The sequence below is a fragment of the Protopterus annectens genome, chromosome 6.part1 (assembly GCF_019279795.1).
Source record: "Protopterus annectens isolate FY-2018-M chromosome 6.part1, PAN1.0, whole genome shotgun sequence".
In the NCBI taxonomy this organism is placed as follows: domain Eukaryota; kingdom Metazoa; phylum Chordata; order Ceratodontiformes; family Protopteridae; genus Protopterus; species Protopterus annectens.
Genome location: NC_056738.1, coordinates 17638984 through 17711072, shown reverse-complemented (window position 1 = coordinate 17711072; position 72089 = coordinate 17638984).

Here is a 72089-nt window from a genome sequence, read left to right as displayed (position 1 = left end):
TACATTTGCCATGGCTCTAGGCATGAAAGTAGGTAGTATAAGGTGAAAAATAAGTTTTGTAAAATATGTAGTGCTGCTGGCCAGTGTGTGAGAATGTATGTTACAGGGACAAAGTTGGAGTACCACAATATTAATACTATACAGGCAGACATGTTAATGCATGTTGTGGAGCGGAGTTTACAAAGCACACCTGTAAATATTGACTAAGGAAACCTGCAGACTTGAGCTGTGATAAAAGCTTGAAAGTATAACTGAAGATTTAGTCTGAAATGCTGTACATAAATGGCAAATCATTTGTGTTTACTCTTGATGTTGGAGAAGAGAGTCATATACGTAGTCTATCTTTGGTAGTTTGCCTTTAAGTTGCAAGCTGAATCTGTATGTATTTTTGTCATACTGTGGCCATAAATTGAAGGACTTTGATCATGTCTACCTGAACTGTTCAAAAATAGAATTATCAGTATTTTTTTTTAGTGGTAGTAGCCCTGCAGTGTTATTTAAAGCAACAAAACATGCTTATCAAAGATCTGTGTCTTTGGGCCTGATTAAAAAAATCAAGCTGGACAGTGATCATAAAATGTAGCTAATGTCATTATGAACAGAAAGCAATGAGAAGTCCAAGCCTGAGCCAAATAAGCAAGTTCTTTGAGTGTACAAATGATTTAATTGCATATTTGCAAACACATCTAGAACACTCCTGCTGATAGCCAGTGTGTGTGTGTCTGTATGTGTGTGTGTGTGTGTGTGTGTCTACGCACGCACAAAGAGCTTGGTAATAATCATAACTAGAAGTAATTTCAGAATGGAATAAAGGGCATTTTGAATCATTTTCGGATAAGAGGTCAACAGTAAAGAGAGAGACTGTAGAAAAGTCTAGTTTGGCAGCAGCATCACAGCAGATGCAGAAACAGGTTGCATTGCATTGAAACTGATGGAATGAGTGTTAAATTTTAGGTGATCATCAATGGTGACACCAAGAAGTTTGGAGGAGGGTACGACAGTGGAGTTGTTGAGGCTGGTAATTTGAAGTGAGTTTTTATCAAGAGGGGAGGATTTTGAGGGAGAGAATAGAAGGATCTTAGTTTTGTTGGCATTTAGTGAGAGGTGATTTTGGAGCATCCAGTTTTCAGTGGTTGAGAAGGCAGTTTGTGTCAGAAATTGGAGCTCTGTTAGCTTAATGACACAGCAGATCAAAGTGGAATCGTCAGCGTATTGCGCAATTTTGGTATTAGGTATGGCTTTGTGGAAGTCATTAATAAAGATATTGAATAGCAATGGACCAAGTATGGAACCTGGGGTACTCCAGTGGGGGTAGGAAGGAAATTGGAGCTGTCCTGGCCCCATTTCACAGCTTGGGACCTGTCAGAAAGATAGCTGGAGAACCATGAGAGTTTTTTGGGAGAGGTTAAGATTAGAGAGATGGTTTAGTAGGTGGGTATGGGAGATGGTGTCAAAAGCTTTAGATAAGTCCAGCAGAATATAGGATACCATATTACCAGAGTCACGGGCTAAATTGACAGAATGTAAGAAGGAGAGAAGGGCGGAGTTGGTACTGTGTCCTGGGCGGAAGCCGTGTTGGGTAGCAGAGAGTAGCTGGTGTTTGGTAAGGAATGGCAAGAGCTGCAGGTGGATGCATTTTTCAAGAAGTTTGGAGATTGGGGAGAGGATGGCTATGGGGTGGAAATTGGAGATGTTACAGTTTTTGCCACCCTTGTGGAGTGGAAGAATAAATGCAGTATGCCATAGTTTGGGTACATAGGATTCAAGTAGTGATCTATTGATGCGGATGCTGATAGGCAGAACAATAACATCTGAGGCTATTTTTAGGAAGGAGGAAGGAGGAAGGAATGCTGTCAGAGGCATTGGAGCAAGGCTTTAGTTTAGAGAGAAGTTTCTTTATTAGGTTGGTGAAGACGGGTTTGAATTTGAAAGAAGGGGGGTGAGAGGAGGGAGGGGTGGAGAGCTATTGTTGTTAAAGGTCTTGATTAGCTCAGCGATAGAAGAGGTGAAGAAGGTATTGAATAGTAAGGCAATTTCAAGGTCAGATTTGCTGGTGTCAGGATGGAGTTGTTTTTTGTACCTGGCCTAAGGAGGGAATTAATACAGTTCCAGAATTGTTTAGGGTTTTTTGCATGATTTACTTGTAGTTTGATGTAGTAAGACTTTTTATCTCTAATGACTTGTTTTTTTTTTTGGATAGGTTTCTCAGCTGTTTATATTTAAGCATGATTTCTGGCTGTTTGTATTGGAAGTAGGCTTTCCAGGTTTTATCCCTTTGTAGCATAATCTTTTTGGTATCTTTGGTGAGCCATGAGGCGGTCTTAGTTTTAACTCTTTTTGTTCTTATTAGAGCTAGGGAGTTGAGGACAGTTACGAATGTTGAATTGAAATAGTCAACGATTGTGTCTAATGGTAGAGTTTGTAGGGGGTTCCAGTTAATTAGTTTAAGGTAGTCAGAGAAAGTAGTAGGGTTAAAGTTAGATAGGTTACGAGTATGAATGTACTGGTGAGAGTGTGGGGAAGTGGGTGTAGCTCGAAGGGTGAAGGCAGGGAGGTGGTCTAATGGGTCAGGAATAACACCATATTTTTATGATTTTGTTAGGATGAGATACTAGGATCCAGTCAAGTATGGAGCCTGGGGGGTTGGTTTTGTTAGGTCTAGTAATGAAGTTAGTAAGTTGAGTGAAGTTAAATAGGTTGATTGTTATGGTGGGATTAGGGTTAATGATTTTTTCCCGGTCAATATTTACATCTCCCATAATGTAGGTTTCTAGCTTAATATTAGAGGAGGTCCAGGAGAGGATGTCTTCCAGGGTATTGGTGTTGTTACCAGGAGGAATATAGAGGGAAATGATGCAGATGCTTTTATGGTTGTTTATTTTTAGTAGGCCAGTTACAAGTTCAGCATTATTGAAAGAAGGGATGGGATTAGGGTAAGGAGTGATGGACAAGTGGTTGGAGTAGATTAAAGCTACACCACCACCTCTTCTACTTAGGCGGTCAGATCGGAGAGAATGAAATCCAGAGGGAAGGAATTCGGAGTCACTTATGTGAAGTTTTAGCCAGGTTTCAGAGATGGCTACAATGTCAGGTAAGTTGTGATTGAGCCAGGCATGAAAGAGGGTTAATTTATTTTTTAAGCTTTGGGCGTTGGTGAGGAATTTCAGGTATTTACTGGTGGTTTTGTTATTGGTGCTAGGGTAGTTTGTTGGAGAGAAGTTTGGTCCTGGATTGGGGTGAATGTCGCCTGCTAAGCAAAGGTAAGTGAGATGGGGAATAAGTTTATTAGGATTGTACTTGGATAGAAGTGGCTGGTAGTGAATGGGTTTAGGTTTGTAGTATTTAGTAGTGCTTGGGAAAAGTTTTACTTTTAAGAGAAGGATAGTGTGGGAGGGAACTAAAGAGGCAGAGATGTTGTGGAAGTGGGCTGTAAGGAGGGGGTGGGGAGAAAGAGGTGGAGGGTGTAAATGGAAATCAGTATAGGAGCTGGCATGGTAAAGAGGTAGTAGAAGAAGGATGAGGATGGATGTAGAGATAAGGATTTTAGGAGCAAGGGAGAGCATGGTAGTTGGAGTTAGAAGTGATAGGGAGGAGGGTAATGGGATATTAGATGGGAGGGGGTGTGGTAGTGAGAGTCAGGTAGGTTGGAGGAAGGGGTGGGGGAAAGGTATGTGAGGATTGGTTGGAGGAGAGGGAGGGATATAATATATATAATACATATGTCTAAATAAAAAATGTTACTGGTATAAATCCAACAGCTTCTTGTATAGTGTACAATGACAATAATAAATTATCAAAGACTGTTCATCAATTTCTGCAAAAATTATAAAAGGAATATTTCACAGCACGTCCTAATCACATACATGTGTACATGAATGTTTTTAATACAAAATCTGATATTTAAGTATGAAAATAACACAACCAAAAAGGATCCTTCTTCTTATAAGCCAAACCACTTTTCCGAATTGTCCAAAAAGACACTAACAGGCCAAAAGCACTAAAGTGAATAAAGTGCTCACAAAGTTCAGAAAGAAAATGGCTTCTTCATCTGCCCGTAGCTCACAACAGGCTAATTTAGGTTCCCAAAAATTGAACAATGTCTTCAATAATTGTAAAGGGAAATGTTCCATGAAGCTGCTAAATCATATATGTACAAAATAGATTTTATAAAAAAAAATCAACCTTCGGAATTGTAAAAAGCACAAAGGAACCCTCTTCTTATAGGCCAACCGCCAAATAATAGAAAGAAACCGCTCCTTAGAAATGTCCAAAAACAGACCCAAACTGATTAACAACTCTCTAAATCAGATGTAACACAAATATGAAGAAACACGTAAGTTGAACACCAAATTAGAAATGGAAAGCCACTCCTTCATCCCGCCAGGGCTCACAGCAAAACACTGATGATGAGAAGCTATATAGATCCCAAAAATATGGTTACCCTTGTGTCTGTGGTTGAAGCACCCCACTACAGGCATTTACAAACACCAAATACACCACAAAAAAAATCTTTTCTGCTTCTTCAGATTCCGTGTATCGGAAACCAGGTGTAGTCACCAACTGTAGCAGCCCACTGCAGACATCCGCAGACACCAAATCTACCATAAAAAACGTTATCTGTTTTTTCAGTTACCGTATTTCTGGAACTAGTCTTATAAATGAGATAACAGTCCAAAAAATGAAATATCTTCCAGTGCAGACCCTAAACAAAAAAAAGGACTCTCTCGACTAGAGAGCAGAAAAAACGATCCCTTCTCCTTCAATCGCCACCGGCAGAATGAAAGTCCAAAACAGCAACACCCACAGTCTGAGCAGAAGCTGTTACTACTAGGGGTCAGTGGTGACAGGGACAAGCTGCTCCTCTCGAAGGCTTTGTTGTCTTCCTCAGAAACAGGTGACTCAGAGACAGGCGACGATCTCTTTTAGATAATAAAAAGTCTTGACATAGAACAAACTATTGTAGTCCAAGCAATGCTGGTTCCCATTAAACAGACGACAGCCTTCACTTCTCAGCCAAAAGTAAAAGTCAGTAGTTACCTGAGTTAACAAATAGGAAATAAATGTGTACACATCAGGGCCCTAAGTGTAACTAAGTCCAAAACTCCTTGTTGTAAAAATAAAGACGGCAGTATTCGCTTCCTCGTCCCTCAGTTTTGGAAACTAGCCCCAATAATTGAGTGTTATACACAGAATAGAAATAGTTATATGCACACAAAGCTCCTTGTCATAAAAAAAGGCCAAGAACCATTCCGTAACTCAAATAACCAGACGGCAGCATTCGCTTCGATGACAGCCTGCTAGACGGGGGAAATTCATTCTATCAGCAATGCAGGTTAGCAGTGATGGCTGGCATGTGACCATCCAGCAGAACCATATGTAAGTTTTCTGCAATCCATCAGAATAAAATACCTTGTCAGGCCAGTTAAGTAAATTCTGTCTAAATTCGCACAAGTGGAAATTGGATCTTATCAGGTTTTCCAAGTCTGACTTTTCCCTGGGAACTGCTGAGATCTATTTGGTTTCTGTTTGACCTTCTGACTCACAGGCTCAGAGATATTTTTTCCGTTTATCTATGCAATAAAGCCTGGGTAGTGAATGCCATTTCCCTGCACTGGAACAGAGGAATAACTGCCCGTAAAAGCAAAGTAAGAGGAGAAAGATGTCAAATTCTGTGAGCACCACAGACTACCATTAATGGCTTGAAGTATAGCCATCCATCAAAACCTTTTCCAACAGGATTGCATTCCATCATACCAGTTAATCAGATCCAACTAAAAGGAATGTAAGCTGGACCCTTAAGTATTCCACAACCTGGCTGTTTTCTGGGAACCTCTACAGACCTGTTAATTTTCTGTGCTGATGGTCCAAAGGGAAAGCAATATTCCAGGTGCCTTATGCAAAGAAGCCTGGGAAGTAAAGGTTTTGACCTCTTAATAGTCATCTTTTAGCCAAGGCTGCCCTGGTTCAACACGCTGCTACATTAGAGCATGGTTGAGCCACAGACTAAACTTGGAGGCTAGGAACCTGATACTTCATTTGGGACTGCTTTCCACTGGTGGTGCTGCTTATGCTGCATGGAGGAAGGAAACCTTTTACAAAGCAAAATGAAAGAAGTTCTCCCAACTGTGATCTCTTTAATAAAATAAACTAAGCAGAGATATTCATTAGCATCATTATTGCAGTAAATATTTTTTATTTGTGAGAAGTATGTATAAGCAGACATTCTTCCTTGAGGCTTCACTTCCAGAAGTGTTGGGACATCCCTAGTCGTGTGTGTTAAATTAATGTAAACACAGATCATTAAACAGTGACTGGACGTCTCTCTTCATTAACTGCTTACAACCCATCTTGAACAGATAGTTGTTTTTAAATATCTTTCAAACAGTGTTGGTTATATAAATAATAATATACATGGATAACATTCACCAGTTGTAACATAAAACCTTACCAACTTTAAGAGCAGATAGACAAACAGTTTTGGCTAACTACATAAGTTATCTAGAGGTTGTGGGCATTAAAGCCAGTGAAAGAGGAGGTGATTTCAGCAGTTCTTTGAAGATAGACACTATTGGCTAGAGCTTTAACTGTTTCCAGCTTTCATTCCCCTGTTATGTTGCACAAGCAGTCAGTAATATTTGTCTTACTTTAAAATTCTTGGAAGCTGCAGCTCCAGTGCATAAGCTAAAATGTAACAAATCATTTAAACTCCACTTTGCATCCAGGGAAGTACATTTCTACTACTGGAGTTGTGATTTAAATGAGTTATATCACCCATCCACCCTGTCACTGTGCCCTGTACCAGTTGTGCTTTTAAACTTGGTGGTTTTTAAGCTGCCCTCCCCTACTGTATATTTGACCTTGGAAGCTCCTCTCACTCTCATCTCTTGGGATCATTTTACTGGGCAATGACAAAACAAACTGGAAGGTTCTTCTCTTAGACTGTTAAAGCTTGAATTGGCCTCTGTTTCATACCATCCCCACTCACTTATTGCTCACTACAGTATTCTGACTATTAATCCCTTTTCCCATCTTACTTTTAAAAACCTGTAACATCTGGGTTCATAGGAGATTACTAGGCTAATGGCACAAGAGCCTTTACAAGCCTAGCCCTTAATACTCAGGATATGACAATATTATATCTTAATTCCCCAGATATGGAATGGGGTAGTCTCAGGGTAGTGGATCTTTGGGTGATGGAGGCCTGAGTCATTTTACAGACTGCCTCTGTCCATAACGGACACGCAGCACCCCAGGAGTGAATTTATGGTTCCCCATCTATTTATCCAACTTCTTTATGAAGAGAGTGAGGGTCGGGCTTTGTTTTATGAATATGAGAAGTTTATTCCATGGACAAGGTAGCCTTTGGGATACAAATCTATCTCTCCAGCAAGTTCTGTCAGAATAACAAATAAGGTTCAGGACCATGGAACGCATGACCTTTGTATAATTTTTTTGGGGAATATGTAACATTTTCATCAGGGAATGCTTTGTAGGTCAGGCGTAAGTCCCCTCTCAATAAAAGATATGAGATAGAGTAGAGGGATAGGGCCTTTAGTAGGTCTACATAAGAAATGTATCTTACATTTTGTATTTTTTTAGTGAGAAACCTCTGGAGCTGCTCCAGTTGGTGTAAGTGCCTGGCTAGGTACATGCAGAACGGAGTATTGTACTCTATTATGGGCCTGATGAGGGCCAAGTACAGTGGCACTATGACTTCCTTTGATCTTGATGCAATGCCTTTACTTATAAGTTGAGCCACACATAAGGATTTCCTTACTACTGTAGTAACCTTGTGGTCACAGAAGGATTTTCTTACTACTGTAGTAACCTGGTGGTCAAAGTTTAGGTTACTATTTATCTGTGTTCCTAGGTCCCTCACCTCTGGGTCTACTTTTAGGGGTGTGGTATCAGTATTATCAATTGGAGGGATATCTAATTTACCAAAAGGTATGATTATGCATTTTTAGCATTTAGTCTCAGACCATGGTTTTGGCACCAGTCATTTTATTTATTTATTTATTTTACATTTGTTAACCGGGAAATTCCGACTGGACCAGGTCCATTTTGGGCGGAGGCCCGGGGAGATAAGCTCCAGCATCAAGTTATACAAATACAGTACATCCAGCATAATACACAAAACAGGTTACATCATGTATGCTGAGCATAGTAGTATAACAAGAAATTAATAAAAACACTCCAGGTAAAAGAAGATATAGAACATAGGTAAAAGACAATGTCAGTTACAGTACATCCAGCATAATACACAAACAGGTTTTATCATATATGCTGAGCATAGTAATATAACAAGAAATTAATAAAACACTCCAGGTAAAAGAAGATATAGAACATGGATAAAAAGACAATGTCAGTTATACATTGGTAAGAGAAGAAAATTTATCAAGTAAGATTCTATAGTTAAAAGTACCCTTTCAGATGACCAAGCCTACAGGGGATCAGAGATCCAGCATGTGATCAGAGAGGAATTTGGGGAGTTAATAGTAGTATGGGTAGGGTTATGTGATACAAGGGCATAACCAGGTACTAAGAAGGTGCGATTTGAGGGAGATTTTGAATATGGATGTGGAGGGGGCAGTGGACACGGATAGGGGAAGAGAGTTCCAATTTCTGGCAATGGTGTGGGAGTAGAGCGCACACCTGTTTGTAGGATGTCAGCATCAACATCATTTGGGGATTCAATGATTGCTCCCAGCTTATAGTCATCAGTGAACTTGGCGGGCCAGAGACCCCCAACATTGTTCTTCACTTCAGAGAAGTGTATACTAAACAGGAGGGATCCTGACAGTGAGCCCTGTAGGACACTGCTAGTAACAGGTAAACCGAATTTGTTGGCCAGCAGGTTAACTATAGTTTCAGGCTGGGTGTAAGTGTTGCCATTCATGATTAACTCAGCACATTGCTGAATGTTTCCCCTGAGGTTACAAACATAATTAAAAAAGCCTTATGGTTATCTTTCATCTGGGAGGCTGTCATTGCCTCATTGTTTGCTTTGGCAGATTTGACCAGCTTTCTGATTTGTTTGTTTAGACTGGTGAGTGTCTTTTTGCACTGTTTTGTCTGGTTTTGTCTGTTCCTTCTTGGCTTTGGAGAGAATGTTTTCCTTTTCTTGAATAGCATATTTATGCTAGGGGTCCACCAGGGTGGTTTATTTTTGCCCGTAATCATATTTGACCTGAATAGGTACTGCCTACTCTATGCAGTTAAGAATGTGGCTGTACAGTGCTTTTGTGTACAGCTCAGAGTAGGCCTCATTGTCATCCATGTTTGGGGGGCTTGGAAGTTTAATAAGCTGTCACTTAATTTGAGGTAATTGGCCTTAGCAAAGTTCTTAACAGGTTTGGAGTTTGAAGGGGGTACTAATTTAGTTTTACCACTACAGGTTATCATTTTTGGTCATATTTTAACAGGGAAGAGTTAATGCATGGGAGGGAGCAGCATCCCCCCCCCCCCGATGTTCGTGAGCACTAGGTCTAGGATATCTGTATTCTAGTTGAGGAGCTAACTAGTTGCTCCAAGGTGTTTGCATTGATGAAGTCCAAAAATCTCTGAGCAAGTGAATTATGGGTCATATAAGTGTCCCAGTTTATGGAAGGGTAGTTGAAGTCACCCATAAGTATGGTGTTAGGCTGAATATTAAGATATGGGGGACTAGACTATCAGTCACAGGAGTGCCTCGGAACCGCTTCTCGGGAATCAGCTTGAGATTATTGCTTCTGTTTTTCTCCTAGTAAGAGAATGAGCACAGGGACATTATTTCCCGACCTTCATAAAGAATATCAATCACTAGAAAGCCTGAAAATTGTTTTTTAAGACCTAGCTTTGGATTAGTGCTACTGCTTTATTCCTGGTAAGAGAAGGAGTGGAGGGGCACTAATTTCCTGCTGGCCTCTGTCCAGGCAGTTTGTATGGGACTTCACTGAGTGATCTATGTGCAGTTTTGGTGAGAACCTCTTCAGAGCATTTGTGCAGCTTTGGCTTTCTGTTGTGTCCAGCTGCTGTAGGACCTAGTCAGGGTATCTACCAAGAGACAACTACAGTAAATGTACTTAACTCATTAATACCTGGATTAATACTACTTCTCAAGAAGCAGCTTCTGATTAGTGCTACTGCTTCTGATGAGAGAACAAGCAAAGGATTGTTGATTCCTAGCTGTGTGCTGATCTGTTGACACCAGCAGTGCCTCCACTACTGGACAAATAGCACCTCTAATAATCAACTCCAGACCTCATAGGCACTACTTCCCCCCTCAGCCCACATTTGTAAACACCTGGAACTATAGACTTGCACTTTCCAGCTGTCTTTGTAGCCTGCTTGGTTGAAATGGGCATCTTGAGTCAATGAGTCAATTGTGTCATGTTTACTGACAACCACCTACTGCTTAAACAGACAGACACAGTGTGTGAGAGATGTAGTTATTTAATGCAGTTGGAGGCAAAGCACTCACATAAAGCCACTATAAATAGCAAACAGGATGTCTGTCGCACACAATACCAACCAAACACTGAAACCTGCATATGCTGAGGCTCTTAAAAGTAACCTACCTAAACCACAAAGGCTTCATAAATGTAACCTAAAAACAAGTAACCTCAGCAAACTCACAAACACTCAACTCAGGTAGCACCCACCATGAAACATGCAACGAAGGTTCTCACTGTCTCAAATCAAAACCCATATATGACAAAAAATGTACACAATCCAACTTTCTAGTTATAGGTGACTCTATCATGAGACACACTAATGCACCCCTCACTAGGCTGAGTAAGGAGAGGATCATAGTTAGTTGGATATCGGGTGCTAGGATTTGTGACATCATGTATGCACTTAAGTCCTTGCACTGCAAGTACACATATGACACAGTCATAGTACATGTGGGAGTAAATCACTTAAAACATACCTCCCTGGACTGTATAAAGAGAGGCATTATGGAGCTTTTGGAATGTGTGACCAAGGTAGATATTAACCTAGCCCTAAGCAGCATTTTACCATCACCGAGAATGATGCCATACTACAAATAAAAGATTATTGACTTCAACAATTGGCTTAGCTTCTGATGTCTTTAATGGTGGGTCCAATGCATATCAGTCTAGGGGGTGATGGCAGACAGTCTTAACTGCTTTGCCAGGGATGGTCTGCATCTGTCTCCATAAGGCTTTCATGTACTGGCTAAAAACTTGTCCACTACTTTCAGTCTTCAAAAGCTTCCAACATAACAAAACAAAATCTGAGTAACATAAAGGTAGTGCTGCTCAATGCTAGGAGCCTCAAGAACAACAAAAAATACTTCATTCCCTACAGGCTCTGTTTACACTGGAATGCATTGATATATGTATTGCCAGAGAGACCTTGTTCAAGACCATTGATAGCACCCCATTTGTACAGGGTTTCAAACCTACTGCATGTTTAGGCTCACTGTACTATATGAAGACACTAAAGTTGGCAGTGCCTGTATATTCATAAGCCAAAATATCATCACCAGCCTCATTAAAGAGGGTAATAACCTGGAACTCTTTGATTTCCAATTTACCATTAACAAAACTCCTTATCAGTGTTTGTTGGAAGAACCAAGAAGCAACTTGGTAACTTCTTATCACATCAAAACTAACTGTAGGATCCTCTCCATGCCTCCCTTGGCCTATACTGCCTACCTGATTTATATGGCGTCCCTATGTATTAGGCCAAACCTATTCTCCTGGGGGACTTCAACTATCCTTTTATCAACTGGGAGATTTATACATTCCCTAACATGTATGCTCAGCTATTTTTGGACTTCATGAATACAAACTTTCTGGACCAGTTATTCTGCAACCCAACTAGAGGAGACAAAATCTTGGAACTGATCCTCACCAATATGGGACAGCTCAATTCTCCACTGGGTGAAACTCCTTCACTTGTCAAATTGGAGCATAAATCAGTCACATTAAGCACAAGACTGTAGCTGAAATCATACTCGTATACCTTGGTATTCAAAGATCATGTAGAGGCTAATCTACAAAACTGAATGATAACCTAGCTAAATTCAACATCCACCTCCAGCCTTATGACCCCCATCTGTGTATGCAAAATACTTTACTGACAGATTCCATGCACACGTGAGTAGCTGCATAGATGCAGCTGTTCCACTCAGAAGCAAATACAATGCCAAGTTTAAAAATAAACTCCTTTGGAGAAACCCAAATATAAACACAATCTACAATAATATGAAAAACTAATTGCATGCAATAATAAATGTATAGCTATCAAGATGTCAAGAACTGTCTTGCTAAAAGTAACAAGGAATTCCAGTCTCTGATCAAATCAGCCAAAGCTAGATATGAGGTAAAAATAACCAACCAGGCAAAAGACAACTATGAAGCTTTTAACTATGTTATAAACCTCAAAAACAATGCACAGCACTCCAAGGAACTAATAATAAATTATATCACATACACAGACTCTGAGGTTATAGCCAAGCTACTGACAGATACATTTAGCTCCAACTTCACCCCCTCCCATCAAATCTCCCAAGAACACGGTCTCAAAGTAGTTTCTAATGCCAAGAAAGTACAGTTGTGTAAGATCTTACCATAGCAGTAGATGTCCTACTACTCACTGTTGCAGTATTCTTTTCAAATGGGATATCCTGCCATGGATAGCCAAATATTCTTCCAGCATAACAAAGCCTTTACTCTTTCAAGGTGTCATATATCAGATGTATGGCCTACTTCCAAGGAGTAAGGCACATAAATAACATACGAGCTCCTAATCCTCAGAAATGAATTGCCCCAATAGAACAAGTGCCTCCCAAGAGGAAAAGCAAAGCCATGTACGTCCATGAAGTGAAGACAAATAAAGAAAGACCCCTCAGCAAGAAGGCACAACAGATAACAGGGGGAAGTAGGGAGGGACAGAATACTGCCACAGTGAGAAGTAGGGCATGAACTGTTATGGTAAGATCGTACACAACTGTACAATGTCCTTCCTTATCACTGTTGTAGTATTTTTTTACAAATGGGAAAGTGCAAAAGCTACTACAGAAGGTGGAAAGAGGGGAACATGGAGGAGCTCTCCAAAAACACATAAAGGGTGCCCCTAAAAATCACATCCAACTTATAATATTTAATAAACACATCCATAAGACCAAGTAGCAGCTTACAAAATGGGTCTAGTATCCAGAACCTTGAAAAAATGCCAGAAGAGGCAACTGCTCTGTTAGATGAGCACAAACAGAAGAAGAAAGCTGCTTACCAAGAAAAGAATAGCAAAAAGAAATTGCCTTAGATATTCAGGAGAGATGGTTTGCCTAAAAGAGTCAAATCCACTTTCCTGGAATGAAGAGAAATAAAAAGTTGTTCAGATGTCTGATATCTTTTGTCTTGTCCAGGTAATACTTGAGCTCACTATGCAAATAAAAATGAAGAAGCTTTCACTAGCACTCTGTGTCAGAGGAAAAAGAAGGAAGATGAATTTTCTGATTCAAAGACAAATCATTAACAACCTTGGGCATAAATGAGAGATTTGTGTGAAGAGAGATCCTAACCCTGTGAAAATTAAAAAAAACAGGAACTGCCATGAGTGCTTGAAGTTCAGAGACATCTTAGCAGAAGTAAAAGCAACCAGTACTACAGTGTTGAAAGGAAGTGGAAACTGCAGGCTCAGAAGGAAACTGGGCTAGTTTTTTAAGAACAAAATTAAGTCCTAAGAGGGAAAATGGGCTTTTGGGGGCCTAGTATAAAGGATGACTTTCAAAAATTGTTTGACTTCAAAACTAGAAGCAAGGGTGAATTCAAAGAAAGACAAGCAGAAATGGTTGACAAATGAGCTTTAACAGGTGAATATGACAGACCAGAAGTGAGCAACTCACATAAATAAGAAAGGACCATAGGAATATCCACAGAAAAAGGGTCTGGATTATGCTTGAGAGACTAAACAAAAAATTGTATCCATTTAGCCACACAGGATTTTCTAGTAGTGAGTTTTCTGGTCTCCTGTAAAACCAAAAGCACATCTTCAGACAATTGGTGTCTAAAAGGAGTAAAAACCCTAACACCCTAGGAGTCACTTGGATGGGTAAGTGAGGGTGAATAACAGATCTTTTGTCTTGTGTGAGAAGATCCATCCTGTGAGTTAACTTGTGATACTTTTCCCTGGCCAGGTGGAATAGAAGTGGGAACCACAGCTGTCTGAGGCAAAAGGGAGCCACCAGCAAGATTTTGGGCCTGTCCCACATGATAATGTGCAGAGTTTTGGTAACAGAAGAAGAGAGGGATAGACATTCAGAAACACCCCCTCCCAGGAAAAAGACATGGCTTCCACTCTCCAAGCAAGAGGACTTGGCACTTGGAACAAAACATGTGAAGTTGTCTGTTCATAGGGGAGGCACAAAGATCTACTTAAGGTGTACACCACTGATGTACATTGTTCAGGAATACCACCCTGTGAAGCATCCATTTGTGAAGATCTGCCATGGACCTGCTCAAATTATTGGCCATGAGAGTGTCCTCTGAGGGAATGTAAATTTCCTGAAGAAGTGATTGGTGGATTGCAAAATCCCAAGTCTGAAGAGCCAGCCTGCAAAGAAGATAAGACTTTGTGACCCCTTGCCTGTTGATGTACTATGACAGTGGCATTGCATCTGAAAACCCATAGAAGACCAGGGACCCAAAGAGAGAGAGGAAGGCATGCAGAGCCAGAATAAGAACTCTCCTCTCCTTGATGTTGATATTGTCTGCCAGTTGGTGAGGAGACCAAAGTCCATGGACACTGAGATTGTTGGAGGAAGCCCTCAAACCCTGAACAGAAGCATCTGTGTGCAGCTCCTGAGTGGGAAGAGGAACCCAAAAAGGCAGGCCTGGATTCAGAGAAATCTGATGAATCCACCAGAAGAGCTCTGACTTGAACCAAGGTGAGAGAGGGACAGGAAAAATCCAGAGGATGGCAATGCTGAAGCCAAACAGTTTTTTGAGATACCATTGAAATTTTCTTATATGAAATCTGGCAAAAGGAACAATTAGAATGGTGGATGCCATGAACCCCAGAGCTCATAGAAATTCCCTTGCCAGGAGGACTAGAAGAGGATGAAGAAACTGAAAGTAGGCAGTCAGAAAGAGAACCTTAGGAAGAGGGAGCAAAGCCAACATATGTATGGTCTAAATCCTGTTTCCCAGAAATACCTTATCCTGAGAAGGTTCAACCCAAACATTTTGAAATTTAGGGTAACCCAACTCGGCAAAGAAGCAGCATAGTGAAGTGCAGATCTGGCATCAGGAGCTGATGAGAGGGAGTTTGAATCAAGAGGTTGTCCAAATAAGGAAAGATTTGAATTCCATGAAGTCTGCAGAAAGCTACCACTGGAGCTACATATTTAGTAAAAAGACTCTGCAGCTATAAAAAGACCAAACAGCAAAGCTGAGAACTGATAATATGAGGAGAAAACAGAAACATAAAAACATTCTGAAGAGAGGGTGACTAGGAATGTGGAGATAAGCATCTTTCAAATCCGGAGACACTAGAGAAGCTTACGGAAGCAATAGAGGAAAAAACATATGGAGAGATAATATCCTGAAGGAAGGGACCTTCAGGATGTTTTTAGAAAAGAGAGATCTGGAATGAGTCTCCAAGACCCTTCCTTCTTGGGAACCAGAAACATTCTGGAATAAAAGCCAGTGCCCTGCCGAGAAGGAGAGACTGGCTGGATTGTTTCCATTATCAAAAGACTCTGAAGAACAAAAGAAAAGTGATGGAGTTGGCAAGGAGAAGGAAGAAGAAGGTCCGAGAAGGGAGGAAGGGACTTCCAAAAATTAAAATAACCATTCTGGATAATGGAAGGCTCACAAGAATCTGTGGTTATCTGTTACCAGACAGGAAAGGCAGAGTCAGCCTGAAGGGAAAGTGAATCTGGCCAAGACACAGAAGTGGTTGGATGTCAAATGAAAGCAGATTTTTCAGGGATAGAAGGCTTTTGACCCTTAGAACCCATAGAAGGTTTGTCAGAAAAAAACTCTGTTGCAGGACCGCTTGCCCTGGGAAGCTGGCTTAGCTGCCTGCACACAAAAGATGATTTAGATGGGTAATTTCTTTGGTACCCAGGAAATGGAGAAAAAGAAGATATGTTTCAGGTCCTGCATGACTATTCCCTTGTCCTGTAGTGTCTTAAAAAGGCTCAGCAGAAGCAGAGTCAAAAAGATTCTAGTTGTCTAAAGGAGAGTCCAGTAATTTAGCCTTAATGTCTTCAGGTAGAGCCTGTAAGTGTAACCAAGAGTACCTCCTCATCACAGACCCTGATGCAGCTGCCCTAGAGGATGCATGTGCAGCATCGTAACTGCACTTAATAGAATACCTGAGAAGCAGAACTTAAATTGGAAATGGCAGAAGACTTTGCCTCTGAATCTGGCATATCAGTCAGAATGCCCCCAAACTTAGATGGGTCTATATTAGAAGAACAAACCGATGAAAGAGCGAACACTCTTCTGTCGACACATAAAACCCGAAGTCTGAAAACAGCAAAGTTACAGAACAGCGATTTTTCCCAGGTAAAAAAATCTCTGTTCCAAAAAAAAAATTATAAAGACAAAATAAAGTAGGGGGCTTCCCTGGGAAAAAATGCTGTTCCGTAACTTCTCTGTTTTCAGACTTCGGGTTTTACATGTTGAAGAAAGTGTGTTCACCCTTTTGTCGCTTCGTTCTTCTAATATAGACCCAACTTAGACAGAAGTGCCAGGACTTATCTAGTCATATGGGTATGGTAGTTAATGGATCTGAAAGCTAAGGTAGCAGAAGTAAACACTTTTCCCCATACCTGTCCTTATCAGAAGGTAAAAGCTTAGAGGAGGACAGCAATTTAGAAGGTTTATCACTAGCCAGGGAAATCACAGTAGGGTCAGAAGGACTTTTATATAAAAACTTTTAAGCCACAGGGATTTTATAGAACTTCTCAGCCTTCTTATGAGCAAGGGGTTGGGAATCAGGGCTTGGCAAGCAGAAGAAAGTGTCCAAAAGATTATCTAACACCAGAGGGACCACAGAAGGCATGACTGACTCAATTTGTAAGAGATCATAGTACATCTTCTAAATGTCAGAAACTTGGGAACAATCCCATTTAAAATGCTCCATCATACCACAGTATCTCCAAAGGATAATTCCTCCATGGGAGAATCAGGAGAAAAGGAATAATCTTCCTCAGACTCCAGGGCAAGAGGGGAAAGAATTTCAGAAGAGTAAGCCAATGACTCCTCACCCAAGTCTAAATACAACTCTTCTTCAGAGGAATTAGATTCCTTATGATGCTTAGAAGGAGAAGAAGACCAGGGAACAGAGGCAGAAACAGATAATCCTTGAGGGGCCTTTAAATCCATAAGGACATTGAAGAGGAGCTGGGTAAAATCCTGCCATTCTTTATGTGGATCCTGAACCACAGGAGCCACATGTCTGTTCTTCTGTTTTAAAGGAACATCAAACAAACTTAGGAGGGTGAAACCCCTACCTAGATGAGAGTACCAGGAACCTCCTCCTTATCTTTAATTTGGGGAATCCCCCTAGGTCCCTCTAATGTAATCAACCAGGTTTTCCTTCCCTGTCTGGAGCAAATGTAGGCACAAGACATGCAGGTTGGCAGCCTCATGTCAGCATCCAACTGGATTTCTATAAAGGGAGCTGACACTGGCACGGTACAGTCATTGGGTTTCTCATCTAACCCAACAAAGACATCCAGAGGAGGCTGGAAAGTCAAGGGATTCAATGTGCACCTCTTCAGCTTTTTTCTTATGTGGTGGCTGGTTTCACAGGTCATGATACCCTAAGGTAAAAGTTTTAAATGCTGCTTTCTTAGTAAAAATAAAGGGATGACATATGGCTACAGAGTCTTTCATACCAAAAGCCTGACAAATCTCACAGAGTATGGTCATGTGTGGCACCCAAACAAAAAGGCACTTGTGTCTATCCTTCTACCTCCCACACACACATTTTTCATTCTTGGATGATCTGTAAAAGGGCAATCTAAGAAGAATAAATAGGAAGGAAGATACCCCAATGGGGTACTTATCTGTAGAGAGTTTGTAGCTGAACCAGCTTAGCGAACATCTTGCAGAAGGGATTCAAACATAGTGTTCAAACTGATGGCAAAGGAATTCTGAGGATTAGGTGTTTATATGTCACTTATGTACCTTACACCTTGGACATGGGACATATGTCCGAAGTATGGCACCTGGAAGGAGTGAAGGCCTTGTTATGCTGGGCAGATGTTTGGCAGGCTACCCTATTTATAAAGAATAATGGAACAGTGATAAGGAAGGACACCACTGCTTCTATGAAGCTATGTAACATATCAGGCTGCCTACTGACCAGTCTGAAACAGGACCTGTCAAACCCTGTACAGAGGCTATTCAATATCAGTCTCCAAACAGGCTTTATGCAGGATGAATGAAAGACAACAGTCATCTCTGCACAAAGGTGGAGCATCAACAGACGCCTAAGTCTGCCCAGGCTCATCTGTAATTCTATGGAAAGGGTTATTAGAGAATTAATAAATAAAGACCGAGGTAACCTACAACCGCTTGACCAAGCCCATCTGGTTTTGACAAGTGTAGATCCTGCCTGCTTAAGTTGGTTAACTTTTTTGAGAAGGTTACTGAAGGAATAGATGAGGAAAAATCAGTACACAATGCATATCTAGACCTCACAAAGGTATTTGACACTATTCCACACAGGTTTTGTTGATAAATGTTCCCAGGTAAATGCTAATCTTAAGTAACTCATTGGATAGCAAACTGTCTCACAGATAGAACCCAGGAAATTAGGGTGGGTGGCTGTATTTTCTCCAAAAGACCTGTCACTAGTGGTGTACCCCAAGATTCAGTCCTTGGGACACTCCTCTTTGGCATTTACATCTTGGAGGTCAAAGCTAATGTATAGGGTTTGTGGCTGACCAGGTTTACAGATGACTGTAAACATAGTGCAATTATAAATTCTCCAGAGGAGACCAAGAGGGCCTTTTCCAAACAAATGCTGATTTCATAACCATTTACAAAAACAGAATGCCAAGAAATGTATAATAATTTATTTTGGCAAACATGACATCCCTGGTAACTATCACATTGATAATATGCCCCCCACCCCGAAAATTGATTTGGTACTTAGGGACATGGGAACCTATGTAGACAACAAACTGTTCTTCAATTACCATGTATCCACTACAGTAAGAAGGCCCTTTTTCACTGTGTAGCTTATTACTAAGGGTATGGCATCTAGGTCCAGGGATGTGATTATTGCACTGTACTCAGCAGTTATTAGGACAGTCATTGACTATAATGCCCCCTTCTATTATGTACCTGTCCAAACACTTCACAACATGAATAACCACAGTGCCTCTTCACCAAGACGATATGGCCTATATCATAAAAACTATACTAGCCATTTCAAAGCCTCATCTCTCTTCCCAGTATCATACGGTTTACCGAGGGGTGATTTCTGTTTCGCATACAGTCTCAACATCCCATCCTCTTTGAGTTACTGCACATCTGCAAGTCCAATGGTGGAATAAACACCTGCTCAAAATATCATAACCTATTCTGCAACATTATTTCACAGATAGATAACAAACTGACTCACACAGTTATGTCCTACAGTTCATTAAACTGTAAAATGTGAAACAAAGTAGACAATATCTAACATTGTCAGACATTTTCATAAGTAATATTTCTAAGCCCGTGGGCAAAGGAGAAAGAGGTTAATTCAAACAATAATGCCTGAGAGGGTAAGCATTATTATGGAAATAACTGACAACCCAGGGTGTTGTGACCTCTCCACCCCTTGAAGGCCCATTATTTCCCTATTAACACCCACCCTGGTGCACATTATTACACTTTGATAATGGCTATTTGTTAAAGTGTTTTGTATGTGTATTATTATTAATAGATATTCTGTTTTTGATGTAAAATAGTTCCTCCTTCTAATATTTAAAGTTGCGGAAAGATATGATATGTAGTTGTTGTTGGAGGAAGTATTTTTCATCCATCCAAAATATAAGTTTTGTAAGTATTGTACACACACACACATGAGATATGCACAGACTCACACATATATACACAGGCACAGACTTACACATTTAAACAAACACAAACAAATGCTCTGTCTCATACACACACAAGGCTCAAGACACATGGAATGCCCCCTCCCCCAGACACACACACAAAACTGTGCCCAGCAATTACAGTCACTTTCTTGGCTATGTACATCTCAGATGGCATATTGCGATCAGAGAAAGGAAGAATTACATAAATAATAACAATAAATGTTTATCATACTGATCACTGCAGCAGTAGCCTTAGCTATATGGGTTACATCCTGCCAAAGATATAACAGCTAGCCAGCTTCCAAAGTTTCAGTGGAACTTCCATGTGTGCAAACAGTCAGTCAGCTTGAGTTGAGCTGACTAAAAAGACAAGTTTGGGTGGCAAGCCCTCCAGAGCTTTCCTGCTGTTGAAGAGGATGCTCCTCTGCATGCTTTCAAGGATTGACGGTTGGCTTCTGTTATTCCTTTGCCGAGCAGGTAAGTTCCCTTTGGGGAAAAAACTTCCACATTAAAAATGTTGTTTTATTGTACTTTTCTGTTTAGAAAAGTTATTATAAAGCTAAGAGTTTGTGTTTTAATGGACTGTCATAAAATAGTTTTTTTAAATAACAGCGCACTTTTTTCCCTGTCAGTTTAAAAGTTGTTTAAAGTAATTGAAAACCATTTTTTCTGGGGAGAAATTGCATTTATTTTATGTTTTGCGGCTGACATAGAGTTTAATATACTGTGTTTTTATATGAAAAAGTGACTTTTAAAGGCTTTACATTTTTACCAGCTCTTGTTGCTTATTTTTCCCAGGAAAGAGGTGCTGTTTTTGGTTTGACCATGGAACAAATTACCAGTTCCACAGTCGGCCCTTCTTCCAGCAAAAAAAAAAAAAAAAATGAAAGGATAAGTAAACAGCCTTTGCTGCCACAGCAGGCTAAGAATTTGCCTCAGCCACGCCACAGGTGAGTGACTTCTGTGGCCACAGCTTGTTCCTCAGACCACTCCTCTTTTACCCTGGATCCTGCTGCTGTAGCACCTACAGCCACTGTGGACAGGATTTAGCCACATCCTCTGTGGCTGTTGGGGTCCCCACAATGGGAAAGGGAGAGCCACTCTTTTTGGTCCTGGGAGAGGGAACAGGGAAGTCTTCCTTGTTTGGTTAGAATGCTGTGCCCATCCCTGTGGAAGCTGCTGCTGCCATTAATAATATTGTTAGACCCATATAAATACATTTCTACTCCGCAAATTTCCTTGGACAAAAGTAGTTTACTGCATCTGGCTAACGGTTTAATTCTGGAGATTGATCCTTTCTAAAAGGTGGTTTCTGGTAAAAGAAAGTTTCTGAATTTGGACAGGAAGATGCAGGGACAGATACATTTTCCCCCTCATTTTTCTGATTCAGACTCAGAAGTGAGCTCAGTTTCTGATTCTCTCAGTAGGGGTGGGGGGTCTTTTTCTTTGAGACTATTTCCAGAATGTGCCTGTGTTTTCAGTGGGGGAACACTGAGGTTGCTTAGTCCCTTAGAAAATGCTATGTGCTGTTTTAGAAGAATTTTCTAGAACCTTCACCCATTCCATCAGCTATCAACTTTGGAAGATGTGTCTGCCATTGTTACTGCCTGCAACTTTCATGATAGTCAGCCTTCTGTTCCTTATATATAGGGGTAGATAGAATGTAAAAAGATCCTCAATCTCTGAAATTTTTATATACTCTTCCCAAATCTGACCCTGGCAGCTATAGCTTTAGCTAAACCTATTGTTGCTAAACATATAGTTAATTCCAATCCTAATCTTTCTGACAAGGATGGGAAGATTATTGATAGGTAAGGGGGAAAAGTGGATGCTTCTGTAACTTTGGTTTTCCGAATTTTGATTTGTCAGTCGTGTATGTTAAAGTTTAGTCTGACTGTGAAAGTGTGAAGAATGTTTTGTCTGCAATTTCTTCTTGTGATAAAAAATATACTTTGAATAATTTAGATTCTACCACTTTACAAGTCACAACTCATTGTTTAAAGTGTGTGTGTGTGTGTGTGTGTGTGTGTGTGTGTGTGTGTGTGTGTGTGTGTGTGTGTGTGTGTGTATGACTCAGGTGATAATTTTCCCAGGATTATGGCCAATGGTACTGTTTTTGGTTTCTTGCATAGGTTATCAAATAGTATGATGAATGGGGTAAGTTGTTACAGGGAATCTCTAAAATGTTTCAGTCCTCCTTTTCCAAATTTTCTAAGGGATTCTTTAATCCCTCATCAAATTTTGGCAACAAACAAAACAAAAAACAAAATAAAAAGTCTCAACATAATGCTGGTAAACAGATGGAAATGCCAGAGGGGGGGGTTCAGGAACTTCCCAAAACCAAGGACAGTCCAAGTCAGGGTGACTGTTTAAGGGACCATGCAACCCCCCCCCCAGACATTCCCTTTTCCCTTAAAGAAAGTCTAAACCTCTGCTTTCCTCTTTGGCAACAGAGTCTTAGACAAATATGCTCTGAAGATCATTCATTAAGGTTATAGATGACAGTGGGAGGAATTCACTCCTTTCCAGGAGGTAATTCCTCATCCACTAGACCGGACTTCTTTATTTCCCCTCTGTCCTTCAACACATGTGGTCCCAGGGAGTGATAGAACGAGTTCCTCTTTCCCAGGGTGGGAAAGGTTTTTATTCAAGGATGTTTTAGTGCCAGAAAAAGATGCTTTCTTTCCTAAAACTGTTTGTGATAGTGCTGAAGTTCAAAATGCTTTCACTTCACAACCTGTTACATTTTCTTCCTCACTTAATTTTCCTGATAACGCTTGATTTAAAAGATGTGCATCATCTCATCCCTATTCATTCATACTTCAAATGTTTCTTAAGGTTGTTTATGTCTGGATCATATTATCAGTTCTCCAATTTACCCTTTGGACTGTCCACTGCACCAAGTTTGTTCACAAAGTGTCTAGCTCCAGTTATAGCTCCTTGCAGGCTACAGGGTATTCATATTTTTCCACATATAGATAACTTGCTTATCTTTGCACAATCTTTTTCAAAATGTCAGGAATCTCTCACTTACATCAGAGATCTTTTGCAGTATTGTGTTACTGTGGTGTCAGCTGAGACACCTCAGTTTAAAGAGCTTTTCTTCCACAGGAAAAAAAAAAAAAACAGATCTATATCTAGATCTATACTTAAGGTTTTCTACTCAGACTTTGGTCACTGTGAGGGAATACCTCAGGCTTTTGAGTCTCATAGTATATGGTTCTCATGATACCCATGGCAAGACTCCACGTAAAATTATACAATGGTATCCGAAGTCTCTTTGGTCCTAGCATCAACATCCCTTTTCTTTTCAAATCCCAGTACTGGGGTTTGTCAGAAGCTAAATCATTAGTAGAGAAAGCAAATATCCCAAAATTTAGGTCTCCCCTTGTTGCTCCAAAGCAGTCTCCACAGACACCTTGTACTTTGCTTGAGGAGCAGTTTCAGAAGGGTTAAAGGTGCAAGATGTGAGGGACATCAAGGACATCTGCAAGGACATAAATATTAAACAGATGCTTGCCTTGATCAATGCATTCAACTGTCTGAATCATCTTTGGTTCCCAGGACCTCGTCAAGTTGTTACAAACAATACAACAGTCATGTAGTACATCAACAACCAAGGGGGAACCAAATTGTACCCCTTTGCAAGGTAGTTATGTTAACTTGGGATATAGCTACAGAACACAATCTCACTCTGGAGGCATCCTACAGTCTGTTAGGACAAAACTGTAAGGAAGACAAGCTGAGCAGGACAAGGGCAAACCCTTATAAATGGAAATTAGATGGGGGTGGGTCTTCCAAGATTTGATTGATCTGTGAGTATTTCCTCAAGTAGACCTATTTGTCCCCTCTCTGAACAATCAGCTGGCAAGATACTGCTCCAGGACTCTATGCAAGAAGGCCTGGAAAACAGAAGCCTTTTCCTTTCATTGGACAGGAATGTTCCTGTTTGCTTTTCCACCTTTTCTACTGGTATACAGGGTATTCCTGAAGATTCAGAAGGATTCTTCCAAGATCTCCTACAGGCTACTAAGGAGTGATTTGTGTCTGCCTTACAGGGCAGTCTCTGGCCCGGCCCTGATGAAAATGTTACACATTCATAAATCAAACCGCACAAGTATCACTCTCTCCAGGGATCTTAACCCACCATTGGATATCAGCAAATCATGCCTGAGAGACAGATGTGTCTCTCAGAAACTACCCTTTCTCTAGAACAAGCTTCCCATTCACGTGAAACAAAGCCCCTCCCTGACCCTCTTCAAGTGCAACCTGGATTAATGGATTGGTAATTGTAAATTCACTCCTGGGGTGATGCCCATGAACCTTACTGACAGAGGCAGTGAGTATTAGGCTCATACATCTATGAACTTTGCTCACCTAAGTATTGATAACTGGGGTAACTCAGGATAAGTATGGCTAGGCTTGTAAAGGCTCTTAGGCTGTTAGTCTAGTAACCGCCTATGAATCATTGTGGTGACTCCCTTCTGGCCTAGGCAATAGTGGTTCTCCCTTTTTGGAAATGGCCAGGGGCAGTTACCACAAGATTCCTCACAGAATGGATTTTCTCACACAAGATCAGGGGTCTTTGATACACCCTGATCCCAGTCAACTTCAACTGACTGCTTGGATGAAAGGGTCTTAATTCCCTTTAGGCACCTATTTACTGAGGGCATGCAGTAGGTATTAATGGAGGCAAGAAAGCCTGCTACTGGAAAATCATATATTATACCAAATGTAAAAGGTTTTCTAGTTGGTGCCAACAACATAACCAGCACCCATTCAGGGCTAGTTGTTCTCTGGTTTTACAATATTTATGTGAGTTTCTATCCTATGGCCTTTCTTACTCTTCCAGCAAGGTTCATTTATTGGCCATTTAAGCATGTCTGCCCATGGAGCCTCCTCTTTCAAAGCATTCTCATGTCAAAATGTTTTAGAAAGTAGTTTTACATAGAGGACTGCAAGAAAACTGGTGCCCCCTTCTTAGGATATTAATGTTGTGTTAGATAAGCTAACATATGCTCTATTTGAGGCAGTTAATCTAGCTGACTTGAGGTTTTACTGAGTGCTTTGACCTCTGCAAGAGGAGTATCTGAGTTGCAAGCTCTTACAGTGAGTCAACCCTATCTCGTTTTCCCCAGAGACAGGGTTTCTTTGATATGTAATCCTTCTTTTATGCTTAAAGTGGTATCCAAACTTACTTTAATCCTAACTATCCATCTCCCTGTTTTCTTTCGTGAACCTAAAAATGAAGTAGAAAAGATATCCATACCTTGGAAGCCCACAAACAACTCCAAAACTATACTGACAGAACTACATTTTTCAGATCTTTGTATCAGTTGTTAATTTTTTTTTTGAAGGTAAGAAGAAGGGACAACCTGTGTCAAAGCAGAATATTTCTAAATGGTTGTCTCAGGCAATTACCTTTTGTTATATATGACATGAGGTAGGTCAGCTATACCAGAGAGAGTAGGGCAGTGCAGGTGTAACATATGCCAACATAGCTAGCTGGTGTTTTGTAAAGAATTATATGTCACATGTATATCAAACTGATTTGCACAGGTGCTTGTATTGCAAATATATTTGTAAAATTGCTTGTTTAAAAAAAATTACCACCAGTGGGTCCTGCTGGGCAGAAAAGAAATACATCTGTATGTCAGACAGTATTGTAACTGTTGAAATTAATATACTGTAACAGAGAATACTGGAAGAGAAGATGTTAAGAGTACAGATTAATCTCAGTCCAGCTAACTTTGAAAAATAGTCTGAAATTAAATTATTTGGTTTAGGCCATAAATATTGTATCTTACAGTTTTGACAGCAGCTAGAGATGAAATGTCTGTGAAAACCAGGACTAGAAATCCTACTGTATTGTCCTTAGGGGTGAACTAATTGCTACTCTTGAAGGGTAGCAGTTTTTGAAATGTTTGTATAGCTTCCAGATGCTATAACACATCTTAGCAAAGCTTTATGTGTGTGTGTATGGTAACAGATATGTGCAAGATTCTGGCTCAGTTTCTAGTAAATGGGGTAGTATGGGAAACTGAAATCAAATGATCAGATGTATGTGATGTCATTCTGTAATCCAGCACTAAAATGATGTTTTAATAATAGATGAGACAGAAGTCTCAGAGCAGTCTGTTTTTAAAGTCCAACAAAGAAGGACCACTCACCTGCATCATCTTGCCTTGCTCTAGTAAGTGAACTAGGGGGCAGTAATTCTTTAGCTCAGTCAGGAAAGTATAGTGAGATTAGTTAAGTATTGTTGTTCCGTATCTGTATGATTCTTCCCATCAGTATTATTTTTAAAATTTCCTGTGACTGAAAGTCTGTTTATTGTAAATAGGTATTTAGTATTTTCATGTTTTTTATTATTTATTATTAAATATATTTAAACTTTTTATTGTGGCTGGTCTTTTAGAGAATATTTAAATTTTGAGAGAAATTATATTTATTTGATGACACTGTGAATGCTCCTGAAAGCCTTGCTGCATTGGTCAAACACTACCATTTGGATTAGTATTAATTTTACTCAGTATAATTGGATACCCTGGCTTTGGAGGGTTCTGTTGACAGTATCTACCTTATAAACTGTGCAAAGGGGGCATAGGTGGTAAATATGTGCCAGTCTTTCCCAGGTGTGTGTGTGTGTGTGTGTGTGTGTGTGTGTGTGTGTGTGTGTGTGTGTGTGTGTGTGTGTGTGTGTGTGTGTGTGTGTGTATGCACCAGGGACAGACAGCACTGGTTTCATAGAGAGGGTGGTGGAGGACTTGACCTGGAACACTTAGCTGAGGACTCAGCTCTACAGCTGTGTCAGTGGGAAGTCTTATTTGGGGCCCTGGAGAGAGGGGGGAACCCAACTGCTGAACTGAGTGTGTTCCCTGTATGCTCTTTATGGAAATTGTGCTTGGTGCAGAGAGCTGCATCTGGAAATACTGCATGTATCTATCTTTGTTCCAAGTGAACATCCCTCACCGGTGTCAGTGGTGAGGATTGAGGCTCCCTGATTACTGGCCCAGATGAGGGACATCACACTCACCACAAAACAAAACTGTTTGAGGCAGGGTCAAGGCCCACACTACCATGGCCTTGCCTTCATCTGTGGCTTTTTGGAAATGGTTGGAATCTAGTACTATGCTAGAAGCAGCAACCTGGTCCTCTGTACATACATTTACAAGGCATTACAAGCTTGATTCCTTCTCTAGATCAGGCTTTGCTAGGATAATTCTCCATGGGCTCCTGGACCCTTCCACCTCCCAAATGTAGTAAGCTAGGGCAATTTACCCATATATAGCTAAAGCTACTTCAGCAGTGATCTAGTTGCCTGCCCCTTATTTTAATTTGACCACCTATCTCTTTGTCTCTCCTCTTTCATTGGCTATTGTAAGCACAAAATTATAATTTTGTGAAATCATTCCACTTCAGCTATTTAAATTTATTGTCCATCCCACTGTATTCCATAGAGACAGAATACAAAGTGTCCACCTCCTTCCAATTTATACTGCTCTCTTAAAATTAGTGGCTCTCACTCGAATAGCTAAAGCTTAAGTCACCTCCTCTTTCACATCTAACTGCTTAGTACACACTACAACTCTTAGGATATTAAACTTTTTTTTTCATCTTACCTTTAAAATCTGCAACATCTGTTCCAAGACCACCAATTACTGGAGAGCCCACATTCTGCCTCTCAGTAGTAATCTTGGGATTAGTGCTTCTGTTTTGCTTCTGATGAGAGAAGGGGCATAGGGACACTATTTCCTGGAGACTGCTGATCATTGGAAAGCCTAATAACTGCTTCATAGGTGCCAGCTTGGAATTTGTGCTTATATTTTATGCCTGGTGAGAGAAGGAGCAGAGTACATTGATTGCTGACTGTTTCTGATTGGGCAGTGAAGGTCTGTGTTTGACCTTCCTGGTCGGTCTGGTTGCTGTTCAAGGCATTTACCAGGAAAAGGCTACAACAAGCCTACAGATCCTTGCATCATCTGGGAAAAGACTGTTGATCACCAAAGAGCCTGTGGCCTGCTTCTCATCTTGGGATTGATGATACTGTTTTGCTTTTGGTGAGAGAAGAAGCAAAGGAGTATTGTATTCCAGCTGCATGTAGCTCTGGTGAGACCAACACTAGCAGTAGCCAGGCAGTAGCTATTCAAGTGACTCTCCTCTTTTCATCATTCTTGACACGCTAATTATTTTCAGTAAATACTGCTTAATTTCCTGGTGTCTAACCTAACTTCAAAATATCTGCCTAAATACTTCATAGGTTTCATAGTTTCATAGGTAGGTAGTAGGCTATTGGCCCTAGAGCCTATGTAAGCCTAGCCAAAAAGGTACCCTGGCTTTCGCCACCCAAGAAAATTATTTTCCTGTGTCCCTGTCAAGCAGAGCCACAGAAGTGATCCCCGGGGTGAATTTCCTATCTTCCATCCAATCATCAAGATTTTTCTTGGAGAGTGCTAATGAGGAGCTTTGTTTGATATAGATAGGTAGTTTGTTCCAGAGTATGGGAAGCCTCTGGGACAGGAATCTTTCCCTCCAGCATGTTCTGTTTATTGTGGTAACAAGATTTAGGTCCCTAGAGCGTGTAGCTTGGAGGGATTGGGATTTCTTTAAGTGGAGCATGTCCAACAGCTATGGGTTTGACATAGTTTTGTATGTTAGGCAGAGATCACCTCTGAGTAGGTGATATGAGACAGAGTAAAGCTGGAGTTTTTTTAGACGGTCTGCGTAGGGCATCTGTTTGAGCCCAGTAATCCTCTTTGTGAGGTATTTCTATGGCCTTTCCAGTTGTTGTAGATGTCTTGTGAGGTACATACCAAAAGGGGTGCTGTATTCTATAATGGGTCTAATGAGTGACGAGTAGAGTGGAACAATGATCTCTTTTTTCCTGGATGAGAAACCTTTTGTAATGAGGTGTGCACATAGAAGGATTTCCTGACTACTGTGGCTATCAAAGCAGAGACTACTGTCCACCTGTGTCCCAAGGTCTCCTATCACACTTTCTGTGTTAAGTAGACTACCGCCTATATGGTAGTTCATGGGTACAGAGTATTAACCAAAAGGGATGACAATGCACTTTTTGGCATTGAGCTTTAGGCTATGGCTTTGACTTCAGGCATCTGTCTCAGTGAGGCCCTTTTGTAGGATGTCCACATCATTAGGAGTTTCGATTATGGCTCCTAGTTTGCAGTCATCTGTGAACTTCATTAGCCAAAGACCTTCTGTGTTAGCCTGTACTTCAGAGAAGTAGATACCAAACAAGAGAGGACCCAGGACTGAACCCTGTGGTACTCCACTTGTCACTGGTCTGAAATCGGATTTGGAGTCTGCTACTTTCACAGTGTGGGTTCTGTCAGTTGCCAGCCCATGTTATGACATAGGGATTTATACCTAGTTTAGTGAGTTTATCTATAATTCCAGAGTGGGGGATGGTGTCAAAAGCCTTGGCGAGATCTAAATAGGCTTTGTGAACCACCTTACCATCATCTACGGCTTTGTTGACCGCTTCAAAGATGTTTATCAGGTTTAGGAGACCTGATCTGCCTTTTACAAACCCGAACTTAGTGGGGTCCAGAGTTTGGAGATTACCAATGTCATTGTTTATAAGTTCCATGATGACACGTTCCACAGCCTTGCAGACCAGGCTCATCAGTCTAATGAGGCGGTAGTTCCCAGGGTCCATGGTGGCTCCCCCCTTTGTGGAGTGGTATGACCGTCGCTGTGCACCATTCAGTGGGCACAAAGCCTGAGGTAAGGCTATGATTGAATATGGTACTTAGGTGGAGTGCCAGTTCGTGTAAAACGCAGCCTGGAATGTTGTCAGGTCCCATGGATTCTGTGTTCTTAGCTTTGGAGAGTGTGGTTTTTACCTGTGCAGCCGTGATTACAGGAACTTTGCATTCTTCCAGTATAGAGATGGGCCCTTTAGGCAGTGAGAGGGGGGAAGAGTTAGCACTGAACATATCTGCCAGGATGTTGGCAATATCAGTTGGTTTTGTATATTTAGTGCTGTCGTGCTGTAACTCAGAGTAGATCTGAGTGTTGCCATTGAGATTCTTGACATAGCTATAGAATGCTTGGTGGTTGTCTTTAGAATCCGTGGTGATTTTGTTTTCGTAACTAGCTTTGGAGGATTCTATGAGGGATCTCAGCTTCTTACTGAGGCTGACCAGGGAGTTCCTCCAATCATGGTATTTTACTCTTTTTTTGCAACAGTTTCTTTCTTCTGTTGTAGAGTTTGTTTATGGCAGGGGACCACTAGATTGGCTTCCTGATTTTGGAGGATAGCATCTTGGTTCTGTTAGGGATTGCACAATCCATGCACTCGTGTAAGTGCTTACAAAGTGCATTTGTGTAGGATTCAGCAGTCGTACCTCTACTGTCAGTCTACATGGGTGTCGTGAAGTTTGCCACTTCTGTCTTAAGAAGTGTGAAGTTGGCTTTGGAGAAATGTTTTACGGTGGTTTCCCTAATGGGGGTTGGGGGCAGGATGTCTAAGGTGATTAGCTTGTGGTCGGATCTGACCAACAAGGAATTGACCTCTGGTGTTGAACACTGGTTGCCCATGTTGGTAAAGACCAGGTCTAGGATATTGCTGCCCCTGGTGGGGGTGTGGACAAGTTGATCCAAGGCATTGGAATTTATGAATTCCAGAAAACATTGAGCAAAAGAGTTGGTACATAAGTAGTTTTCCCAGTTAATGGTGGGGTAGTTGAAATCACCCATTATTAGGGTGTTAGGTTGTACCTTAATATTTTCCATAAATCATCAGGGTCTACTTATTAGTTTCCCCTTAAGTGTTTGGCAGTGTCCTGTACAGAAGCAGGCATCTTGAGTTGACATTTTTCATGTATAAGCACCATTGAAATGTCACCAATATCTAGCTGCACACAGCACAACTAGGTTGCTGTGACAAGCACTGCCCACAGAGTTGCAAACCAGATACTCCTGTCATTACTTTATATTCTTACTCCAGCTGTCTAATCAATAAAAAGGGGGTCTGTTGCCATGGTTATGAACTTTCCCACTATCTCTGTTACTAGCTTGGTGGATATGGGCATCCTGAAGCAATGTAGAAATTGCCTCATGTTCACTGATAACCAGTTAATTCTCAAACAAAATGATATGGTATGTGAGAGATATGTTTATACAGTGTCACTGGAGGCAAAGCTCTGACATAAAAGCACTCCTAATGTCAATAACATTATCAGTAGTGCACACACTGCACCCATCACACACAATTCAAAGCAGACACACAGGCCCACATATGTTAAGGCATTTAAATGTAACCTTCCTAAACCCCAAATGCCTCCTAGATGAAGTACACATACCAAATACTCCCTGAATGCACTCTTTTAAAGCAACACCCACATCAACACATGCTGCCACATCTCATGGAGCCACGACTTCTAAGCCGATAAGGCAAGATACCACATAATCCAACATTCTGGTCATTGGAGACTCCATTGTGAGACACGCTGATGTCCCTCTCACTGGGTTGAGTAAGGAGAAAGTCACGATCAGTTGTTTATCAGGGGCCAGGATCCACTACATCACACATGTACTCAAGCTCAATGGACGACAGCTACTAGTATGACACGTGGATATAAATGACCTGAGATGTACCTCCCTAGATTATATTAAGAGAGACATCATGGAGCTCTAGGAATATGTGTCCAAGGCAAGTATGAGCCTAGCATTGAGCAGCATTTTACCTTCTCCAAGGATGATGCCACAATATGAACAAAAGATGATTCACATTATGGCTTAGCTTTTGGTGTCATTCTAAGGGGTGCACTATTTGTCATTGTAGAGATGGTCAACAGACCACGCTGCTTTGCCATGGAAGGTCTGCACCTCTCCCCTCTAGGCTTTCGAATATTAGCTAAAACATTGTCCTCCCCCATAATGTCTTTTTTGGTAATGTTAGACATACCAAATCAAAACCAAGAAAATCTAAAGGTGTTACTGCTCAATGCTAGGAGTCTAAACAAAAAAACTCCACTCTCTAGAAACTCTCTTCACCCTAGAGAATCTGATGCCTGTGTGATTACTGAGACATGGTTTAAAACCACGGAGAGCACACTGACAGTGCAAGGTTGTAATGCCTTCCACACATTTAGATCAGCTACTACTCAGATGGGGATTAAAGGTGGAGGTGTCTCGATTTACATCAAAGATAAATATGCCTCAAGGCTGGTCAAATAGGACAATGTACTTGAGCTTCTCCACATTCAAATCACCATAGACAAAATCCCATACTACTTCCTTGCAAGCTATAGGTCCCCCTCTATGACACAGGAAACCCATAATATATATTTAAACTTATTGGAAATGCTCACCATTCAACCCAATGCCATATTCATGGGCAACTTTAATTACCCCACTATTAACTGAGAATCATGTATGACACCAAACATTCAGACACAGAGATTCCTGGATTTTGTAAACCAAACTCTGTAGAACAGATTGTCAGTACACCAACAATAGGGGTGCAATCACACTGAATCTGGTGCACACTAATATGGGAGAGTACTGCACACCTCCTAGTTTAATGTCTTCTCTGGTAAGGCCAGACCACAAAATGGTCTCATTTGAAGTAAAAATAAAACTTGGAACCCCAGCTAACCCTGGAATATTCAGGAACTACTTTAAGGTTAACTTCCTACTATTAAGTGATAGCCTAGCAAATTTTGAAGCCCCCATAAACCCTGAGAATACTGCTGCCTATGTGAAACTGTTCACAGTAACCCTATACAAGCATGATAACAGCTGCATAGAGGTAGCTGTTCCCACCAGGAAGAATCACAGAACTAACTCAATAAAAGCCACCCTGGTAGAATCACGACATCAACAGGTTGTATAACAGAAGGAAGAAAATCATGACAAAAATTGAGGTGCAGAACCCTGCAGTATAAAAGTACTTTCATCAAACTAAACAAACAACTCAGAGGACAAATAAAGTCTAGCAAAGCTAATTTTGAGGTAAATTTCAATTCCCAGGCCAAGGACAACCACAAGGTATTATTTAGCTATACCCACAACCTCAAAGGCAGTACACAATTGTGTGCAGAGCTCATTGTTAATGGAGCCACCTGTACTGAACCAGAAGATATAACCAACCTACTGGCTGACAAATTTAGCTCTAACTTTACCCCTCTCTCCCCCTCAACCTTCCCTCAGGAAATATCATCAAACATAGCTCCCCTTGATGTTCTTTGTGTTTCACTGTTGCAATCATCACCTGTCGTTTATCCCTGCTGTGGTAGCCCTCAGCTGGCCCGAATACCAGAGTCAGTGCTTTTCTGAGTCAGCTGCTGTCACCTGTAGACTGATGTCAGGTCATCAGTGCTATAAAGCAAGGCAGCTGATGCCATTACATCAGTCTTTCTTGCTGTGGAGCCCGTAGCAGAAGTAGTTCGCAAGTGTGCCGGTCGGTCGCTACCAGAGTTCGGATCACAGCTGAAAACGTCTAAAGCTAAGTACCCAGTTGGGGATCTCTTTTTCTTGCACTAACTGATGTCCGAAAAAGTTAACAATTGTCTTGCCTGTGGAAAGCAGATCCCACACCGAGACTTTCATTCATACTACGTCACTTGTTTAGGCCCAGATCACAATGTCGCCCATTGCCGGTTCTGTGCCCTCTTTCAAGCTCTTTTTGTAGACAGCTATTTTCATCCTCCATCTTCTCATATGGCATCGGTCAGCCAACAATCCATAGAGCCTCCTAAAAAGCATAGGGATAAAGACAGAGTCTGACCTCACAAGGCTAAGCCCTCCGACGACTCTTCCGCTAAGCAGGTCGTCAGTTCTCTGGAATTCAGTGAGGTGCTTTCAAAGTCTCTGATGCCCGATGCAATTGCTATGCAGGCCTCTACTGAGACCCTTTTGGAGTCCAGTATGCCACAGAAATCTTCTTTGTCTTCAGAGCTTTTGGCTGTCTTTGCCTCGGTTGGGTCCAGAGCCGTTAAGCAGGCACTGGCTTCCGAGGAGGTCTTTCGCACTACCGATTCCAGTCAGAAACCGACATCTTCACTCCCGTCTACTGTTCCTCTCAGACTGAAGACTTCTTAGGCCAAGAAGTCAGGCCACACCTAGAAAATTTACCTCTAGTCACCATCCTACTCCCGCCCCTCCATCCCAGGTCCAGATGCTTAAGATGGCGGAAGATCTTATTTCCCTTATCAGGGGCAGTCAAGCCACAACTTCTAAAAGGAAAATACACCCTTCTCCTGAACTATTGACAGAGCAAGATTCTGAGGAATCAGATTATTCAGATTTTGAAGAGGATCAACAATCTCTTACTGCTTATGAAGATTCAGATGCAGAGGAACCTATCCCTTCTGCCTCCCCACCAGAAGACCTCTCCTTTGGGGAAACCCTCCACACCCTCAGGGAACATTTCCAATGGGAATCTCAGGATTTCCCTCAGTCTAAGAAAAGGCTAAGAGAATTTCTAGACCTTCCCCAGCACAGACCCCTTGCCATCCCCCCTATTTTAGAACTGGTGGATGATATTTTCCATGAATCCATTTTAGCCCTGGATGCCCTTCCTCCTGCTCCCAGAAAGCCAGACAGGTATTACAGAGTATCAGACACTCACAAATACCTGCACAGAAATCCTGCTGCAGACCCAGAGGTCATTACACAGGGTCCCAATGGAGCCAGGGCTAGTTCTACAAAGAACCTTACTCCTTCTGATAAGGATGCAGAGCTCTGGACAGATGGGATAAAAAAAGTTTACACCTCTGCAACCTTAGCCATCAGAACTTTCAACTGTCATTTCCATATGTTAAAATATCAACAGCACACTTTGGAACTATTAAAGCAAAAGATTTCTACTTTTCCTGATTGTGCCAATTCTAAGGAGTTAGATTTACTGCATTCTACTTGTCAAGTGCCAAGGCACTCATTACACTGTGGATATGATGCACTAGAAACCTGTAGCAGGGCAGCAGTGTCTGGATCTGTCATTTGGAGACATGCATGATTGAAGGAACAACCACTACCTGATCATGTCAAGTCTAAATTAATTGATGCACCTTTGGATAAAGACAGCTTGTTTGGAGAAAAAGCAGAAGAGGTGCTTAAAAAATGGAAGACAAAGCAAAATCTCTGCAAACGGTAAAAAATTTCTTTCATGTTCAACCTCCTAGATTCAGCAGTAACTTTCCCTCTGAGCACTCGTCCTTTCCTACTCCCAGCAGACAGGGGCAAGCTAAGCCCCACAGGGACAGGTCACCCAGGTCCCTACAGCAGGGACAACAGAGAACCAAACAGTGGACCACATCTGCCCCCAGGGCAGGGAGTTCTAGGCCATCCCTCTATGGCAAAAACTCCCAATGACTCCCTACCCCCCTGCCCTCCTTTCACCCAACAGCTCAGAGGAAGGCTGTCCCTATGCAAAAAAAAATGGCTGTCTGTAACCAAGGACCAATGGGTCTTAAAGATCATTTTCCAGGGATACAAATTCACTTTCAATGAACTCCCAGTTCCCAGAGGGTACCCAGACTTATGTCCCAATCAGTGGGCAGAGGCATTAAAGCAAGTCTAAATTCTCATAGCCCATGGGGACAGTAGAACCTGTCCTCGCAGATCAAGCAGGCAAAGGCTTTTATTCCAGGCTTTTCCTTGTTCCCAGAAAGGAGGATATTTGGCATCCCATCCTGGATCTGTCCATTTTGAACACATCCCTGGTGGTCCCCAAATTCAGAATGCTAACCCTGCAGCAGCTGCTGCCTGTGCTGACAAAATATGCCTGGTTAGTGACACTGGACCTAAAAGATGCATACCTCCACATCCCCATAAGGGAGTCCTGTAGGAAATTCCTGCATTTCAGAGCAGGCTCACAGAAATTTCAGTTCTCTGCTCTTCCCTTTGGCTTATCTATTGCTCCCAGGATTTCCACCAAATGTTTGGCCATGGCCATAGCATTTTGCAGACAGAAAATTATACAGATTTATCCTTATCTGTATGACTGCCTTATCCAGGAAGAGAGAAAGAAAAGCTGCTCCAGGACCTACACTTCGTCAAAACCCTCCTAACTTCCTTGGGGTTCACCATCAATGAAAAGAAATCAAAGCAGACTCCCTCCAGAAGGATCATTTTCCTGGGAGCTCTGCTGGACACAGCATCCCAAACGACCTTCCTACCCCCAGAAAAGCAGAGCTCCCTGCCTCTCTACTTTACCCAGCTGGCGTCCAAAATTCACCTCACAGCAAGAAAGTTCCTGCAAGTCTTGGGGCACATGGCTTCTTGCATCCTTCTGATTCCTCTGGCCAGGCTACACATGAGGAAACTTCAGTGGTATCTAAGGAACCTTTGGTGTCAACACTCACAGCCTCTAGAGAGCTCTCTCCCTCTGATCCCCTGTATAAGGGCCGAGTTGCTCTGGTGGGCAGGGGCCTGTGCCAGAAACCAGGGTCTCCCCTTCATCCACGACCCCGCTGGGCAGACCATCACCACCAACGCCTCAGACATCATTTGGGGCACCCACCTAGCAGGCATGTGCACCCAAGGTCTTTGGGATGCCCAACACCTTCCCTTGCACATCAACCGGAAGGAAATGATTGCAGTGCAAAAGGCTCTGACATCCATCCAGCCTCATCTCAGGCAAGGAGTTCTCCTTATCAAAACAGACAACACCACAGTAATGTGGTACATCAACAACCAGGGAGAGACACAATCTTACCCTCTGTGTAGGCTAGCCATGAACCTCTGGCCGACTGCCTCCTCCATGGGATTACACCTAATAGCCCAATACCTACCAAGAATCAACAACACCCTGGCAGACCACTTAAGCAGACACTTAATGGACCCCCACAAATGGCAGCTCCACAAAAAGATCATTGTCAAGTCACTCAAGTATGGGGAAATCCGGAGGTGGATCTCTTTGCTTCGCACCTCAGCCATCAGCTAAAGAAATTTTGCACCCGTGAATATCACCACCTGGTAATGGGAGGTGGATGCCTTGACCTTCCCATGGAACTCCCTCTTTGTGTATGCTTTCCTCCCCTGCCTCTTATTCCCAAGGTACTTATCAAGATAAGGGAGGGGAGGCCCAAGGCCATCCTCATTGCTCCAGATTGGCCCAGACAACATGGGTACCCCTTGCTGCACAGCCTGACATCACATCCTCCCAGGCAGCTTCCCCAGATCCCAAACCTCTTGACTCAAGCAGGGGGGAAATGCTGCACTCAGATTTGCAAACGCTCAAGTTATCAGCATGGCTGATACTCCCAAGGTAAGAGAAGGGCTTCTGGTAAGCAAGCAGGTCCGAGACATTATCACAGAGGCCAGAAGGCCCAGCACCAGAAGATCTTATGCAGGGAAATGGAAAAGATTCTGCTCCTGGTGCCAGTCCAGAAGGGCCAGTTCCTCACAACCTTCTGTCCCTCTTATCCTGGACTATCTAGTGGAATTACTTAATAGCGGCCTCTCCTTCTCTTCTGTTAAAATCCACGCCTCAGACATTTTAGCTCAGTTTAATACAGACCAGCCCCTCTTCTCTCACCCTTTGATTAAGCAATTCCTCAGAGGAGTTTCTAATATCAGACCTTCCAGAAGGCCTCCCATGCCAGCCTGGGATCTTAATTAAGTTCTGGAAAAACTAACCTTACCACCCTTCGAACTTGCTGCTTCAGCAGAACTGAAATTCCTCTCCTGGAAGACTGCTTTTTTGCTGGCTTTCACCTCAGCCAGAAGGGTTTCTGGACTTCAGGAACTGATGGCCATTGAGCCCTTCATCATTTTTCATGCAGACAGGGTTTCCCTTAGGACTATCCCCTCCTTTATGCCCAAGGTGATATCTAATGTGACTCTCAACCAGGCCATTCATCTGCCTACCTTCTTCCCTAACCCTCAAAACAAGGGGGAAAGTATTCTGCACTCCCTGGATGTGCACAGGCAGCTCAGATACTACCTGCACCATACTAAACCCTTCAGAAAAATGGACCAACTTCTTGTCAGTTTTGCCCTAGGGGCAGAGGGGAAGCCCATTTCCAAGCAGGCTATCTCTAAATGGATATCACACTGTATCCATTTCTTCTGCAGATTTCATGGGAAACCTCCCTCTAAGTCTGTTCGTACCCATTCCACTAGGGAAGCCTTCACTTCCACAGCATTCCTCAGAGGAGTTCCCACCATGGACATCTTGGAAGCTGCCACGTGGACCTCGGTCCATACCTTTACAAAGTATTACCACCTTCCTCTTTTCTCTAATGCTAGGAGAGGGTTTGCCTCTGCAGTACTGCAGGGTCTCCTCACCCATGCCTAGGTCCTTAACTAATCCTGTCACCCATCTCTTCAGCTTTGGGGATCTTCCCACAGGTGATGACTGCAGCAGTGAAACACAAAGAACATAGTACAGTTGTGTACACTTACCATAAATGTAGATGTTCGAGTGTAGTCACAGTTGCAGTCCTGGTTTCCCTTCCTCCTTCCCCCTTATATCCTCTTTCATTAGAGAGACATAAGCTTCTTGTGGTGGTTGTTAACCACCAGGAGCATTTTGCCATATTTTGTGAGGATTCTGACTGGTTAGGGCAAGAAAAATTGATGTAATTGCATCAGCTGCCTTGTTTTATAGCACTGCCGACCTGACGTCAGTCTACAGGTGACATCAGCTGACGCAGAAAAGCATTGACTCTGGTATTCAGGCCGGCAGAGGGTTACCACAGCAGGGATAACCCACAAGTGATGATTGCAACAGTGAATACACTCGAACATCTACATTTATGGTAAGTGTAAACAACTGTACGTTATCACTACAAAACAGGTCCTTAGTGCTCTTTCTAAGACCAAGAACATCAATGGGCCCAGACAATATCCCAGGATGCCTGCTAAGTAGCATGAAACATGACCTGTCAGACTCTCTGGAATTGCTGTTTAACTATAGCCTCCAAACAGGCTTCATGCCTCAAGAATGGAAAACAGCAACAGTCATCCCTTTGCATAAAAGTGGGCCATCTACAGACCTTTAAGTCTCACTAGTCTCATACATAAAGTCATGGAAATAATTATCATGGACATGATCAGTAATGACATAAGAAACCGCCAGACACTGGAGCCAACCTAATTTGGTTTCATGAAGGGCACTCAACCTGGTGGACTTCTTTCAGAAGGTCACCAAAGCAATGAATGAGTGCAGAATGATTCACACTGCCTACCTTGACCTGGCCTAGGCATTTGACACACTACCCCACTGGGGCATTGTTGACAGAGTCAAGAGGTTAGGTACAAACCATTGTGTCATGTGGTGGATAGCCAGCTGGCTCACAGACAGGACTCGGGAAGATAGAATTGGAAGTGGAATCCCACTGGGATCAGTCCTGGGACCACTGCTTTTTGGCACTTACTTTTCTGAAGTCAAGGCCAATGTCAATGGCCTCTGGCTGGCTAAAGGTGTTTGCCTTGCAAGCACAAGGTGCAGGGTTTGAGTCTCACAAGGGATAATTGGCTAGGCTTAAAATGGCTCGCAAGGGCAGTTAACTTAGTACTAATCTATGAAGCTATGAACCTATTTGTAGATGACTGCAAATTAGAAGCCATCACCAAATCCCCCACTGACACAAATAGCTTCATAGGTGTGTACTAGGCTAATGGCCCTGGAGCCTTTGCAAGCCTAGCCAGTAGAAGTGCCCTGGCATCATGCCACCCGACGTTAGTTCCCAGTGCCTCTATCAAGTAGAGCCACTGGAGTGATCCCCGGGGTGAACTTTCTATTTCCTATCCACTCATCAAGATTTCTCTTGAAGAGGGCCAGTGAGGTGCTGTGCTTGACATGTATGGGAAGTCTGTTTGAGAGCATGGCCAGTCTCTGGGTTATGAACCTGTCCCTCCAGCATATTCTGTTGATTGTGGTAATGAGGTTGAGGTCTCTGGAGTGTGTGGTGTGGAGGGATTGGGGTTTCTTTAGATGTAGCATTTCTAACAGAGCTGGGTCACACATGGCTTTGTAAGTCAAGCAGAGATCGCCTCTTAGTAGACGCTATGTGATGGAGAATAGCTGGAGTTTTTTGAGTCTATCCATGTTTGACATGTGTTTAAGGCCTAGGATCCTTTTCATGAGTTACTTTTGTGGCTTTTCCAGCTGTTGCATGTGTCTAGTGAGGTACATGCCAAATGGGGCATTATACTCGATGACTGGCCTAATGAGGGAAGAGTAGAGAGAGATGATGAAATGATCTCCAGGAAGGGCTGACACAGACAAGTAACTGGTATCAGAGCCACGGACTAAAACTAAATGACTAAAATGCATAACAGTATCCTTCAAGAAGTCATCAACCCCTAGTAACTATCATATTGACAACGCACCCCTAAGAGTTGACCCAGTAGTCAGGGACGTGGTGACAAACATAGACAGTAATATAGCCATTAACCATCACGTCTACAATAGTGATGAAATTATTCGATGTTGTACAACTTATAAACAAAGTTGTGGCATCTGGGTGTAAGGAAGTCATTGTTCCACTGTATTTGGCATTCATAAGACCTATTATTGCCCCCTTTGGTATGTACCTAACCAGGCATACCCAACAATTGGAACGTCCACAGAGGTTCCTCACTAAAGAATACTGGGAGTAAGTAACATGTCTTGTGCAGACCACCTCAAGGTCCTATCCCTGTATTCTGTCTCATACAGGCTGTTGAGGAAAGATCTATGCCTGGCATACAAGGCATTGTCAGACCCTACTTTGATGGACCCCCCTGCATATCTGCAAAACAAACAGTGTCAGAGTTAGCCATTCTAAAGACTTAAACCTTGCCTATGATATAAATAGGACCTGCTGGAGAGACAGGTATGTATTCCAGAGACTATCCCTTCTCTGGAACAGGTTCCCCATCGATGTGAAGCAGAGTTCCTCCCTAACCCAGTGCAAGTATAAGTTGCACAATTGAATGGGGAACAGGAAATTCATTCCTGGTTTGGCATCTATGTCTCTACTGGATAAATGGTTTATCTCACAAGCCTCTGCTTATATTTATCAAGGGTACAAGAACCTGTCAGTGATTTGGGATGCATGGCTAGGCTTAAAATTACCTTTGTGGTTGTCAGTCTAGTAAACACCTATGAACCTATGAAGATAGTACAGTTTTGTAAGTTAACTTACCATAAGAGTAGATGTTCGAATGATCAATGCTGCAGTAGCTACTCCCTCTATCCTTCCCCCTTGTTTCCTAGTGTGTTGTTTATCCCAGTGTAGCATTGCCCTTTCAAGTCACAGCCTCTTTATCTCTCTCTTAGCATGAAAGCTCTGAAGGACTTAGAGCCCAAACTTTTTTTTAAGACAGCTCTAGCTAACTGATGGTTAGGGTGCACTGTCATGCCCTGAAGCTTTGGTAGCTGGATGGCTATTCTATCCTTGGCAGGATATAACGCATATAGCTAAGGCTACTGCAGCAGTGATTATTTGAAAATCTACAGTTATGGTAAGGTTACTTACACACCTGTGCTTTCTATCATCTCAGGCAAAGTACATCTGTTTATGTAAATGTGCCATAACAGTAGATGTTATAGTAGATCAATGTTACCCAAAGCTGTATGAGTTGTATCCTGATAAGGATATGACAACTGGTCAGTCTTTAACACAGCCTAACCACTGTGAGGCTTGAGGATAGCCCCATAAAAGCAGTTAGGGCACCAAAAGCTTCAGAGCTTTCTTGTCCAGGGAAGGGAAGCTGTAGCCCTAAAAATAGATAAATGCTAGGAAGTGGAAAAATATATAGATACATATATATCCACATGCTGTCAGTACACCTAAACAGAAAAGGAAATATTGTGAGAGTCTCCCTACTGTAACAATAATCTATTAGAGCATGTACTGTTGTGGTAAGTTCATTTGTACTACTGCACTTAGTTTAACATTAGATCACTGTTGCAGTGGCCCAAGCTCTATGAGTGAATTACCAGAGGTTAGTTTTACAGGGAGGTAGAAGGAGTTTGAGAACCCAGGAGTCCTAAAGAATTAGGAAAAACTGTTCTGGACATGCAGAAGGAATCCAGTTTGCAGTGCTTGGTAAAAGTAAGTAGATAGGAGCAAGGTGCTGCTTCCAGAATACTTTGACAGTTCACCTCTTTCCAAAATGCCATAAAAAAGGGCAAAGCCCTGGTAGAATGTGTCCTGATCCTGACTGGAAGTGACTCACTATGGTGAAAATAGCAGAAAGAAATAGCATGAGACAACCATCTAGAGACTGACTTCCTTGATACTGGTTGTTGCTCATGTGGAGGAAGATTGGAGATGAATCAGCATATAGAGTTAGAAATGGACTGGAATATCTTTGGTGCTTTACTTAGAGATAAAGGCTGTGATGGGAAGCCTCTATTCAAGCTGGGATAGAAGGATTTCTTTAGCAAATTGCTACTTTTGTCAATGAGGAGAGGAATGGGAGATGTTATGGCCCAGAAAAGTATGAAATTGATTTTAGAGGGGTTTTTTTAATGTAGAAGTTGAAGTTGTGAGTTCAATCCAACCAAAGGCTAAAGTACTTGAAGGATGTTCTGGTTTCAGTGCCGAAGTTATTGGGAACAGAAAGAGATAAATAGATTGAGACATTTGTCTAGTCTGTGGTGAGTACCAAGTAGTGTTTTTTGTTATGGGTTCAGGAGTTGATTGTGTTGGATTAGCTATTGTTGGAGTAAGTGCAGCTCTGACTGAACCTGCGATTGGATAATGTTGTGGGTATGACTGGATCCGCTCTATGATCATGTTGTCTGCATACAGAATAGTAAGTTGGGGGTCATCAAATGGCAGTTTTGTTAATGCAGACAGAGAAAAGCAGTGGTGAGAGAATGGAACCTTTGAGTACCCCTTTGAGAAGTCGTGCGGTGCCCAATATAGGTCTGTTTAAGTAATTATTGAACCAGGGTAGTCAGTGTGAGTTAATTCCTATTTCAGTAAGAGAGTTTAGGGGAAGAGCATGGTCTGTTAGACCAAAGGCTTTAATGAGGTTGACAAAGAGGACACCTCTGACATTCCCTGTGTCAGTGTTTAATAAGATTTCATCAGTGAGGATGCAGAGGGCTATCACTGTGCTTCAGACTGGCCGGAATCCCTGTTGCCTGTTGGATAGTAGGTGATGCAGTTGGAGGTACTAGGAGAGCTAATTATATACTACTTTTTAATGAGTTTGTCTAGAGTAGGAGGTATGGACATAGAACAAAATTGCGAGCAATGTGCTTGGTGGGATTGCTTTGGTAGAGGTTTGACAATGGCTATTTTCCAGATGAGGGGCATAATATTTTTGGTGAGGCAAAGGTTACAGATATGGGTGATAGGGAGAACTAAATGGTATCAACAGTGTAAATGAACCATGGGAGCAGGTTGTCTGAGCATGGAGTTCAGTCTGAACGTTATTTAGCAAGTCTTTTGTATTGTTAAGTTTATGGTGGCTGAAATGGAAAGAGGGAGTAAATTGAGTGATGGATGTGGGGAGAGACTTGCTGATGGCAAAAATGTTACTGAATTCTTGAAGGAGGTTGTTGGATGTAAGTTTGGTGTCATGGCACTGCAATGTACCTGAGCTATTGACATTAGCAGGGGCTCAGGATAACCTTCCTCTAAAATTTGCTGGTTGAATGTAGGAGATGTGTTTGCTCAGATTTTAAAATATGACCTTTTTGTCTCCTGATGGCTTACTTGGTGAGGTTATGGAAGGTAGTAAAGCATGTCAGATTGGTGGTGGATGGTTAAGATTTCTATTTGTTTCATGCTTTGTCTCACTTTCAAGAAGTTGTTTGAGATCATTGGTTAACCAGTTTTTTGGGGGAGGGGTTGCTTATCTTTTAACCACTGAGAAGTAAAGATATTGAAGGTGAAGGAATATTGAGATAAGATTAGCTATTGCAGTGTGGGTTGTCATCCAGGAGAACAGAGGACCATGAAAATGAGGAGAGAGTTTTTCAGTATAGCAATGTTTTTGGCTGTTTGAGGTATAAAGTTTTTTTTTTTTGGGTGATGGTGACTGTGATGAGCTAGTACCATTGGTGATAAGTAGGCAAGGGGTGGAGTGTTTATTATCATATGAAGTTACTAGTCTATTGGCCCTGAGGCCCTTACAAGCCTAGCCAAGAATTTAGCCATGTTCTGACAAGTCAGCACCCGATTTCCTGACCCAGCATGGACACAGGTGGAATTCCAGACGTGTATTTTCTGTTTCCCATCCAGTTATCCAGGTTGTGCTTAAAAAGGGTTAATGAGGTACTCCGCTTGACATGGAGAGGGAGTCATTTCCACAGAGGGGGGGAGTCTCTGGGACACAAATCTATCCCGCCAACAAGTTCTATTGATGTCACAGACCAGGCTGAGGTCGCACATGCAGTTTACTCAAATGGAGCTTGACTTGCGGATATGCAGCAGTCCCATCAAGGTGGGGTCTGAGATTGCTTTGTATGCTAGACAGGGGACACCTCTGAGGAGTCTGTATGAGACTGAGTAGAAGGACAGGGTCTTTAGCCTTAGATTTGTATTTGGGACTAGTGGACATTTGGATTAGCTGTTGAAGTCTCTGTTCTGCTAAGATGAGAGAGATGTCTGAGGAGTGTTGAACAAAAAAGTTAGTATTGAAGTTGCTGACAATTTATGTCTTTGTGTTTGATGACGTGGCTTATGATGGTAGAGATGAGGGTGAGAGGATGACAGAGGCTAAGAAAAGGACTTTATTACTTCTTGTTGGAAATTTTAGTGGTGTCTAGTTTATGTCATTGCAATAGTTGGTATTTCCTGTGGCACCTGTAGTGAATTTGAGATAGTTTTGGTACAGAAATAGTGTTCCTTAACCTGAAGTCTTTCCAGACATACAGTCTTCTGTGGAGTTGTATGAAAGCATGAGGTGTGTGTTGGAAGTCTGGGTTATTAGGCTTAATCCAGAATTCAGTTATTACTAGAATGTCTAGATTATGGTGTAGGGTGAAGGCATTGATCTGATCTAATTTGTTTTTCATGATATGCTCATTAAGGAGGGTGCAATTCAAACATGATTTTGGAATGGGGTTGTGGGGGTAAAGTTGAGAGGTGGCAAGGTCGGATTCAATGTTTCTTATTTGTAGAAGAATAGTAATGACTGAGGCTTGTAGATGGAGATGTTTGTTGGAAAAGATTTAGCTGGAGTATAGGTATTTGGATTTGGAAATGAGTATTATTTTTTTGCGAGGTAAGGTGATGATGTGGAGAAGGAAGCAGGCCTGTACAGTGATGTGGTTTAGGATAGGAATCAGGAGTTGTGAGGGATGTAGGAATTCAAGTGGGTTGTAGAAGATGAGATGCAAGAGGAGGATGGCAGGAAGTGATGTGGAAGTAATTATGTATGTTTATTTAAGGGCAGGAGTTTTTGGACAGTGTTCTAGGCAAGGGATGCAATAAACAGGAGGATCTAGGAGGTAGCTGGGGACTTAGGGGGTGGATGAGTAGCTAAGTGAGCCAGAGTAACAACTTCGAGCGGTAGGCAATATATGTGAGCATGCACACTAGCACACCCCAAACTTACCTGCAAAACCAAAGGAAAGAAAGACCGTGTTTGAAAAATAGTATTTGTTTATAATAATAGTCAGCGTCCTTTCCTTAAAAATCTTTAGAAGTGCTTATGCCAGACCAGTGGGCTGCAATAGAGAGGGAGTATTATTGTGAATAAATGAAACATTAACAGGAAAATTCTTCTGTCCCTTTAAAGAGCAAATCAGAGAATTATTGTTATGAAAACAAAAAACTTCTCCAAAGCTGATTACAACCTCCTGAGGGAAGGTATAAACAGCTTCACAGCTCCCTACCCCTCCATAGGAACTGGCACATATGTCCAAGCCTACACCAATGTACTATATGAACATTTATATAGCTGCATGGAATCAGGAATACCCGACAGGACAAAATCATCCTCCTCAAGGAAGAATAAACCTGCCTGGTGGACATCTGCAATAAATAAACTTTATAATAAAAGGAAAATTTTGCTGTCCTGGACCAAGAAGGAGCAGGTGCCTAATTTGAAGCAATCTATCTTTAGCCGCATTAGTGAAATCCTCCAAAGCAAATGTCGAGTCCAAACTGGCCATATCTGATAAACACAATCATAAGACCTTCTTCACATATGTCTGCAATCTGAAAGGAAGCACTCAGATCTGCTCAGAACTGGTAGTCAAGGACACTACATACACAAATGCTGTAGATATAGCCAACCTGCTGCCAGACAGGTTCACTGAAAACTTCACCCCCTGTCCCCCCATCAGTAAATCAGGACATCCCCAGCACCAACCCCATCCCTTTATCTCTAGGGAGGAAGTCATCAATCCCCTCCCCTCTCAAAGGCAAAAAATACAACCACCATGGGGCCCGATAGCATCCCAGGTTGCATCCTACATGAACTCGGGCAGGAACTTGCAGTACCATTAGGCACCCTATTCAACCAAAGCCTGAGTACTGTCTTTGTCCCACCCGAGTGGAGGGCAGCCACTGTCATCCCTTTACTCAAAGGTGGAGCGTTCACCGATCCAGGAAATTATAGACCCATCAGCCTAACTAGCCTGACTTGCAAGGTCATGGAGTGATTATCATGGACCTCATTAACAAGGAAACAAGGACATTGGCAACCTCCAAACATTCAATCCTACACAGTTTAGTTTTGTCAAGAGGAGGTCATGCCTGTTAAATTTGGTTGACTTCTTTGAGACAGTCGCCAAAGCTATGGAGGAGGGGAAGATGGTGCACACTGCCTACCTTGACCTGGCCAGAGCCTTTGATACTATTCCCCACTCAGATAAGCTCTCTCAACTAGGCAATCTGTATGTTACTAGATGGGTAGCAAACTGGCTCACTGAAAGAACCCATCTAGTCAAAATAGGGGAGGTCACCTCAAGCAATAGACACATAATGAGAGGTGTACCCCAGGGATCGATCTTGGGGCCTCTGTTGTTTGAGATACACTTTTTTGAGGTGCAGGCCAAAATCAGTGGGCTATGGCTGACCAAATTTGCAGATAATTGCAAGCTGGGTGCTGTCATCAATTCCCCTAGTGATGTGGACATCTTCCAAGAGGGTCTCACCAAAACAAATGACTGGTGTCAGAAGCATGGCCTCAAACTGAATGCCAAAAAATGCATCATCATCATCCCCTTTTGGGAGAGTGACGTCCCCACAAATGATCACATTAATAATGTCTTAAGCACACAACCAGTCGTGAAGAACTTGGGCACCCAGGTTGAAAGCAATCTTACTTTGACCATCATATTGCCTCCGTTGTATGGAAAGCTTTCTACATGGCTCAGCTCATTAGTAAGGGTATCTCATACAGGGACAAGGAGGCCATAACATCCCTGTATTCTTCCCTTATAAGACCCATTATTGAGTACAATGCCCCTTTCAGCATGTACCTGGCAAAGCAAATGCAGTAGCTGGAGAGACCACAGAGGTTCCTCATCAGGGGAATCCAGGGCCTCAAGCATCTATTCTGTACAGATAGGTTAAAGGCCCTGTCCCTCTACTCAGTCTCATACAGACTCATCAGAGGTGACCTGTCTGGCATACGAAGCAATCTCAGACCCCACCTTGATGGGACTGCTGCATATCTACAAGTTAAGCTCCACTTGAGTAACCCACACGCGTGACCACAACCTAGTCTATGACATTAATAGGACTTATTGGTGGGACAGATTTGTGTTCCAGAGACTCCGCCGTCTGTGGAATAGACTCCCTCTCCACATCAAGCAGAGTACCGCATTAGCCTTTTTTAAGTGCAACCTGGATAACTCGATGGGGAACAGAAACTACACCCCTGGGATTTCACCTGTGTCCCCTGCTGGACAGGGCATCAGGTGCTGACTTGTCAGAACATTGACTAAATTCTTGGCTAGGCTTGTAAGGGCCTCAGGGCCAATAGCCTACTAACTTCCTATGATCCTATGCTCCTATGAAAACTGAAGGAAGAATGTCTTCACTACCAAGCAAAACGTTTTCAAAATGTTCCAGGAATGTGCTGTTGGTGTTAAACTGGTATATAACTCCGCAGCACAGAAGGAGTAAAGCAGTGTGCAGGACAGATTTCTGAACTTTGTAAGGTACACTCAGTTTCAGATATCTGGGAAAATATTTTCAAAACTTTACAGGAATCTGCTATCAGTGTTAAACAGTGTATCTGTGCTGTACAGGCTGAGCAGAGGGAGTAAAGTAATGTGCTGGGCAGGTTTCTGGACTTAAGGTTCACTTTGCTTCAAATACCAGTGTAGCTGGATAGAGGTGAGATCAATTTAGCCTTAGTTCTGTTGTAAGCTTCGCTAGGTAAAAAGACTGGTGATTATAACTGATATTATAAAGGGTAGAGGAATAAGAGGGGAGAGATACGTCTTGCTTATCAATGTTAAGTGTTTGGGGTATAAAATACATGCATTTATTATAAAAGAAAAGCTACAGGCAAGTGTTCATAATATCAGTATCAGAGTTTTAAGGTATTTAAGGACCGTTTAAATGCAGAGCAATCACGCCATAAAATTAACAATACAAAGGGAAGTGCGTGTGTGTGTGTGGCCAGTGGCCACTGTATCCCAAAAGTCCTGGAACAGCTGTTCAGTCGGCTGTTGTATAGCATATGATGTTTGGTAATCTGTGGAAGAATGCAGTTTAATCAGATCTGTATCTGAAGCTGAAACTAGTCATATGAAGCCATGCTACTTACAATGTTCAGGAAATTTTGCTGACTCACTTCCTTCCCTGTCTTTGCACAGTGTCTGTACAATCTCAGATTTAAATTGAGTTAGTCTGTCAGTTGTTTTTTCAAAGTCCTGGAATTTAGGCTCATTCAATCCCACGTTTTTCCTAAAATATCTTTTAACACCATCTTGGTCATAAAATGAGTTAACCCGTCAAGTGCTTTTTCTTCAACAAATAATGACTGATAACATAATAACTAAACCAGAAATCAGCTTAATCTTCAAGTTCTTTAAATAACATGAATGATTTCTAGAAATCAGCCTCACTGTTCAGTCATTTGGACAAAACAATATATATATATACACACACACACACACACACACACACACACACACACACACACACACACACACACACACACACACACACACACAGTGGATATAAAACGTTTACACACCCCTGTTAAAATGCCAGGTTTTTGTGATATAAAAAAATGTGACCACAATAAATCATTTCAAAACTTCTCCCACCTTTAATGTGACCTATAACCTGTAAAATTCAAATGAAAAACAAACATCTGTTAATGGGAAATATATGAAAAATGTACAATACACTGGTTGCCTAAGTGTGCACACCCTTAAACTAATACTTTGTTTTGTGTACACACCCTCAAAATAATACTTTGTTGAAGCACCTTTTGATTTAATTACAGCATTCAATCTTCTTGGGTAGGAGTCTATCAGCAAGGCACATCTTGACTTTGCAATATTTGCCCACTCTTCCTTGCAAAAGCCCTCCAAATCTGTCAGACTGCAAGGGCATCTCTTGTGCACAGCCCTCTTCAGGTCACCCCACATATTTTCTATTAGATTTAGGTCTGGGCTCTGGCTGGCAATTCCAAAACTTTAATTTTCTTCTGGTAAAGCCATTCTTTTGTTAATTTGGATGTATGCTTGGGGTCATTGTTGTGTTGAAAGGTGAAATTCCTCTTCATCTTCAGCTTTTTAGCAGATGCCTGAAGGTTTTGGGCCAAAAGTGACTGGTATTCTGAACTGTTCATAATTCCCTCCAACTTGACTAACACCCCAGTTCCAGCTGAAGAAAAGCAACCCCAAAGCATGATACTGCCACCACCATGCTTCACTGTGGGGATGGTGTTCTTTTGGTGATGTGAAGTGTTGTTTTTGCACCAAACGTACCTTTTGAAATTGTAGCCAGAAAGTTCAACCCTGGTCTCATCAGACCATAACACATTTTCCAACATGCTTTTGGGAAGACTTGATGTATTGTTTTGTAAATTTTAGCTGGGCCTGGATATATTTTCTGTGTAAGAAAAGGCTTCTGTCTTGCAACCCTACCCTGTAGTCTAGACATATGGAGAATGGAATACAGGAAATTGTTGTCACATGTAGTACACAACCAGTACTTTCCAGAAATGCCTGCAGCTCGTCCAGTGCTGCTGTAGGTCTCTTGACAGCTTCCCTGACCAGTTTTTGTATTGTCTTTTCATCAATTTTAGAGAGACGTCCAGTTCTTTGCAATGTCACACTTGTCCCATATTTTCTCCACTTTTTGATGACTGTCTTCAGTGTGTTCCATGATATACCCAATGCTGTGGACATTTTTTTGTACACTTCTCCTGACTGATACCTTTCAACAATGAGATCCCTTTGATGCTTTGTAAGCTCTCTTTGAATCATGGCTTTTGCTGTAGCAGGCAACTGCGTAAATGTCAAGAAAATCCTACTAGGACAGCTGAACTTTATTTGGGGTTAATCAAAGTCTCTTTAGTACACAAGACGACTGAATGCTGTAATTAAATCAAAAAGTGCTTCAACAAAGAATTAGTTTAAGGTTGCACACACAACAAAGTATTAGTTTAAGGGTCTGCACACTTATGCAAGCAGCATATTGTATGTTTTTTAATTTTTATATTTTTCCCCCTAACAGATTTGTTTATTTTTCAATTGTATGGGTTATAGGTCACATTAAAGGTGGGAAATGTTTTGAAATTATTTATTGTGGTCTCATTTTTTATATCACAAAAACCTAGCATTTTAACAGGGGTGTGTGAACCTTTTTATATCCACTGTATGTGTGTGTTTGTTTGTATCTATCTATCTATATAACAAACCTACAATCATCTCTCAAAACTAACTGTCCTCCTGTTATAATAAAATTGCCAAATTTGCCACTAGTAACAAATCATCTACCCATCACTGTACATCTCTTCACAAACTCAACTGGCTAGAGCTTCCCAACTATCTGTCCCATATTCAGCTCACTTTTGCTCACAAACTCATTTTTCATCCATCTCTCTGTCCCTCTCTCAGCTCTACCTTTAAAATGCACCTGCCACAAAGAATTCTAAGATCTAATAACCAAAACCTAATTGAGTTGTATAAACCCCTTCACTCTCCAGGAAAAAACCTCTTGTCCTTTGCCCTAGCACGACTATGGAACTCCCTTCCTCCCTCCATCCGTATCACCACCTACCTCCCTGCTTTTAAAAAATCACTGCACTCACATCTAACATCCTCTTGGGAATGCTCCTGCTCCCTGCTCCTGCTCCCACCCCTCATAGCCTATTCTCCACTTACTACCTTCAACTTATTCATATATTACCAGACACCAAATAATTAAGTCAATTGTAGTTCTCTAACCCTACTATTCCTCTGAAGAAACTATATATATACTACCACAATGCTTTATTTTTCTAAAAAAATGTTACCTAAACTCTTTCTTTGCTCCTACTTAAATCTGGGTTGTTCTACAAAATAAAACCTAAAAATTACTTTGTAACAGCTTAATCTTTATTTAGTTTGCAAACCACAAATGACTGACATTGTAAACTGCTGTAATCTTTTGTTACCACTGCTTTAAAGCTTTGTGTTTAACCTACTAATAATATGAAATTGTAAACTGCTGTAATAATTTTTGTAACCTTTGTTTTGGAGCTTTTCTCCCCAGGACTCCATTGAAAACTGGTTCTTATTGGCCCAATGGACTATCCTGGTTAACCAACTGCAAATAAAATAATAAATAAAAAATAAATATATCTATATCTATATTTATATATATATATATATATATATATATATATATATATATATATATATACATACACATGATTCCTACCAACATTGCAAATTGATAATATCATGTCCACCTAGTCATAAAGCAGTATATCCTTATCCACATTATTCATGTCCACTTTAATCATAAAACTCGAAAGTCCACTATTAATGTAAGTTCAGTCAGTTTCTTCTCTAAGAAAGCCTCCGCAGCTACAGTAAAGACAAACATTCACAACCTCCTTGTCATCAGGTGTCTCTCTCTTTCCTTTTGCCTTGGAAATTGCTGAAGCATCAGCAAATTTCAGATATACTCAAGGTTTTTTTTTTGTCTTTCTACCTACTGATTTACATAACTTGTTCCAAAGACATGTGATCTGGTATTCTTAGACATAATGTGCAGTCTCATACAAGGGCTGCATGTTCTGTGTATGGGCATGCGGTCTACTCGTATTGCAGGAGAGTGAATCATAAGGCTGAGTAGCAGGCATACATTTTTTAATAGTAATCATAATTTTAAGTGTACATAAATTTATATTTTAATTTTAAGTGTACTGTGAAAACACTTATCTGACTGCAACAAACAGATCAACTACGTTTTGAATTTTTAAGTTTATTTTTTAAGTATGTTTTATATTATTATGTTCATTACTAGAATTATTACTAATATTTTTATCTTGAATGCACTTATTATGTGGTTTACAGCATGTGATTGCTATTATACATATTCAGGAAGTAACTGCGGTGTGGGTGTGCTGCGGTAGCGTTAGCCGGCCTCACAGTTAGGCGTTGCCGTTAGTTATCTCAGTTAAAGCGTCTACTGTGTGGCGACAATGCGTGAATGGGGCGTTCGTTCGTTGAAGGTTGTGCGTTTAGGCCGGCAAGCCATACATATTCAGGGGAAGTATGCCTTTAAGTTTAGTCAGGATAATTTCATTGATGCAAGCAGAATCATGAATAGTTGCTTAAGTAATTAGAGTATATAAAGGAAGTTGCATCATAATTGAGTGACTGATAAAACCAATTCATGTTTCTTGGTGAAAGCGCTAAGTTGGTTTTCTTTGACAGTGTTTAATGTTAAATAAACTAGTGTTTCATGCAAATACTACCTTGGTGGCTAAATAAACTAGTGTTTCATGCAAATACTGCCTTGGTGGCTCGCTTTTTTATTTTTATTACTATCAGTCAGGATGTTGGCGATATCAGTTGGTTCCGTGATTTTTGTGCCATTGTGCTATAACTCAGAGCAGATCTTGGTGTTGCCATTGAGATTCTTGACATAGCTGTAGAATGCTTTGTGGTTGTCCTTTGAGTCAGTGGCAATCTTGTTTTCATAGTTCGCTTTGGAGGATTTTATGAATGATCTCAGCTTCTTGCTGAGGCTGACTAGGGAGCTCCTCCACTCATGGGATTTTACTCTCTTTTGCAACAGTTTCTTCCTTCTGTTGTAGAGTTTGTTTATAGCAGGGGACCACCAGATTGGTTTCCTTTCTTTAGAGGACTGCGTCTTGGTTCTATTAGGAATAGCACGATCCATGCATCTGCATAGGTGCTTATAGACTGCGTTTGTATAAGATTCGGCAGTTGTGAAGTTGGCCACTTCTGCCGTAAGAAGTACGAAGTTGGCTTTGGAGAAGTTTTTTACAGTGGTTTCCTTAATGGGGGGTGGGGGCAGGATGAGGATATCTAGGGTGATTAGTTTATGGTCAGATCTGACCAAAAGGAGTTGAATTCAGGTGTGGAGCACCTGTCACTCATGTTGGTAATTACGAGGTCTAGGATTTTATTGCCCCTGGTAGGGGTGTGGACATGTTGTTTCAAGGCACTGGAGTTTATGAATTCTAGGAAGCATTGAGGAAAGGAGTTGATGGTATGAGTTATACCCTGGTAATGCAGGGGTGCTCTCTGGAGCCTTGAACCAGGTTTCAGTCACTGCACAGATATCGATGTTCTCCATTTTAAGGAGTGCCTCGAGTGAGTGCATTTTGAGGTTTAGACTTCTAGCATTGAGTATCATTACCCTCAGTTTTTGCTTGCCTGTATCAGTTACGGTGGTGGTTTTGTTTTTTGAGCTTTGCCTAATAAATGCACTATGGGGCTGGCAAGAGCCTTAGCCAGTATCCGGAATCCCAGGTGCAGGCCATCTCTGGCAAAGCATCATGGCCTGTCAACCATGTCATCCCAGGGAGACAAATACTGCATCCCCTTTTAATGACAGCAGAAGCTTAGCCAATTGTTGAAGTCAATCATTTTGTCCTTGTATTGCGGTATCATTCTGGGTGAAGGCAGGATGCTACTCAGGGCTTGGGTCATACCTGCCTGGATTACAAGATCAGAGAGCTCCTCCATGTCTCTTTTCATGTAATCCAGGGAGGTACATCTTGGGTCATTCACACCAACATGGACAATGACCGAGTCATATTTGTACTTGCTGTGGCGTGACCTGAGTGCGTGGGTTATGTGGCGAATCCTGGCTCCTGACAGGCAGCTAACAGTAACCTTCTCCTTCTCTATTCTGGTGAGTGGAACATCAGTGTGCCTGACTATAGAGTCACCTATGACCAATGTGTTAGGTACTTAGTTTTGCCTTGTGGGCAGTGGTTGAGTGGCACACTGAGCCTGTGTGCTATGTGTCTTTTGGGTTGTGATGAGGGCTGGAGGTTGTTTGCATTTCTGCTTTGCAGGTCTCTGTTGTTTAGGTAGATTCTTATTGATAGCCTCCGAGAATGTTTTTGTGCATCTATGTGTGGGTCTTGGTGATGCGGATGTACTGGGACTATGTGGTGAGTGTGGTGTGGAGTAAGTGTTTGCCTTCTCCTCCTGAATGACAAGTTCAGTCTTGCGTTGAGAGAGCTTTGCCTCCAGTTTGGCTAGATAAATGCATCTCTCACAGGTTGTAGTGTTGGGTGGTAGGAGGAGAGGGTTGTTGGTGTACATGAGGCAACTGCTACATTGCCCCAAGATGCCCAGATTCATCAGGTAGACAAGAGAGAACACTGAAAGCTGTCCCTTGGACATGCCTGGGTAATCACTTTTTCCTCTAGACAGTGATGGTAGTAAGTACTTGGGCTGTTTCCTCAAGGTAACTTAGAGGAAGATAAGTAACAAAATAACTGCTAGCTGCTAGGTAATGAGAAAGGTTGAGTGCTTCAGAGATTTGTGGCTTATTTAGAGCTATCAGCTATTCTGAACCAGTGCTGAGCACAAAAAAAAAATCAGATTCAAGTGCTACAAATAAGAAACTGGCTAATTCTAAGGGAAAAACTGAAGAGCAGACTTTATAGCACCAGGAATAGTTTAACCTTAGCTAAGTGGCACTGCATGATGTGCAAACATGGGTTTTTAACTCTGAAACTTGAAAGGGATAGGAATTAGCCCAAAACAGCCAATAAGGTAAATTTCAGAGTGGGAGACCACTCCGCTTGTGGCAGATAGGCTGCTGTAATGCTTACCACTCTCACTCATAAGCAGAAAGACCCCCCCACTGGCACAAGGTCTGGACCACTCAGAAATACAAACTAAAGTCCTGAAACCAGCAGATTTGGGATCCGGACTCTTCTAGTTCATAGGCTGATACTAGGCTATCTGCCCTAGGGCATTTACAAGCCTAACCAGAGTGTGTTTGGCTTTCACCACTCTTCTTAGATTAGTTTATTGTGCCTCTGTATAGTAGGTCACAGAAGATAGCCCATTTAAGGTTAGTTTACCATGCCTCTGTCTAGCAGCGACACAGAAGAGATCCCAGGGGTAAATTTACGATCTCCCATCCAAACGTCAGGATTCTTCTTGAAGAGGGTCATTGAGGGGCTCTGTCTGACATGGATTGGGATTTTGTTCCAGAGTGAGGGGAGCCTCTGGGATATGAATCTGTCCCTCCAGCATGTTCTATTTATTTCTGTGTTGAGGTTTTAAGTCACTGGAGCGTTTAGTTCTGATGGATTTGGATTTCTTGAGGTGGAGCATGTCCATTAATTCTGGGTTGGACATGGCTTTATATGTCAGGCACAGATCGCCTCTGAGTAGGCGGTAAGCAACTGAGTAGAGCTGGAGTTTCTTTAGCCTAACTGCGTAGGGCATCTGTTTGAGTCCCTTGATCCTCTTGGTGAGGTACATTTGGGGTCTTTCTAGTTGTAGTAGGTGTTGGGTAAGGTACATCCAAATGGGGCATTGTATTTAATTATGGGCCAGATGAGTAATGAATAGAGGGGCACAATGACCTCTCTTGATCTAGATGTGAACCCCTTTGTGATAAGGTGGGCTATATAGAATGTCTTTCTAACCACTTTGGCAATGTGATTGTCAAAGGAGAGATTGCAATCTACTTGGGTCCCCAAATCTCTAATTACTTCTTTCGTACTTAATGGATTACCACCTATGTGGTAATTTGTGGGCACTTTGTTTTTCCCAAAGGGGATGACTATGCACTTTTTGGCATTTAGCTTTAGGCCGTGGATCTAGAACCAGTTATCCATCTCTGTGAGACCTTTTTGGAGGATGCTTGTGTCAGCCAGCGAGTCGATTATGGCCCCCAGTTTGCAGTCATCTGCAATCTTTGTCAGCCATAGTCCTCCTGTGTTAGCCTGTACCTCAGAAAAATATATACCGAACAAGAGAGGTCCTAGGACTGAGCCTTGTGGGACGCCACTTGTAACTGGTTTAGAGTCTGACATGGCACCTGCAATTCTGACCATGTGGGTTCTATCCCTAAGCCAGTTTGCAACCCATCTTGTGACATAGGGGTTGATATTTAAGCTGGTGAGCTTATTTATGATGCCCGAGTGGGGTATTGTGTCGAAGGCTTTTGCAAGGTCAAGGTAGGCTGTGTGGACTACCTTCCCTTCATCTATGGCCTTGGTGACTGTTTCAAAGAAATTGACCAGGTTCAAGAGGCAAGATCTGCCCTTAACGAAGCCGAATTGGGTAGGATCCAGTGTTTGGAGGTTCCCAATGTCTTTGTTTATAAGTTCCATGATGATACGCTCCATAGCTTTGCAGACCAGGCTAGTTAGGCTTATAGGGTGATAGTTTCCGGGGTCCGTTGTGGCACCACTTTTATGGAGTGGGACCACTGTTGCTGTACGCCATTCTTTGGGTACATATCCTGTTGTAAGGCTGAGACTGAACAGTGATTTTAAGTGAGGGTTCAGTTCTTCTTGGAGCTCATGTAAAACGCAGCCCGGAACACCGTCCGGTCCCACTGATGCTGTGTTTTTTGCTTTGGAGAGGGCAGCTCTCACCTGTGCATCTGTGATGTCAGGGAGGCTACACTCTGTTGGGATAATCATTTGCTCATTTGGGGGGGGGGGGAGAAGTGTGCACTGAACCTGTCTGCCAGGATGTTGGCAATGTCTGTGGGTTCGGTGTATTTTTTGTCATTTTGCACTAACTCAGAGCATATTTGGGAGTTTCCACCCAGGTTTCTGACATAACTAAAGAAAGCCTTGTGATTATCTTTAGCTTCTTGTGCAATTTTTGTTTCGAAGCTAGCCTTAGATGATTTTATGAGGGATTGTAGTTTCTTGCTAGTACTGATCAGAGTTGCCTTCCCTTTCAGGGATTTTGCTCTGTCATGTAGTAGCTTCCTCCTTCTGTTGTACAGCTTATTTATGGCTGGGGTCCACCAGACAGGTATCCTGCCTTTGGAGGAGTGTGTCTTGGTTTTATTTGGGATAGCATGATCCATGCATTCCTGTAGGTATCCACAGAATGCGTTTGTAAAGGATTCTGCAGTTTGGGCCGTATTTTCCACTGGCCCTGGGATTTGAAGGATTCCACCTCGGTTTTGAGAAGTGGAAAGTTTGCTTTTGATAAGTTTTTGTCCATGGTTTCCTTTGCTGGGGGTGGGGACGGGATATGGATGTCCATAGTGATTAATTTATGGTCAGATCTTACCAATGAGGGGTATACCTCTGGTATGGAACATAGAATCCCCATGTTGGTGATGATCAGGACCAGTTGTTCCATAGCATTTGAGTTTATAAATTCTAGGAACTGTTGGGCTAGGGTGTTGGGGCTTGAGTAGTGCTCCCAGTCTATGTTTGGGTAGTTAAAGTCACCCAATATAATGGTATTTGGAGAGACCTTCATATTCTCCAGTGTCTTCAGGAAAGCCAAGTGGGGTTCCTGAGTTTGGGAGGGTGGTCTGTAGCAGGCTACAAACTGGAAGGCAGTTTTGCCCACTGTTAGTTGCACAAGGATGGTCTCAGATGCTTTGTGCAGTGCCACTAGCCTGGAAGTATGGGTATCTTTGATGAATATGGATACTCCCCCTCTTCTTGTGGTTCGGTCTGAGTTTTGGGGGCGAAAAGCATGGTATGAGGTATAGCCTGGTAGTGCTGGGGTGCTCTCTGGAACCTTGAACCAGGTTTCTGTTACTGCACAGATATCAATATTCTCCATACTGAAGAGAGCCTCGAGTGCGTGCATCTTCAGGTTTAGACTTCTGACGTTGAGCACCATTACCCTTAGTTTCTTTTTCCTTGTGTTGTCTAAGGAGGTGGGTTTGTCTTTTGAGCCTTGCCTAAAAAAAGGCACTATGGGGGTGGCAAGAGCCTTGGCCAGTATTTGAAAACCCAGGGGTGACAGGTGCAAGCCGTCCCTAGCGAAGCAACGTGGCTTGTCAAGAATGTCATCCCAGGCTGACAGACACTGGATCCCCTTTGAGTGACACCAATACTTTAGCCAATTGTTGAAATTGATCATTTTGTCTTTATACTGTGGTATCATTCTTGGTGAGGGTAAGATGCTACTCAAGGTCAGGGTCATACCGGCCTGGGCCACATGATCAGAGAGCTCCTCTATGTCTCTTTTCATGTAATCCAGGGAGGTACGTCTCAGGTCATTCACACCAGCATGGACAATGACGGAGTCATATTTGTACTTGCTTTGGAGTGACCTGAGTGCTTGTGTTATGTGGTGGATCCTGGCACCTGACAGGCAGCTTACAGTGACCTTCTCCTTGTTCAGCCTGGTGAGAGGGACGTCAGTGTGTCTGACAATAGAGTCACCTATTACAAGTGTATTAGGTGTGTTGTTTTGCCTTAAGGGCTGTGACTGTGTGGCACACTGACTTTCTGAACTATATGATACATTGGTATTGTTGTGGGGTAGCAGTTGCATGGATGTCTGCTTTGGAGTTCTCTGTTGCTTGGGCAGATTTTTATTTAGAGCCTCCGAGTATGTTTTTATGTGTTTATGTGTTTGGTTTGCTGTTGCGATAGGTCTATGTGAGACTGGATTTGTGGTGTGTGTGATTACCTTCTCCTCCAGACTGACCATGCCAGTACTATGTTGAGAGAGCTCAGCCTCCAGTTTGGCTATATAGTTGCATCTCTCACATATATTTGAGCTTGTTGGGAAGAGGAGAGGATGGTCTGTGTACATAAGGCAGTTGTAACATTGCCTCAAGATTCCCATATTCACCAGCTGGACTGGAGAGTAAACCTGAAACTGACTTTTGGATATGCCAGAATAGTATAAGGAATTACTTTTTGACTTGATCAAAAAGGACCAATAGGGAGCCAAGTACTTAAAGGGAGTATAAGAGGGTGTAGTGCTACTTATAAGACACTTATCCTAGCTACTGCTCGGTTTTAGAAGGAAAATAGAGTGCTTAATTTGAGATTTGGAACAGTTCTATGGGAAAAAGTGAAGAGCAGACTTTGTGGAGCCGGGAATAGTTTAAACCTGATTAAGCGGCGCTGCCCGATGCTGAGCTATGCGCAAAAACGTGCAAAAGAGGGTTTTGAGAGGGGGATCAAGGAGTTTGGAATTGATCCAAAATGGCCAATAAAACTACAGTTTCTAGGCAGTAACCACTCCCACAGAGGCAGGCAGGCTGTTCAGTGTTTACCACTGCTACTGATGAACACAGAGACTTCCCTTTAGCCCAAGCAAGCAATGGCCTCCAAGAAACTTACAGACAGTTCAGAACAGCAAATCTGTAACTGAACTTTTTTTAAATTTCAGAAAGTGGGAAAAAAAACAAGATTTTTTTTTTTTTTTTTTGCTTAAAGATAGCAGAGATACACAAGTAGCAACAAGTTAGAAAAGTGCAATAAATGACCCCACACTTGAGTGCTAGGCCAGAGACAGGTAAAATGCAAGTTTTAAGAAAAAACAATTTTAAAATAAGTGCAACACAGGAAATGCAGTAAACAGGCTCTAGATGTGTTCTAAATACAGTTTCTAATACAGATATCAAGTTTAGCAAGCTGGAAAATGCCAAAAAGTAGGCGGCAATGCAGAAATCTTAACAAATAATCTGAAGAAAAATACTTAAAATCTCAAAAGTGGCTCCTTTCTTCTCTCATTGTTTTCTCCTCTTGGTGGGTGCTTCACCAACAGCCAGCAAGTCTGAAAAGACGCCAAAACCACGAGGCAAACGGGTTTTAAGAGAGGGGGATCAAGGAGTTTGGAATTGACCCAAAATGGCCAATAAAACTACAGTTTCTAGGCAGTAACCACTCCCATAGGGGCAGGCAGGCTGTTCAGTGTTTACCACTGCCACTGATGAACACAGAGACTTCCCTTTAGCCCAAGCAAGCAATGGCCTCCAAGAAACTTACAAACAGTTCAGAACAGCAAATCTGTAACTGAACTAATTAAGCGGAAAAAAACACTTAAAACAGTAGTAATGCACAGAAAAGGCTGTCACGCTTGAGTGTGACACCTACAGTTATAAATTCAGTTTAAATTTTAAGTTTTAAACAGGTAAAACAAGTGCACACACAGTAAAAATGAATTAGCAGTACAATGCATCAGAAATACAGTACAAAATGGCTTTTTAAAGTCTGATTAGCTTAAAACAGTTAAAAGAAAGCCAAAAAGGTACTTAGATCAGCAAAAAGTCTCTCCTTCTCGTTTCTGGTGCTGTAGTAGTCTGCAGGATGCCCAAACAGGATCTGCCAAGCTAAAACACAGATTAGTATGAAGAGATACCCTGTCTGTCTCTGTGAAAAAAAAAAAAAAAAAAAAAAAAAAAAAGGAGGAATGACCATAAGGGCCTGAAGCTTAGAAACCCTCCAAGTAGAATTAAGAGCAAGCAACAAATTAGTCTCCCAGGTACAATGTTGCAGAGAAGCTAAAACTTCAGGCTGAAAAGGAATCTGAGTGAATTTTTCCAAAACAAAATTAATTTCCCAGGTAAGAGCTGTAGGCTCCCTTGGCAGCCTAAGATGCAAACACCTTTAAGAAATTGTCTGACCTCCATACCTCTCAACCTCTCAGTGCAAGAAATCTGGACAAAGCCATAGAGAATGGGGAGACAAAGACCCAAAAATAGGGACAGAATTTAAATATTGCTCTTATAAACTTGGAAAGTTGCTAAAATAATAGGTTTTGCATTATTATGCATTTTCTGGAGAATATAAAGTCTGAAACTCAAATGCCTGTCATTATTTAGTGACTTCAATCTTCAATGATTTGCCAGAAAAACACAAATTTTATGAAGAACAGACCAAAAATATGAGACAAAAATCTGGACACTCTGCGAAAATCTGTACAGTTGAGAGGTATGCTGACCTCAAAAGGAGAAGCCAAAGGAGGATTCTAGGGCATACAGACAGAAATAGCTGATAAAGCGGCCTTTACAGAAGAATAGGCCAAATCACACTGGAGCAACAGACACAAATAGGAGGAAACAAGAGGGAACCCACTGAAAAAGGTCCTGGCTACAAGCATAGCACCAGACAGAAAATATTTTCCCTGTGGACATACAAGACTTTCTGATGGCAGGTTTTCTTGCCTCTTGTAAAACCCTGAGCATGTCCTCAGAATAGAGGTGCCTAAAAGGGATCAAAACCCTGTCACCCACATTGTCATTTGAAGAGTCGACAAGTGAGGATGGATGAGTGACCGCTTGCCCTGTGTGAGGAGGTCCAATCGCTGAGGTAAGTTGTGGTCATCTCCCCTAGCCAGATGTATTAAGAGGGGGAACCAGTAATGTCTGGGCCAAAAGGAAGTCACCAGCAAGAGTTTTGGTGAGTCCAGCTGAATCTTCTGCAGGACACTTGGAAGTAGAGGAAGAGGAGGAAAATCAGAGAGAAATATCCCATTCCATGGGAAAAAGGCCATCCATCTTCCACACCAGATGGCATAGCACTCTCGAACAGAAAAGATGGAGCTGCCTGTTCAGAGAGGAAGCAAAAAGATCTACCTGAGGAATGCCCCACTGATGGACTATGTCGAAAAACACATCTCTGTGATCCATCCATCATGAGCCTGTGTTTTGGACCTGCTCAAAGAGTCTGCCACTAGATTGTGCTCTGAAGGAATATACACTGCCTGAAGAGTTAACTGATAACTGATAGCCAGATCCCAGGCATGAAGAGTCAGCCTACAAAGAAGGCAAAACTTTGTTCCCCCCTGTTTGTTGACATACCATATCACTGTTGTATTGTCTGTGTAGACCTTCAGGGGACCTGGAGAGAGCATGGGGTGAAACGCGTGACGGGCCAGAATCAAGGCTCCCATCTCTTTGAACTTGTTATGATCTGACTTCTGACTGGGGGAAGGCAGAGAACCTGAAATAGTCAGGTGACAACAGGAAGCCCCCCACCCCATGTGTGAAGCATTAAACAGTTCTTGGGAAGGAACCGGAGGCTGAAGGGGCAGGCCTGGGTTGAGGGTAAGTTGCTGAATCCACCACTTGAATTTCCACTTCAGACAAGAAGGAGAGGCACTCTAAAATCTAGAGGATGTCAAGGCTGAAGCCAAACTGACTTGAGGTATCATTGAAGCTTCTGCACATACAGTCTGCCAAGAGGGAACATTGAAATAGAAGAAGCCATGAATCCTATGGCCTGAAGAAACTCCCTAGTTGAATAGCAGGCAGAGGAAGAATAAACTGAAAGAAAACTGTCAAGGGCAAAACCTTTAGAGGTGGAAGAGAGGCCAGTGTTGGCACTATCTGAATCCTGCAGTCCAAATACACATGATCCTGAGTGGGACTCAGGATAGACTTTTGGAAGGTGATTGTGAACCCCAGACTTTGAAGGAGAGAGAGGTTGAACTCCAAGCCTGTAGCAGACAACTTGGAGAAAGAGCCTGAAGCAACAGGTTATCTAAATAAGGAAACATCTGAATATCTTGGAGCCTGCAAAAGGCAATCACAGGAGCTATGCATTTTGTGAATACCCTTGGGGCAGCAGAAAGGCCAAAGGGCAAATCGGAGAATTGAAGAGAGGAAGAAACAGAGAAATTAGAAGTTATGTACCTACCATAACGTTCCATGTTAGTTGTCTTCTCTCGCCTTCTTTCTTGCTGGATGGGTTCGGAGCCGATCCTCTGCTTTAGCTCGAGAACTCCTTTTACCAGCTCGAGGCAACCCTATATCCCATGATGCAAGGCTGAACTACCTCAGATCTCGTTTGGCAGCTAACTGACCCTGCTAAAGACTTATCCTAACATAATTAGGAACCATGGTTCCTAAAAGAAGTCCTCATAACAATGCTCCAGAGGAAGCAATCTAATAGGAACTCTGCAAGATCTGTCCAGGCCAGGGGGAAGGAGGGAGGGCGAAGAAAGAAGGCGAGAAGACAACTAACATGGAACGTTATGGTAGGTACATAACTTCTAAATGTTAAGTTGTCAATCTCATTCTTGCTGGATGGGACCGTCCTAGCACCTGTATCCCGGGTGGCTCAATGGAACAGACTCTTGAGAACTGTGGAACCAAAACTGGCCCTATCTCTGGAGGCCAAATCCAACTTGTAATGAGACACAAAGGTATGAGGCGTGGCCCAAGTAGCTGCTGCACAAATAGTGTCAATGGGAAGTCTATCCTGAAAGGCTACAGAAGTGGATAGACTCCTGGTCGAATGTGCTTTTGGCTTAGAAGATAGTTGTTTGCCCTTAGAGAGTACACATAGGAAATGGTGGAAGTCAACCATCTAGATAAGGTCACTTTAGAGACTGGAAGACCTAACCTGTTTTCTGCATAGGAGACAAACAATTGGTCTGATTTTCTAATTTGTTTAGTCCTATGCAAGTAGTACCTGAGCTGACGATGAACATCCAAAAAATGCAGCTTCTGTTCAGCTCTGTCAGAATAGTTAGGAAAGAAAACTGGTAGATCAATAGATTGGTTAATATTGGTTTGAGATACAACCTTGGGAAGAAAGGAAGGGTTAGTTCTGAGCAAAACCCTATCCTTATGAAAAACCAGATAAGGTGAACGAATACAGAGGGCCTGAATCTCAGAAACTCTTCTTGCAGAAGTAACAGCCAGCAGAAATATAGTTTTCCACGTCAATAACTTTAAAGAACACGTAGCAGACGGTTCGAAAGGAGGTAGAATTAGGGATGCCAACATTAAGTTTAGATCCCATTGCGGAGGAGGATGTTTCACAGGCGGTTTTAGGAGAAAAACTCCTCTTAAAAAGGCTTTGCATAATCTATGAGACATGATGTTATTGTCATGCAAGCCAACATGATACTTGGAAATAGCAGCCAGTTGTACTTTGACTGTAGATGACGAAGATCCATGAAAAACCTCCGCCAGGAAATCCAAAACAGAATGTACAGGAGCGGTAAAAGGATCAATATTTCGCATAAACAGTTCTAGTGGACGACTTTAAAGAAGACACTAAAATGTCTCTGACTGAATCAGAAATCATTGGTAGCCTGGCTAGGGAAGGAAGTGGAGCAACCAAGCAGTGAGGTTGAGAGAATGAATGGCCCAGTGCTGCTGACCCGACTGGTGGATCAAAAGATCCGGAACTGGGTCCAGATGCCAGGGCTGCACCAGAAGATGATGATGTAGAGACGGAAACCAAATTTGTCGAGGCCAATATGGAGCAATGAGGATCAATTTGGCTCTCAAACGGTGGCTTTCTGAATGACTTGTGGAATCAATGGAAAGGGAGGAAAAGCATAAAGAAGTCCCGAGGCCAATCCTGGGTTAGAGAGTCTCTCAAGGGTTGGCCTGGAAGAGGAAATAGTGTGAAGTAATTTGGGCACTTGCTGTTTTGAGGGGAAGATCACAACAAAAAATCTGATCCACTACAGATTGATTGAGAGACCACTCGTGAGGCATCAGAATAGATCTGCTTAGCCTGTCCACCAATAGGTTGGACCTGCTGCTATCAGAAACCGCTGAGAAGAGATCGCCCATTGCCAAAGTCTTAGAGCTTCTCGACATAAGGGATAGGACCTGGTTCCGCCCTGTTTGTTGATGTACCAGACCACGGACATGTTGTCCGTCTGTACTACAATAGTCCCTGTGGGAAGAAAGTCGTCGAGGGCTTGCAACGTTAAAGCACTGCTCTCATCTCCAGGACATTTATGTGCAGGTGGTATTCTATGGGTTGCCATGTCCGTGGACCATCCTGCCCTGATAATGCCCCCACCCAATCAGAGAGGCATCCGTGGTGACTGTGGCAACTGGAGTAGGGGAACAAAGGGTCGGCCCTGATGAAGAAGAGGGAAGATATCCACCATCGTAGATGAGCCCTGCGACTGTGTCACCAAGATTTCGTGTCTCATGGGCAGATCGACCACTGCGTGAATAACATCATCTCCAGGAGTCGCATGTGGAAGCGAGCCAGTGGAAGAAGAACAATGGCTGCAGCCATTAGGCCTAGAACTTTCAAGACAAACCTGGCTTTGATCTTGTTGCTTTGTAACAGAAGCTGAACAAATTTCTGGATGTCCAGAATCCTTTGATCTGTTAGCCTGGCTAACATTTTGTATTTAACTCTCGCCTATAAAGGTGATAGATTGGCAAGGCAGCAGAGAGATTTTTCAAATTTACAAATTCCTAGACTCTTGCAAAGCTGTAGGGTGTAGTCTCTGGACGAAGAAGCTGATGCTTGGAGGTGGCGGAGAGGAGCCAGTCGTCCAAATAAGGAAACACCTGGAATCCTCGGCGTCTCAGATGAGCTGTGACCACTGCCATGCATTTGGTGAACACTCTGGGGCTGAAGTGAGGCCAAAGGGCAGTGCTCTGAATTGGTAATGACTGGCTCCCAGCGAAACCTTCTGGAGCGTCTGTGAATCTTTATGTGATAATCTTGAAGGTCTATAGAGCACATCCAGTTGTCCTTGCCCAGAAAGGGCAGAATGGATTGCAGCGTGACCATCCGAATCTTGCCTTTCTGACAGACTTGTTTAGTCTGCTTAGGTCTAGTATTTGTCTCCAATCACCCGTCCTTTTGGGGACCAAAAAGAATCTTGGATCCTACTTGGTCTGGCACTGTTTGGATGGCTCTTTTTTCCAGGAGTTTTGAAACTTCCTGTCTTGCCAAATCCCTTTGACCGGGTGAGATGTCTGGAAGGGATTGTAGAGGTAATGAAGGGATTTTGTAACCCTCGGATATGATCGACTGTACCCACTTCTCTTGTGATAGGGATTGCCAGGCTACTGGGTACAGCGAAATTCTTCCCCCGACTGCCTCCAAGGGTGGACAGTCGGGCAACACCTCAGGGATGCTGAAAGGGCTTCTCAGGAAGAGACTCCCCATTGCCCTGGTTCTGAGGACCCCTGCCTCTAGGGCGTCTGTATTGTTACCCCTCTGCCTCTGGGGGTAAACTGACCACGTGTGTCCGGTGCAGCTCCTTGGGCGAAACATCTTCCCCCCTTCTGACCCTTGGGATATGGTCTAGAAGGAGTGGAAAACTGGACTCCAACGGCAGAAAGAGTTTTACCGTCCTGCTCACATCTGGTCAAAGTATCCTTCACCTGAGGTCCGAACAAAGCCGAACCGGTGTTGGTGAAGGACGCCTTAAAGGGGTCCGCAAAATTACACAGCCGCATCCAGGCTTGGCGTCTAAGAGCAACACCTGTGCCTGCGGCGCTCCATCGGCCGCATAAGATAAGAGCCGCATGGAGGAGTTAGATATGGAATTCAGGATAGCAAGCTGAGAGGCAATCTTTTCCTGAGCCCCAGCAGCAGAAGGATCCTGGACTACTTCTCCCAGTTCCTTGAGAATATCTCGTTGAAGCCTGGTGAAGTGACAAACATAATTCAGCGAGCATAGCAAAGGTCGCTGAAGAAAACATCCGCTTTCCATACCTGTCCATGGTCCTAGAATCCTTATTAGGAGGATGGACAGGTACTGAAGGATCCGCCAGTTCCTTCTTAGTGGCCGCTACCACCATAGCATCCACAGAGACACCTTTGGACAGGAACTGTTTGTCCCGTGATGAACTTGGATGGTCTCCTGGGGACAGGTTCCACAGAATCTGGAGGAGCCACTACCTGCATGAGTGGGTCACACCAGGAGGTGGAGGGTCGGGATCCAAAGCCTCCAGGTATACAGACTCATCCTCGGAGGGGTCAATGGAGGGCCAATTCCCCTCTGTTTGAGGAGCTCAAGGATGTCTGAAAATGAGACATCCTCAGAAACCCTCCGACTCATCTAAGTCGGTATCAGATGTAGTAGACTCAGGGAGTCTGTGTGTTTCCTCTTACGTCCTCTTGGGTTCCCCTGCAGGGTCAGGAGAAACCTCGGAAGAGGAGCAGTGGGGAAACCTCCTGGGCCTGAGAGCAAGAGGCTGGCAAGAGGCATCTGCAGGCACTGATGAGGGAGGAGCTAGAGGGATAGACCGTTGACCAGACACAGAGGCCAGGACACTCCTCATCACCTCAAAGGCTCCTCTTCCCGGAAGACCTGAACACACCCGCTCCGAAGAAACAGGAATGGTCAGCTAGAGAAGGCTCGAGGCCGATGTCGGACAAGGGTCCGATGCCACTAGCCCCTGAGCCGACAGTGGAAAGGATCCCTCCAAGGAAGGTCTCAAGGAGGAGATAGATGATGGAGCCGAAGGATGTATCGGCTCCGGCAACAGTCGCTGTCCCAAGCTCAACTCTGGTGTGGAGTCGGAGGAGGAATCTCAAGAATCGGGCTATAGTCTGTTGAGACGGGCTATGGAGCATTTGGGCCAGTGCCTGAGACTTCAACAGCCTGCTTACCACCCTCTCCAAATCGTGGTCAGACAGCCTGGAAGATCTCGAAGATCAGCTCCGATGGCTCCGCTCTGACAAAGGAGAGGAGACCGGGCCTTGAACCCCAGATGGAGCCGAGGATATCTCGCTCGATGCTGGATAAAGTGTTGGCTCCAGCAAGGCCACAGTAGTCAGGGTATGAGCCACCGAAGGAAGATTGGACACAGTAGCCTGAGCCTTCCTGCCCCTGGCTTAGGAGGAGAACCTTCAGATTTAAGTAAACCTCGGAGGATTAATTTGTTCCTCCTTTCCTGCAGGACTCTCTGGCTAAAAGCATGACACAACGCACAGGAGTCCTGAAGTGTGACCATCTGTCAGGGACATTTTCTGACAGCACTGGTACCTTGCCTTCCCTAGACATCCTAAAAAGGATAGACACAAACAGTCCCCACAAACACACAACTTAATCCCTACACAGACACACAGGAAGGGAATAACTTGGGACTAGGCCTGACTAAAACTTTAAACTGAAAACTATTATAAAAGTTTAAAAGGAAGGGAATAGGGTGGGCTGTAACTAAGTACAGGCTAATCTAACACTAAAGGGAAAAATAAACCCTAACTGAACTTTTCTTCTTTAACAAGAAAAACGATCTGAGATAGTTCATCATGGGATATAGGGTTGCCTCGAGCTGGTAAAAGGAGTTCTCGAGCTAAAGCAAGTGCAACCCATCCAGCAAGAATGAACATTGCAAAAACTCCTGCAAAGAGGATGAATGTAAGCATCCTTCAGCTCCAAAGACAACAGAAAAGCCTGGGACAGCAAAAGAGAAAATATGGTTTGAAGAGAAAGCATCTGAAAGGAAGGAACCTTGAGAAAAGTATTGAGTAAGGAGAGATCCAGAATAGGCCTTCAAGTGCCCTCTTTTCAAAGAACTAGGAACATTCTGGAATAAAATCCCTTTCCTACTTGGGGAGGAGGGACAGGGTGAAGAGTTCCTAGGTCCACCAGGGACCTAAAATCTTGTGAGGAATAGGGAAGCTGCACTTGAGGTGGTTGAGGAATCCCTGAAAAAGGAGGGAGAGACTTCCACACCATGAAGTAACCTTGATAGATAGAATCCAAGAATCTAAGGCGATGAGTTGCCTGGTTGCAAGACAAGAGGGAGAGACAAAGGAACCTGGCCAAGGGCTGGGGGATTTCAAACAGAGGCTGGCTTGTCAGATAAAAGAAGTTTCTGGGCCACAGGAGCCTGAGAAGACTTAGCAGGAGGGGCTCACCTGCCACCCTTCCTGTATTTAGTGAGTGATGAGGCTGCCTATGAACAAAAACAGACCTAGTAGGATAGTTCCTCTAGAACTTAGGGATGGGGGACACAAAAATATGTTTAAACTCCTGCAAAGCTTTACATTTTTTGAAGAGTCTTAAACATATCAGAGCAGCAGTCTCAAAGAGATTTTTATTATACAAAAGAGCATTCAACAACTTGGCCTTAATGTCTTCTGGTAGATTACAAAGACATGCATCTGTAACTCTTCTCCCCAGGCCTCCACTGAAAAATGGCTTTGTTCCAAGTCAGACTTTCCTAGTAAACAAATGTTAAATAAATGAAGCCAAAAATAACACCTCATAACAGACCCAAAGGCAATAGCTCTGGAAGAGGCATCAGCAGCATCACAGCTGCACTTGATTGAGTGGCGAGCCACCTTAGAGGCAGAACCCAAAACAGACTGAGTAGAGGACTTTCCTTCAGAATCAGGGAGATCAGAAATAACCTGACAAGCCTGGGCAATCAAGGTCAGAGCATATCTGGTTTTGTGGGACTGGTAATTAATGGTCCTAAAGTCCAAGGTGGCAACAGTATAGACCTTCTTTCCAGTCCTCTCCATAGCTATACTATCTTTATCTGAAGGCAGGAGCTTGGTAGAGGGGAAAAATAGAAGGCTTGTCATAGGATTCTGACACCACAGCAGGATCAGCAGAAGAACCTTACACAGGAATTGACAATCCTCGGGACCCTTATAGAGCCTGTCAGATTTCTTAAGAGCAGGGGACTGAGAATCAGAAAGATTACAGGCACCTATAAAGTTGTGTAACAAAGCAGCCAACACAGGAAGTACTGCAGAAGGTTTAGGCATGTCCACCTGAAGCAACTCATAATATCTCTTCTGGATGTCAGGCACTTGAGAAGAATCCCACTTAAAATACAACATTCTCCCTCCTTGTGGTCCCAGGTTGGCCTTGTCAGTCCAGGTTTACATTGGCTAGTTTGGTAGGGGTGTTTGGAGGAAGGAGAGTCACCATCCAGCTGCAGATGGTCAAGCTGACCATGAGAGCCAAAACAATGTTAAAAAAAGAACAAAACAAAACAGAAAAAAAAACTTTTGGCCCCAATTGCCATGACAGTAGCTGAACTGTCAATATAATAATTGGATCCAGTAAACAGCTTTTCCCATTGGTGGGTGTCTGGCTATGTCACTGTGTTGGCAGAGTACCTGTATGGCTTGCAGTACAACCTGGTATGTGCCGTTACATTTCACAGTGTTTATCTCATCCTACCAGAAGTGTCATTCCAAGGAGTGGTGATGTTATTCTCCTCTATCTTAGGCTAAGCAAAACATCACCATTCCTTGGCAGTTGACTGCTATGTTTGAAGGACATAATTTGCTATTGCACTCCCATGACTTCCCTTCCATGCTTCACAGTTTAGTCTACCTTTCACTTGTTTTTACATTGCAGATCATAATGTGGCTCCTGATTTGAATGCTGCCTCCATACCTGGATTCCTCTAGGTACAAAGTTGTGATTGTCCATACTAGGTGCTCTGTAGGACTTTTATGAATTGCCCAAGGTATGGTGTGTTGCTTATACCACTTAACAGGCTTACACAAGTGCGCAACATGTTTATGAAGAACACCCGGACACTTAAGTACTGGTTTGTTAACTTGTACAAATAAAACAACTTTTTTATTGGCAGTTTATAATTTACAGCCACATGGCAGGTGAAGAACCTGTCTGTCAGTGCAGAGGATTAAAGATCTGAGATGTTAATCAGATGCTTCTTTTGCCCATAGTACAGGGTTTAGTTACTTCCGTATCTGTCTGCTTACTGTGTGACTAGCAAGTCACTTATCCAGGCAGTGCTCCAGTTTGCCCCTGAAAAGGGACATGTGTCCATTGGGCTTACCCTGTTAACAAATGTATCAAATAAAAAAAAATCCTTTCTGTCTTAAGCATTGCAAGATTTGTTCCAATAATGGGTACTGCTTTTTAAGTGTACTGCCCAGGAAGTAAGGCAGCTTTGCGTTTGATAGTTTTAACAGTTTTGCCAGTGATAGTTTATAGTGAATGCTTAACCAATACTATTGCATTTTTTCCTGCATGAGTAGATTTATTTGAGGCAAAGGTATCTCATCAAGTTCCTTTGTTGGAGTTATGTATCTGACATGTTTGTTACAATTATTTAGTTTTTGATTTTTTTGTAAAGTGCGTAGAAAATAAGCACTAACATAAACTTAGGAACTAAGTGGTGGATACTTTAGGCCTGGTTAAAACAGTTCCATCTAAGAATTCAGGGAATCATGCTCTTTCAGTATTCACCACATAAGATTATCGGGAAAAATTTAACTTGCTGAATTTGCTTAATGTGAAAATTGGCAAGGCCGGTGCTATTAACCTGGATCACTTGCTTTACCAATGTGCTATCCTGATGGCAGCAGACTTCGAAGGGGTTAAAGTAGCTTTCCCTGTTATAAGAGATGTTAATGTTTTGAGGTTTGACTGTTAAAAGAGAAACCAGACCTTGGTGCCATTAAGGATGAGGCTAGTGTCTCAGTACATATCAAACATATTACCACAGATGACAGGCCTGACCTTACAGTGAGTGGTCATCTTCCTTTCTGACAAGAGACAAACATTTGCCAGGAAAGATGATGCACCTAACTCGCTTCTGTCCCAGGTTACTTTAGGGGATAACCCAAATTCTTTGATGTTATGTACACTTTCCTCAGTACACCTATTTAAGGCAGTGTTGCAAGGGCACATTTAGGACTGTTCTAAGAATATTGTCATCCTGCTGGGGTCTATAGCTTTAACTGGCTAGGTTCAGATAAAAATTAGCTTTACAGATTCCTAGCCTTTCATACCTTAACACAAAGTACTGGTGATCTCACCTAGAGTCGTAGCTAGCAACTCTGGTGCCCTGTGACATTTCCTGATCTGTTACTTGAGAGTGGGGAAAAAAGCTCATATTCCAGGGGAAAAAAGTTATTTTATTTATAATCTGTAGCAAACCACTTGCTACCTTTATAATAAGTGACCTCTACAGTTTATACCACACACGGTATCTCTAAAGAGCTTCAGTCCTGACTGCAAATGCAACACTAGTATTTATTTCTGTATGCCAGTAATGCACACAATATCTGTCAATTGCACCCC